Source organism: Piliocolobus tephrosceles, chromosome 9 (genome assembly GCF_002776525.5).
Source record: "Piliocolobus tephrosceles isolate RC106 chromosome 9, ASM277652v3, whole genome shotgun sequence".
NCBI lineage: Eukaryota > Metazoa > Chordata > Mammalia > Primates > Cercopithecidae > Piliocolobus > Piliocolobus tephrosceles.
This window is the reverse complement of record NC_045442.1, coordinates 100,793,561-100,865,649: the sequence shown is the minus strand read 5'-3', so window position 1 is coordinate 100,865,649 and position 72,089 is coordinate 100,793,561. Positions and strand designations below refer to the sequence as shown.

Below are 72,089 nucleotides of genomic sequence, written 5' to 3'. Positions count from 1 at the left end.
GGAGTGCAGTAGCACAATCTTGGTTCACTGCAACCTCCATCTCCCGGGTTCAAGAAATTTTCATGCCGCAGTCTCCCAAGTAGCTGAGATTACAGGTGCAAACTGCCATGCCCAGCTAATTTTTGTATTATTAGTAGAGACGGGGTTTTACCATGTTGACCAGGCTGGTCTCAAACTCCTGGCTTCAGGTGATCTGGCTGCCTCAGCCTTCCAAAGTGCTGGGATTACAGGCATGAGCCAGCACACCCAGCCATTATTTATTTTTTGTCCTTCTAATCCTTGGAACCTGTGAACTGGTTTTCCTTATTTATTTATTTAATTATGTATTTATTGTTATGCTGCTAATCTCAAAGGATGCTTTCCTCTAGATAGCAGAAACAATTGATTCTTCAAACGTGTGGTTTCCCACTGACACCTAAGGAAAAATGAAACGGGGCCTGGGAGACAGTTTACACCATATTCATCCAGGCTGTTCTCACCGACGGACTTTCCACGAAAGCTCTGCAAGTTTTCCTTTCAGTTTCACTGTGCGTTGGCTGGTACTGGTTGCTTGACTAAGCCCTGTTAGCATGGGTTACTGCTCACCCTGACAGGTCTTTGTGAAACACAAAACAACACAAACATTCTTCTAATTTCCCCTCGGTTCTTCCTCTTGGAGCTGTTCCCAGTGCTGGTTGCCCTTCTGAAGTCCAGTGGGAAGCTCAGAAGGTACCTCTGGATTTGTTCACCGGTGTCAGGAATGGAAACTGCTGGGGCACCTGTGCTCTCTTGCTGGTTTCTTAAACTCTGTCTGAATCCCACACACCCTTGCTTTTCAGGGAGCTGTGGCTGGCTGCGACAGGAGCAAGGAGTCTCTCCTTTGAGTCAAAGGAGGCACAGTAGCCAGAAGGAAGGCTTGGACATGAGACTGTTGCAGTCCAAGAAGCTAAAAGGACCATCTGGAGAGTGACCAAAATGAAAAGCGCAGCGGCAGTCGTGCAGCTGTGGTCTGGAGCAAGGTGTCCAGGGTCTTGGGCAATGGAAGACATAGAGGAGGCCAGAGATGATTGCTTCCAATGGAGTCTGTAGCTCACACTTGCTTTTGTGGCCAGTGATGTGCGTGGATGGGTTTACCAGGCTATAAGCTTTTGGGGGCTGTGAGCAAAGACTTCCATTGAGATGATCTTGTCTCCTCAGGCACGTCTGGGTGTTGGTCCTGACAGCTGGAGTATTGGGGTTTGAGTTTTGCCTGAAGGACTCACTGGTGAGGCTGAACCAAGTGTGTTTCTTTACCCCTCAGAAGGACCCAGGCAGGATGTTACACTCAGCAGTACAGCAAGAACTGGTCCAATGCTTCAGATCTGTGATTCTCAATGGGCAGAGGGCAATTAGTAATATCTGAAGACTTTTTTTTTTTTAATTAATTAGAGATAGGGTCTTGGCTCACTGCAGCCTCCAACTCCTGGGCTCAAGTGATCCTCCTGCCTCAGCCTCCCAAGTAGCTAGGACTACAGAGGTGTACCACCATGCCAGGCTTGAAGACTTTAAAAATTTATATATTTTATTTCAATTTTTTTTGAGTTGTGGTCTCACTCTGGCACCCAGGCTGGAGTGCCATGGCGTGATCAAGGCTCACTTCAACCTCCACCTCCCCAGGTTCAAGCAATCCTCCTGCCTCAGCCTCCTGAGCAGCTGGGATTACAGGCATGAGCCACCATACCTGGCTAATTTTTGCATTTTTGGTAGAGACAGGGTTTTGCCATGTTGACCAGCTGGTCTTGAATTTCTGAGCTCCAGCAATCCATCCATCTACGCCTCCCAGAGTTCTGGGACTACAGGTGTGAGCCACCCCAGCTCAGCCTAAGTTTATTTTTTATTCCTGGGTATTTGAGAGGCACAAGTGCAGCTTTCTTACATGTGTATGTTGCGTAGTGATGAAGTCTTAGCTTTTAGTGTACCTATCTCCTGAATAGTGAACATTGTACCCAATAGGAAATTTTTCAACACTTACCCCCTCCCACCCTCCCATCTTTTGTAGTCTCCAATATCTATGATTCTATTTTGTGTATCTTCGTGTGCCCGCTGTTCAGCTCCCACTTATAAATGACAGCATTCCATATTTGACTGTTTCTGAGTGATTTCACTTAGGATAATAGCCTCTAGCTCTATCCATGTTGTTGCAAAAGACATGACTTCATTCTTTTTTATGGCTAAATAGTATTTCATGATGTGCATGTATATATTATGTATATATGTACATAATATATTATATAACACATAAAATTTAATGTATTATATAAATAATATATTATTATATTATATACATGATAATTACATATTACATATTATTGTATTACTATAATATATACATATATAATATATATTATATTATGCATACACTGTATATATATTCTATTAATGTAGTCTATATACAATAGTTATATATTTTATATACAATTATATATACAATAATAGATAATTATGTGATATATATCATTATACTATATACACAGTAATATACAATTATTATTATATATTATATATATTATTGTATATATAGTATAATGATATATATATCACATTTTCTTTGTCCAGTTCTCCATTGCTAGACACTTAGGTTGATTCCATATCTTTGCTATTGTGAATAGAGCTGTGATAAACATATTAGTGCAGACATTTCGAAGACATTTTTGAACGTCACTGAGTGGGGATGCTACCAGCATCCAATGGGTAGAGGTCAGGGATGTTGCTAGACATTCTACAAGACACAGAATTATCAGTGCCCTGTGAGAAAGAATTATTCAGCACTAAGGTTGAGACACCTGCCTAGATTCTAGGAAATGCAATGTCATAAGTTAGCCACTGGGAGGGTGCTAAACCCCTCCAGGGACTAGTACAAGATTGAAGAGACCCTAGCTGTTGAAAGCAGAGGGCATGTACTCCATGTCACACATTTTGTGCAAGCCTCACAAAGTTTTTGGCTTCAAGAAAATCTGGAATTAAAAGATCCTTATTTATTTCCACAGCCCCTGGGTTCCACCTTCAAGGTATCAAGATTTGCTGATAACTGATTATAGCCCCATAGACAGAGTTTTCTTTGTGATCATCTGCTTATAACTTTTTTGGAAATTCAAGAGTTGCATAGTAAGTTTAGGGGCTGACGGCCTTGCCCTCTGGGACTGTAATCTAGGATCCCCTTTGTCTTTTTTCTTTTTTTTTTTTTATCTATAATCAACAGAAATTTATTGGCTTATGGCTTTGTTGGCTGAGAAGTCCAAGACTGAGGGATCAGCACCTGGTGAGGGCTTTCTTGCTGTGTCAGCCACAGGTCAAGAACCCTGTACAGGGACTGTGTAGACAAGGTGTGAGGCCAGTTTTCCCAAGGAGCTTGTATGGGCTCTGTAAGTCAAGTTTGATTCCTTAAAGGAAAGTGCACCATTCCAGTCGAAGCCTTGGTAAAAAAAACCGGTATCTCCAATTGTGACTCTTTTGCTGGCATGTCAGTGAAGCGGCTATATTGTCTGTGGTAAATACCCAGGTTCATCATCTTGTGCCAAGAAAATTTAGGACACAGACATACACGAGGAGTTTAGGAGCAGAGATTTAACAGGCAAAAGACAGAGAAAGAAGGAGAAAGGAAAATGGCTCTCTCTCTAGTGAGAGAGAGGGGACTTCCATGAAGAAAAGACCACCCTTTGTCTTATTCATATAGCAGCCTAGAAAGAATACTGTTCTGGGACTCAAGAGGAAGTCACTTGGTTTTTCTGGCCTTGGTTTGCTCACCTATAAGATGGGCTGGTTCAGCGGATGATCCCTAAGATCCTGCCATCGTGCCCTGCTTCTGAGACTAGCATTATCGGGGAATCCGTACAGCCTCCTACAGCCATTCTTTCGGGATCACAAAGGTTGTGTGTCTCCCCGTTTCACTTTAAAATTAGAAGATCTTGGAGATCATCAGTGTAAAAATCATATCATTGTTTTTCTGACCCTAAATATAATGCTCCTTACTCAAGAGAAGGGGGGACTGGGGATAACTTGAGGACACCATTTTGTTCTGAGAATGAAGAGAGCAGCAATCCCCACAGGGCAGCTCTTGCCTCTTAGCCAAAGTTTGAGGCAGGTGACTTCCAGATCTCTTTCCCTGCTGGCCTCTTACCTCTCAACTCCAGAGAGGCAAGGGGAGGAGGGGTGTCAGAGAAAATACAGGATGCTGGTTAAATTTGAGTTTCAGATTGACAACAATTTTTGTGTGTGTGTGGTATTAGATATCCTAAACATTGCATGGCTCAGTAGAAGCATGTCTCAAATATTGCAGATGAGCAAATGAGGAAGTGGGATCCCAGCTGGGACTGCCCCGGAGCACTGGGTTTTGGCCTTGGATCCCCCAGCGATCTTCCCATCTCAGCAACAGGCAGCAAGGAGGAAGAGCATTGACTTCTCTTAGCGCCTGTGGCTGGAGGGAAAGTCAAGTTCAGGTGAGTGGAGAACGCTAGGGGATTTCCCTGGGGATCAACAGGGAAGGCAGCCACATCCACACTCACTCAGAGCTGGCTGCTTCTATGCATCAAGGCCTGAGGCCGATGGTGAATGACAGGGGCCCCTAGGGGCAGCCCCTGGGATCCCCCAAGTGAAGGGCTGCTCCTGCAAATGAATGAATGGAGTGGGAGGCCACGGAGAACCTTCCAAGGCTGGTTGGCTGGGAAGCCCAAGCTTTTGCAACTGCTAGGGCCCTCAGCCCCGTCACACCCAGTGACCCCGTGTGCTTATAAATACAATATTTTTTAATAACTCTTTTTACTATTTTGAAATTGCAACCCAAAATTTATTTTTAAATCTATGCATTGCAACAACTATGACATAAGGAATCAGTAGATTCCATTTCTCTCTGTGTGGAATCATCAGGAACGTAACCACCACAATATGTACTGACATAGGTATGGGGACATTAACATTATTAACGTGATTTTATGAAATTGTCAACAATTCTTGGCCAAGTTACAAACAACACACAAAAAACGTCTTCCCTTGATTGACAACAAAATGTACAAGAAAATATCATGTAGTACTTATAACCATGTTAATAAAAAGGCCTGACTGGGCATGGTGGTTCAGACCTGTAATCCCAGTACTTTGGAAGACTGAGGCAGAAAGATTGCTTGAGGCCAGGAGTTTGAGACCAGCCTGGGCAACAGAGCGAGAGCGCCATCTCTACGTAAAATAAAATAAAACAAGAAAGGCCTACATTTGTCTGCAAAATTTGTGTTTGGGCTGAGATCACTGCCTGTGGGTTTTTCACCTGTATGAATGTTCAGCTGTATACTTGGAAATTGTCTAGGACACAGGATGATTTTTCACTTTGCATAGCTGATGTAAGCAAAGTGGAATGTCTGACCATTAAACCTTAGTAGTGTTCCCCCAATTATTATGATATTGGGGGAGTTACTATGATAACCCAACCATTCCCTGACAGGGAGGAAGGAAGACAAGGGACCAAGTGTTTATTGATTGGCTATTCATAGTGGCCAAGCATCATGCACAGCTGGTCACATACTTTTTTATTCAAGCTTTGCAACACCTCTAATTGGTGCATATTCTGATAATCATTTTACAGATGCAGAAAGGGTGGATTTCTTGGGGTCCATTCTAACCAAATGAATTTATGTTTTTGTGAAAAATGTTAACTTTAAAAAATAATTTTCAAAAGTAGACACTTTGGACTGTCAATCACTTTTTTTTTTTCCAAGCTGCAGATTTCTGATGTTTTTGGTGCACAAATTGCCAGCAGGAAATTCATCCCTCTGAACATCTGACATTTGGGTTTTGGCTTCTGCGTTTGTCAGATGCCTCTGTTGCTGTCGGGTGCTGGGCTGCATCAGTGGTGACTGACCTGAGATGTGAAGTTTGCCTTATTTTTTGTTTGGGTCTCAGTCACAAGAGCCATTTGGCCTCAGCGCTCTGTCACCAAGTTCTGCATTTGAGGTCTCTCTCTCTGGGACAGTAGCTTCGGGTGGCCTAAGCTCTGTGTTACTGGGCTGTGGGCCAGTACTCGGGAAGAAGTCCTCTGCAGTTCAGCATCCCGGGATGCATCTAGCAGATTTGCGGCCACATTTAAGGACTCAGGACACGCAGGTTCCCCCGCTGCAGTCAGCACAGCTCACCCACACCTGCTGCACACCTATCTCTCTTGGAGCACCAACACTGCCCAGAGGAGCCGCCCAGGGGAGAAGATGGAACCACCAACAGGTTCTCCTATAAAAACACGGATCCAGAGAATATCCCTGATCTCATTTCAAATATTAGTTCCAAAGGGCTAGAACTGCAGTGCAGAGAACAATCAAAATAAAGATTGTGTTAAAATGTACTGGAAAATATTATTCAAACTGTAAAAGTTGAATTTTTCATATTCTGCTTACCAAAAGTGTATTCAGGGAATCATGGAAGAAAATTTTTGCAATATATCCATCTAACAAAAGTCTAATATCCAGAGTCTACAAGGGACTTAAACAAATTTACAAGAAAAAAAACAACTCCATTGAAAAGTGGGCAAAGGACATGAACAGACACTTCTCAAAAGAAGATATACATGTGGCCGACAAATAAGTGAAAAAAATCTTAATATCACTGATCATTAGAGAAAGTCAAATCAAAACCACAATGATATACCATCTCCCACTAGTCAGAATGGCTATTACTAAAATGTCAAAAAACAACAGACGCTGGTGAGGTTATGGAGAAAAAGGAACACTTTCATACTGTTGGTGGGAATGTAAATTAGTTCAACCATTGTGGAAGACAGCGTCGTGATTCCTCAAAGATCTAGGGGCAGAAATACCATTTGACCCAGCAACTCCACTACTGGGTATGTACCCACAGGAGCGTAAATCATTCTATTATAAAGATACATGCACACGTATGTTCACTGCAGCACTATTCACAGTAGTAAAGACATGGGATCAACCTAAATGCTCATCAATGATAGAATGGGTAAAGAAAATGTGGTATATACACACCATGGAATACTATGCAGCCATAAAAAGGAATAAGATCATGTCCTTTGCAGGGAACACGGATGGAGCTGGAAGCCATTATGCTCAGCAAACTAACACAGGAACAGAAAATCAAACACTGCATGTTCTCATTTATTAGTGGGAGCTGAATGATGAGAACACATGGACACTTGGGAGGAACAACACACACTAGGGCCTGTTGTGGGTAAGTCGTGAAGGGAGAGCATCAGGAAGAACAGCAAATGGATGCTGGACTTAACACCTAGGTGATGGGATGGTCTGTGCAGCAAATCACCACGGCACACATTTACCTATGTAACAAATCTGCACATTCTGCACATGTACCCCAGACTTAGAAGTTGAAAAAAAATCAAGGTATAGCTCACCCTTCCCCTGCCCACCACTGCAAAATAAGAGTATATTCAGGGACTCTTTAGAACTTAGAGAGACTTTCAAAAGCTGCTTAGTACCATAACATTTATTGAATAAAGTGAAGCATGAATTTTGGCATTGTGACTGTGAACTATTAAAAACGTACCCAAGTAAGCTGTGAATTTGGTTTCAGAATTCTAAATTAAGTAGCTTTGAATGAGATTTCTCCTAAAGCATTGGTTGTGTATTATATGCAGGAAGCCATTGGTTAGTTTTCTTCACATTTTATCTATTTACCCTTATTCTGCTGTATTTTTTAAAAATCATATTTGTTTTGTAGCTTTATTCCAACCTTTATTAGTTTCTGTGGGTCGGCCCCACTACAGTTTTGTTTTCCCCGACTGCCATCTAGAGGCCAATAGGAGTAATTACAGACACTAGACTTCCTGGTAGGAAAGGGTGGTGAAGACCTGGTAGGAAAGAGTGGTGAAGACCACAGAGCCATCAATTCATCTTTCCCGCTCTGCTGCCTAAGGGATGGTTTGCATGCCTGACTCTTCACGAATACTTTCATTCAGAGGTTGCAAGGTCTAACTGGCCCTTCCACTCTCTCCTTTGGCTCCTTTAGAAGAGCATAACTTGCCTCTTTAGATGTCCCATCTGTCTCAGGCTTCTGCCCAAGGACTTTATTTAATTAAAAAATAAAACAAAGCCATTCATTTCATTTCACGCTTCCAGGGAAGCAGCCTCACCTTGGGAGCCCACGCTGTAGTATTTTAGGTGGCTTTAGCCCCTGGAGGAGGTAGGTGTCACTTTGTGGAATCTTAAGACACTTAACAAGTGGAAGGCGCTTTGGAGACAGTCTAACGAGTGATACTCAGCCTAGAAAACTGGGTTCTTTGGCTCCAGAATTGCAATCAATTAGCAGTCCATCTTTCCCTCAAGTCTCAGGAAAAAAGTTAGTGAGAAAGATTTTCTCAATTCTGAGTTTTCTCCCATGTATTTTTTTTCTTTTTCTTTTAGTATTATTTTATTGAGACAAGGTCTTGCTCTGTCACCCAGGCTGGAGTGCAGTGGTGCTGTCATGGCTCACTGCAGCCTCGACCTCCCAGGCTCAAGAAATCTTCCCACATCAGCCTCCTGAGTAGCTGGGACCGCAGGCACATGCCACCATTCCTAGCTTATTTTGTTTTATTTTCTTTTATTTTGCAGAAAGGAGGTCTCACAATGTTGCCCAAGCTGGCCTTGAACTCCAGGGCTCAAGACATCCTCCCGCCTCTGCCTCTCCAAGTGCTGGGATTACAGGTGTGACCCTCTGTGCCCAGCCCTCCCATATATTTTTCTTAAATCATTGTACCTATTACGCTTTCTAACTGAATAGGCAACAGATGACCCTTAGGTGAGAGCCTGGGATAGACGAACTGTGATCAACAGCTGCCTCTCTTCCCTTCCAATGGCTCAGGTCCCTTGTTTAGTATTTGACTATAAAGATACAGCCTATATTTCTCCTCTTTTTGCTGGAAAAATTCTTTTTGTTTCTTATCCTCAAATTGAATTTATTTAGAAACTATTCTAAATTTATTTAGGAATCCACAATATGCTGAGTAGGTCACACTGTTATACGCATAGAGTGACATGGGGGAGTTCTATCATCCAGACAGCTTGAGAATCCCCTTATTCCACAGAGGAAGCAGATAAGGCCGAGAACGGTGAGGTGAATACAGGGACAGAGCTGGGTCTGGAGTCCTAATTAGTAAAAAGGAGTCAGGCTGGTGGGAGGAGGGGAAAGCAAAAAGAAGAAACAGGTAAGCTATAAGTCTGCCTTTCTTCATGATCCAGACACACAGCCCTCCTGTGCAAATAACTCACAATCTTCCTGTGCCCAGGTATCACCAAACACCTGCAAGTTGGTTCACTGCATCCTTGGTGTTATCAGTACCACACATAACCCTCTCCAGCACACAGCACAAGTACCATCCTATAAAATCCCCAGCAAGCCTCTGCTGGCTGTCAGCTGCTCTGCTGCTGGCTGCCCGTTGCCTTCTTGCAACATATTTTCATGCTTTTTTAAACACATAAATCTGCCTTTCTTTATCTACATCTGTCGTGGTAAATTCTTTTCCCTCCATGCCACCAGCCCAGATAATTGTGGCTCACCCACAACACTGGTCACTAGAAGAACTGGGCCCGGGGCCCTGCTCCCATCACACTCGGCCCAGTCATTCTCCTTCTGAGACTCAAGACCTACTCTTTGCGGTGAAGTTCCAATCACTGGGACACTTTCCTTTGGTTGAGGAACATTGTCTCTGGAAACCACCTGGTAAAAAGAGCAAGCTCATTTTAAAATGCTCCCACGCTCAGGTCAGCAGGGAGTATGGCTCAGCACTCGGGCAGGCTGTCGCCTCCCTCAAGGGGCAGAAACCAGGCCCGAAGGAGAATGTAGAGCAGGCAGAGCTGCTTCAGAAGTTGCGGTTTTCAGGGATCAGGGTGGTCTGGAGCCTCTGTCCCTGTGGATGAGTGTAGGGGACCGACACATGGAAGCTGTGGCCTCTGAAAGGAAAAGCCAGGTCCAGGATTTTCCTTAACGGTCACTGATGACCTCTGCACTTCTAGATCCAGTGGCCATTCCTCTGGCCTCATTGTGCTGGGCTTCAGCACCTGGGGTATGTTAACGGTCCCTTCTCAGCCTCCCAAAGTGCTGGGATTATAGGCATGAACCACTGAGCCCAGCCCTCATTTGGCTCTTCTGTATGTTAACCTAGCAGTTCTTTCTCAGCCTCACATTTTGAATTGGGATGCTTCGTACTGATGAGATAAATAATGATAACTTTGGTTTATTTTATCGAGCCTCTACCGAGTGTCATTTGCTTACTTCACACGGACACACACTCAGCTCCCTAACACCCCTCAAGGGAGACGTGGTCAGCAGCGTTGCGTGGGCCTCTCCCACAGTCCTTGGGTTTGGTCTGTGTGGCTTTCAGAACACAGAAGTGAAGGTTTGTCACCGCCCAGGCTATGCTGCAAAACCTATTGTGGCTTAACCCCTTGCTCTGTCTGGGATCACTCACTCTGGGGAAAGGAAGCCAGTTTCCACACCATGAGGACGTTCAAGTGAGTTGTGGAGAAGCCTGGGAGGTGAGGATCGGGGGCTCGCTGTCTGCAGTCCTGTGAATGCACCATCGTGTAAGCAGGTCCTCCAGCCCCAGTCAGGTCTCTGAATAATTCTGGGCTCAGCCTGCCCCTTGACCGCTGCCTCTTGGGGGTCTGGGCCTGGAGCTAAGCTGCTCCCGGATTCCTGCCCTGCGGAAACTGTGTGAGGCCGCACGTGTTTGTTGTTTTAAACTGCTAAGTTTTGGGTCATTTGCTAGGCAGCCATAGTAACAAATATAGTAGGTATTATTCTTATTACTATTCACATTTAATTTTAGAAGTAACAAATCAGAAGTTCACAAAAACTAACCTGCTTAAGGTCACACAGGTAAGAGGAGGCAGCACAGGGTTGCACACCTCAGAGGGGCCGGAGCATGCTGGGCTCCCAAGCCACTTAAAGTTGAAGAGCAATTCCACATTCCATGTGTACCCACGGTGACAGACCATGAGAGAAGAGGAAAAGCCTATGCTTGCTGATTTCATCAGAAAGATGAGGCTTATTTGCAGAGAGCAGAGGCTGGGTCATTAGGTAACAGGACCCCCAGCACAGCTTAAAACCCAAACCACACGCTTGGTTTAATCCGAATCCCTATCCTTGGGCGTGTAATGCCCAGCTATCCATCTCTGTAAAACAACATCAGGCAAAAAGAATTCAAAAGCTGCCCATCCCAATAAGCCCATACCTCTACCTATTTGTAATAAAGCCAATCTTGCCTTTATTTCAACTTAGACAGAGTTTGGATCCAGGTTTGTGGCTGTGTTTGCTTGCAGTAACCAAGGATTTAAAATCTCAGTGATGCAATCTTTCCCATTGCACCTCTCATTTCTAAATATGCCTGTATATGGCAAAGCGGTTAAGTCATTTTGTTTCAGCTTCTTATTTTACTCTCCTGACTCCAAAAGTTTTGCAACCTTTATTCAATGGAGTTAAAGAGAAACCTCACCTGAGTCACCTTTTAAATGAAAGAGTCGCTAACCCTTTGTGGTGCTTTATCTGCGCAGTGGGAGTGAGGGTAACGTGCAGCAGCGGGAGCTGGAGCGCCTTCTCCCTCCCTCCTCCCCAGGAGTCTGGGCTGTCAGCGGGAGGCCACTGTACCATGGCAACTTCCATTTCAATGACATTATTTCTAATAAATGACTGCCCGAGGGTTTACGGGGTGTTTCTGGCCCCAGCTCAGTGTAACCAGCAGGAGTTGGGGGCAGGGCGATTTCCTGTCCCCTCACCCAGTGGTTTCTGCTTCACCATGAAAGATCACAGAGTATTTGATGTTGGTTCTTGGAACAGAAATCAGTTAATTAAAATCAGTGAGCGTTTGAATAAATTGAATGCGAGCCACACGTTGCTGGCAGAGCACGGGTACAGAACGGCAGGCAGAAGTTGGCCCCCAGAGAGCACAGATACAGGAGGCCCCTCTCTCTTTAGCCAGTCCCCTAGTTCATCAGTAATGAGAGGCAAGGGCAACAGAAGAGACAGAAACACAGCAACAAGCCACCTTTTCCTTCCAGCCAAACATCCCTGACTCTCCTGGCAGCACATCGCTCAATCTGAAAGGCTCATCGCGGAGCCCAGATGACTGGTTTGATCTTTGCTCGTTCTCTTTCTGCACCAAAACGTAGAGAGAGATTGTGAGAGGGAGAGAGAGAACAGAAAACAGAGCAGGGGGTCTGAATAATCTTTAAAGTAGGTAATTATCAATACTCATCAAGAAATTTTATCATTGTCCCAAGAATGAAGGTGTTAATGATGTTTGAGTTGGAGGAATGTGGTCACCAAGTTTTGTATTTTTGTGACCCTTTTCTTTTGGAGGCCTGGCCTCCCTAATGGACTGACCTCTGTGTGCTATCAAGCCCAGGATGCACCTGGAAGAACCGGCCCCTGGCTGCTTATTAGGTGGTAGGAGGGAAATGGAGTTTGCTCTCTGCTCATCCCTGTCACTCAATCCAAAGACGTTAAGCCCCTGGGACTTAAAGTAGCCATTCTTCTAGATGCAGAGCAATCAAGATATCTTTTCATCAAGGAAATGAATGAGGTTAGCACTCACCTTCCATTGCTGGGGCACAGAACAAGCGTGCCAAGGCCTTCTTGAGCTCTAGTTTATAACTGCTAAGATTCATGAATAAAAAAAGTGTCTTTCTGTTGAGTGCTATAGTGTCTTGGGAGAATCATAGTCAAAACATTCCTTATTAGAAAGGGTCTATTAAACACAGCTGGGGCCTTCACAAAACATAACGTGAATATGTTTCCTGCAATTTGTAAGATGTATTTCAATATGTGTATAGTAGACTGTTTAATTTTCTGCATGCCTGAATATCTTCACTTGCATACAAATTCTCTATTGTAATTGGCCAGGGATGCTGATTATAAAGGATTTATAAGTCCAAGTGTTAACTACATGTTTGGCACAGAACTAAGCTAACCACATTACCCAGTGCTCGAGAATGGAAATACCGACAGGCTGGATCAGAAGACTCAACTGTGGCATGACATGTGGATGGTGGATCTCGAGGGCCAGCCCCTGGATTCACAAGCAGAGGGACACATGCCATTTACACAGTCAACCCCACACCAGTCAATGACTATTTTGAATAGGTTGCTTCGCATTTTACCACATGCATGCATTTAGTGATGTGAGATATTGTAAGGCTGGCTTTCATTTCAAAGACAGTCATTTAAACATACTTAACCTGTATAATTCTTCCCTTTGCTATTTAGATAACTGCAAGATTGAAATTGGGAAACAGAATTTTCTTAGAGCTAGGAGAGATCTTACACACGATTCACCATTTTACTCTGTACATTTTTCTAGGTGAGGTGTCTGAGGATGAGAGGGGGCAGGAAACCACCGAAAGGCACACAGTTTGTTTGGGACAAGGAGAAAAGCAGTGGGTTGGGGGTGTCAGCCCCTCTCACGTGTTCTAATCATCAACCTGTCCTTCCCTACCGGCTCCTTCCCTCTGCCTGTAAATGCATCAAATCTCTTTCTCCCAATGTAAATAAGTAAATAAATAAACAGCCAAACACCAACAGAGCCCTGCAAACTAACTCCCCCCTACCTTCAGTGCTCCTCTAGTAACTATCCTGACTCTCCACTTCTCATTCACACTATTTATAAAAAGCAGCCGATGTCGGACTGTCTTCACATGCACTCTGTCCCCAGGCCGCTCTCAGTGGGCCTCTTCCTGCTCCAAATCCAATGGACTTTCTTCTGTCTTCTAGGGGACACTTCTCCTTTGTCCCTTCATAGCCCCCATTTCTTTGACACCACCCTGCCCTGCTTCTGCCCACGACTCTCGGAACCCTCCTTCTGTCCTCTGCAAGCCTGTCTCCTCGCTGGCATGCCCTGGTTCTGCAGGATTCTGTACCTGCTCATAGCTCCTCCCACTTTACGCTCTGTCCTGGGCCATGCTTTTCACGCTCATGATCAACTACAAACGAGGTATGATGTCTCCCTGATTCTGAATGTCACTTTTGACCTTCAAATCTAAATATTCAACAGCTTGCTGGACATCTCCACCCAGAAGTACTACAGGAACTTCAAATTCAACGCATCCACAGTAGAATTCATGAGCGGGCCAGGCACTGCATTTTCTTCATCTTTGTGTATCCAGCACCTAGCAGAGAGCAGGAATTGTTGGCTGAGTAACTATCTTACTTGGAAGGCAGAGGGGCGGAAATGTTTGAGAGTTATAGGAGTAGGTAAAAGTCCCAAAGCGATGCAAGGAATGTAGGTTGGAGCGTTCATCAAAACTGCGTTTCCTAGAAGTCATTATATGAAAAGGACACCAGCACACGTAAATTTACAGCAGCACAATTCACAATTGCAAAGATGTGGAACCAACCTAAGTGCCCATCAACCAATGAGTGGGTAAGGAAAATGTGGTACATATACAGCATGGAATACTACTCAGCCATTAAAAGGGAGGAAATAATGTCTTTTGCAGCAACTTGGATGGAGCTGGAGGCCATTATTCTAAGTGAAGTAAGGCGGGAGTGGAAAACCAAAACCACATGATCTCACTTATAAGCTAAGTTATAAGTATGCAAAGGCATACAGTATGATATCATGGTCTTCACAAATGCAGAAAGGAGAAAGGGGAGGGAGGCTGGGATAAATCACCACTATATAATTCATCCATGTAACAAAAAACACCACTTATACCCCACAAACTATTGAAATACATTTTTTTTTTTAAAGAAAGAAACCATATTTCCTGATGCACTCAAATAAAATAATAAAATCCTGGGTCTTTGAAAATGAATCCTCCATGGTTGGGCATCACCATCTGGTGAATATCCTGAGCCAGCCAGCTGCTTTCACCATTTTTTTTTGTTTGTTTGTTTTTTTGTGAGACAGGGTCTCACTGTGTTGCCCAGGCTAGAGTGCAGTGGCGTGATCTCAGCTCATCTCAACCTCTGCCCTCTAGGCTAAAGCCTTACTCCCACCTCAGCCTCTCGTGTAGCAGGAGCCACAGGCGTGCGCCACCATACCTGCCTAATTTATTTTTTTATTTTTTTATTTTTTGTAGAGACATGGCCACCTCCCTTGGCCTCCCAAAGTGCTGGGATTACAGGCGTGAGCCTTGGCTGCACCCGGCCCTTGGCTGCTGTTGAAGCTACTATTACCTTCTTGCTTATCAAGTTGCTCATTTACTTCTCAGGGCCAGCTAGGTGCCTGGAACTTCCCTTGAAGGAACTCAAGATTTTCCTTTATTTTTATGTTTGGGGGTGCTCAGCAGACCCTTAAGAGAGGTCCCTGCTCCATCTCACCAAATCAAGAAATTCTTAGAGGTTCATGAAACTAAGGGCATGCCCAGAACACTAGAACCAAAGAAACATCTGCCGCAAATGTACACTTAGGTTTTTACGTCTTTCAAGTCGGGAGCAGGTTAGATCCTGGGTGTGCAGGGCTGGGACAGAGGGAGCAGTGCTGTGCGGGGAAGAGGGCTCTATACGTTTTACTATGAATGTGGGTAAAAATTTTGCTTTCTTATCAGCCAGCACCAAATTTTTCTTATAGGCGGGATCAAAGTTCATTTAAGAGCATTTTTTCATCAACTGCTTAAAGAGAAGATAAAACTTTGAGCATATGAATTATTACAAGCCAAGATGATTTTTTAAAAAAATGCCAGGCATGATAGTACTTTCGGAGGCTGAGGTGGGTAAGTCACCAGGTCAGGAGTTCGAGACCAGCCTGGCCAATATGGTGAAACCCCCGGCTCTACTGAAAATACAAAAATTAGCTGGGAGTGCTGGCGGGGGCCTATAGTCCCAGCTACATGGGAGGCTGAGGCAGGAGAATCACTTGAACGGGAGGCGGAAGTTGCAGTGAGCCAAGATACCACCACTGCACTCCAGCCTGGGTGACAGAGCAACACTACGTCTCAAAAAAAAAAAAAAAAAAAAAGAACAAAAGAAAAATAGGCTGTTTGGTCAGACAGAAAAGAGAAAACAAGAGGAAAAGCCCCAGAAGGGGAGCAGGAGGAGAAGCATCATTTAAGGAATAGGAATTGCTCATGTGTGAGTTTTTTGCATTAGATCTTTCAGATCTTTCAGTCTTCCTAAACTTTCTAAGGAAAGTCCATATAAATGTCTCTGTGGAAGGTTTAATTTTGTTTTTGTGTGGTACAAAGGAAGAAAAGAAACCTCTTTTCTGTCAGTAACAACGGTACCAAGGAAAGGATTTTTATTTTTATTTATTAGTATTATTATTACTTTTTGAGACGGAGTCTCACTCTGTTGTCCAGGCTAGAGTGCAGTGATATGATCTCGGCTCACTGCAACCTCCGCTTCCTGGGTTCAAGCGATTCTCCTGCCTCAGCCTCCCATGTAGGTGGGACTATAGGCGCTACTTTTTTTTTTTTTTTTTTCTTATATTTTTAGTGATGGAGTTTCACCATGTTGGCCAGGCTGGTCTCGAACTCCTTATCTCAGGTGATCCGCCTGCCTCGGCCTCCCAAAGTGCTGGGATTACAGGCGTGAGCCACTGCGCCTGGGCCAAGGAGAGGATTTTTAAACAAACAAATTCAGCAGAAGTGGAGGCTCAGAGCCAGAAAAGACCATGAGAATGTAAGCTCTTTAGTGCTCAGAAATCTTGCAGAAGGCCTTGGGCATTCCAATGTTCTTAGAGTCTCTCTTCCTAGTGGCCATAGTTAATACGTGGATGATCCCTCCATTCCAGTGCCCAGCATAACCAGACAGGACCCGCACTTTATCGGTTTGTAGCTGCATCAATTCTGCCCTTTCTTGTGCTTTGTACTTTCCTATTTCTTCTCTAGACCTATGGTCTCACCACCTTTCTCTTTCTTTCAAGAAAATGATCCACTGGGCACGGTGGCTCACTCCTATATTTCCAGGACTTTGGGAGGCTGAGGCAGAAGGATCACTTGGGACCAGGAGTTTGAGATCAGCCTGGGCAACATAGCAAGACCCCATCTCTACTAAGAAAAATAATTTTAAAAAACCAGCCAGTTGTGGTGGCAGGTGACTGTAGTCCCAGCTAATCAGGAGAGTGATGTGAGAGTTTGAGGTTACAGTGAGCTATGATCACACCACCGCACTCCAGACTGAATGACGGAGTGAGACCCTGTCTCTTAAAATGAGAAAAATGGTCAAAAACTTGAAAATCAGGCAAATTGGTGGCAGCATGTCCTTTCAATGTCACATGGGGGCAGAAGAACTTTCTTCAACTCACTGTTAACTGTTGTTTAAAATTCCTAGACTTCGAGAAGTTATGTGTTAAGTTGTAGATTTTTCCTTGGTAGAGATGAAAGTCATTTCTATCTGGCAGGAAAAACAAAAACAACTCCAAAGTGTATAGTTTATTTCCTTGTAAGACATTAACTAGCTTGTATCTAAGCCGGTAATCATACCCTAACATTCCTTTTGTAAATTGCCTCTACATACCTAGCTTTTCACATCTCTCACACCTGGTATTAAGATCTTACTGATTTCCTCATTAATTGATGAGTCGGATAAAGTGTTTGACATGTGTTCATTTTATATTCACATGAAGAGTCCTGGATTTATCTTTTTGGAAATTGTGCTTTTGCTCTCTCTGCACTTGTAGACCTCAGGGTATGGCTTGTTCTCCTGCTCCTGTCTACAGGAAAACCCAGAGCTGCAGAATCAATCAATTGGTTAGACTCACCATTTGCCTAACACAGTTACTCACATATTTGGGGTTTTTTGGTTCTGTTTTGATGGGCTTTTTTTTTTTTTTTTTTTTTTAGATAGATTCTAAAAAAAAATCTATCTAAAAAATAGATTTAAAATGGGCTTTCTTTTTTCTTTTTTTTTTTTTTTTTAGATAGATTCTCACTCTAGCCCAGGCTGCAGTGCAGTGGTGGGATCATGGCTCACTGCAGCCTTGAATTTCTGGGCTCAGGAGATCCTCCTGCCTCAGCCTCCCCAGTAGCTAGGACTACAGGTGTGCATCACCACACCTGGCTTATTCTTTTAATTTTTTGCTTTTTTTTTTTTTTAAGAGAAGAAGTCTTGTTATGTTGGCCATGCTGGTCTCAAACTCCTGACCTCAAGAGATTCTGTCATCTCAGCTTCCCAAAGTGTTGGGATTACAGGCATGAGCCGCCATGCCTGACCTTCGAATATTTGCTGAATGTTGTGTGTGTTCTTTCCTCTATTGTCCCCAGTCTGCTCTGATGACGAGGCTCCACTCTTGAGGTCCCTGGATTGACTCTCAGCCATCGAAGGGGAAAGGCTTCTTGAGTCTTCAGGGCATAGTCAGAAGGTGGGTGACCCTGATGCTCTTTTCCCAGTGTATTAACCCATTTTCACAATGCTGGTAAAGACATAACCGAGACTGGGCAATTTACAAAAGAAAGCGGTTTAATGGATTCACAATTCCACATGGCTGGGGAGGCCTCACAACCATGGGGGAAGGTGAAAGGCACATATCACATGGCAGCAGACAAGAGAAAAGAGCTTGTGCAGGAAAACTCCCCTTTTTAAAACCATTCAATTTCGTGAAACTTATTCACTATCAGAGAACAGCCTGGGAAAGACCCACTCCCCATGATTCAATTACCTCTCACTGGGTTCCTCCCAGGAAATTTGGGAATTGTGGGAGTTACAATTCCAGATGATATTTGGATGGGGACACGGCCAAACCGTATCACCCAGTGTGGAGATGGGGCACCCTAGCCCAAGAGAAGCTTGTCCTCAGCAGGGCCCCATTAAGTCTCTTACTCAGGGTTCATGACCTTGGCTGGGCATTAGAATCAATGGGGGAGTTTTTAAAAACCTGCATCAGGACCCCATCTTCAGGGAGACTGATTTAACTCAAGTGAGCCAGGTCTGGCATCTATTTCCTGTTTTGTTTGAGACAGAGTCTCGCTCTGTTACCCAGGCTGGAGTGCAGTGGCGCAATCTCGGCTCACTGCAACCTCCATTTCCCGGGTTCAAGCAATTCTCCTCCATCAGCCTCCTGAGTAGCTGGAATTACAAGCGCATGCCACCACGCCTCGCTAATGTTTTTGGTTGGTTGCCTGGTTTTTCTGTTTTTTTGTTTTTTGTTTGTTTGTTTGTTTTTGTTTTGAGATGGATTCTCCCTCTGTCACTCAGGCTGGAGTGCTGTGGCCTGATCTCCGCTCACTGCAAGCTCCGCCTCCTGGGTTTACCCCATTCTCCTGCCTTTGCCTCCCAAGTAGCTGGGACTACAGGCACCCACCACCATGCCCGGCTAATTTTTTGTATTTTTAGTAGAGATGGGGTTTCACCATGTTGGTCAGGCTGGTCTCGAACTCCTGACCTCGCGATCTGCCTGCCTTGGCCTCCCAAAGTGTGGGGATTACAGGCGTGAACCACCACACCCGGACAGCATCTGCATTTTTTCACGTGTCCTGACTATTGCATTGTGCAGCCAGGGTTTGGAACTAGAGTTCCAGCCCTGTCCCTCGACTGGCCCAAGGGACCGCAGGCCGTCCCTCCCGTTGTCTCTCCTCCAATGTGGTAACCTGAGCGGTGTTCAAAGGGCCTCCCAGGGGTGTTTTTCGCTGCGCCGCCGGCCTCATGTTGGTCTTCGTGGTGAGCCCCCGAGGAGCTCCGAGGTCCACAGAAAAATCTCAATTCCTCAAAGACTCTCATCAGCAATCTCCCCACCGCCCGCACAGACTGCTCCGTTGTAGATTTTTCCTTTCCTCTTCTTTTTTCTCTCCTAAATTCTAAGTTCCTGGCAGCCACTAAAATGTCTCAGAAGCAGAAAGTAGCTTTGATCGACTATCAGCAGAGTCGAAAACTACAATTTTATCTCCTTTCTCTGAAGTTCTTCTTGGGAGCAGAAAGTAGCTTTGATAGACTATCAGCAGAGTCGAACACTACAATTTTATCTCCTTTCTCTAAAGTTCTTCTTGGGCACCCCGCCCCCGGCAGGCCTTTGGGCTGCGGTGTGCACATGACCCGCTTCCCTGGCCTCTGTCCCAGCTCCCCCTCTCCTGCCCTCCACACTCCGCCCCACTCCTCCTCTCTCCTCCCCACCCCCCTGCAAATTAATATGGTTCTGCTGCTGAGAGAGTGGGTTCTGGAGCGGGCTTCTTCCTGGTCTCTCTGCCATCACAGGGTGGCAGCTTCAAAGCTCGAGTTATCCTGGTTCCGTCTGGTCCTGAGCCCGCGTGGCCTGGCTTCACCGCAGGGGTCAGAAGTGCAGCCTCCGCCAATGACAGGCGACATGTGCCCGTCTGATTTTTCCCCTCCTCTGCTATTTTCTCTCCCCTTCTCCAACTCCTCTGGCCCTAAACAGTCCTTCCTCTGGAAAGATAAGGCCCTCTTCTCAGTTCCCGCATCCCTTCCCTTTTATGTCAGACAGAGGCAGCCCTTTGTGAAGGGGGGTACCGGCTTTTGCACAAATATTTAATCTCTTCCAATCTGCCCTTTTGCACTGCCTGTCAGTTCCTGTGGTTGAAACGGCTCTGTTTGCTTTAGCTGGCAACAGGATACTATTTTGAAAATCTATACTTGCTTTTCAAGGCAAGTATAGATTTAGTTTTTTCATCCTCACCAAGAATTAAGCTGCCAGTTGGGGTGTGGTCTTGAGCAGGCAGGGAAATCTAGCGATGAGTTTAACTTTTTCCCTGTAGCTTAGAGATCTTAGTAGCAGGGACCTGGGAAAATAAACTTAGCCTCGGTTTCAGGTGGAGTTTCTTTCAGCCACCATCTGCCCCCTTGCTTTTTGAACATGCTTTATTTCACATAAAATGTAGTTTATCCTGTCAAAGTGTCTGCAGGTCCTGTTAGAAATCACCTGGTACAATATCATAGAGAAGGTAAAATACAGAAATAGAATAATAATCACCTTTTTCTTTTAGAGATAGCGTCTTTCTGTGGTGCCCAGGCTGAGTACAGTGGTGCCATCATAGCTCACTGTAGCCTTGAACTTCTAGGATCAATCAATCCTTCCACCTCAGCCTGCCAAGCAGCTGGGACTAGTAGGCATGCACCACCATCCCCAGCTAAATTAGTCACCAATGCTTTTTAAAATCCTGGTTTGTGCCATGTGCTTCTAACACAGTTACTAGCCCTTACCATGGTCGTGCATGGCAAATATTGCTATTCCTATTTTACAGGATGTGAAATACAGAACTTCAGTGTCTTGTCTGTGCTCACACAGCCAGTCTCGGAGGAGGTGGGCTTCACTTAACTCTGGCAGCTTCTCAAGGATGCCCTGTCTACTCTCCACTCTGCACAGCTATCAACTTCACTCTGTCACCAGGGACAGAAGACCTGGAGCCGCAGTAAGGGCATGTTTTGGGTTTTTCAGTACGGTACTGACTTGAAATGTTTTCTCTCAGTACCAGCCCAATGGTAGATGATGGATCAAACTATGATCAGCTTTCATACTTTTGGTCTTTTTTTTTTCTTTTCTTTTCTTTTTTCCTTTTTTTTTTTAAGAGACAGAGTTTCGCTCTTGTTGCCCAGGCTGGAGTGCAGTGGCAGGATCTCGGCTCCCTGCCTCCACCTCCCGGGTTCAAAGGATTCTCCAGCCTCAGCCTCCTGAGTAGCTAGGATTACAGGCATCCGCCACCATGCCCGGCTAATTTTTTGTATTTTTAGTAGAGACGGGGTTTCACTATGCTGGTCAGGATGGTCTCTATCTCTTGATCTCGTGATCTGCCCACCTCGGCCTCCCAAAGTGCTGGGATTATAGGTGTGAGCCAGCATGCCCAGCCTCCCAAAGTGCTGGGATTACAGGTGTGAGCCAACGTGCCCAGCCTATTTTCTTTTATTTTTAGAGTTTTGAAAAATGTTTTCTAACCTACAAAGAATGTAGATTATTGTTATGAACAGAGCCTAACCAGTAAGGTGAGTAAAACGATGTCTCTGTTCAAAACACAGCATTTCTTTTGGGTTACATCAGTGAGGAGGTCCCAGTGGTAAAAATTGCGCAAACTGCAGCCTCGTGTAAGGAAACAGATTATTTGCCTCTCTTCTCTCTCCTGTTCTCCAACAAGACTCTTTATTAGCTCTGACCTTATGCTTCCTCTTCTCTTTCTCTTGTTACTGGAGAATCAGTTTAAACGGAAGTGCTTGCTGAATCTGTGAATCAGAACAGTTTCTGAGTGTCCCCTGTTCCGTTTCCTTGCACTTGTGGAATCGGATGAGACAGGGAAGTAAAATGAGGGAAGGAATTACCTGCTCAAGGCAGAGTGCTGTAAAGCTGCCTTCCAGGCCCTCAAGGAGCCTCATGTTGCTCCCAAAGCTTCTACTACACCAAGGATTCCTCCCAGATCGGGATCCTAAGATCTCCCTGGCTGCGGCTTTCTTGCAAGCCGGATGTGTGAATTTCCATCCTCAGACATCACTGCATGTAAAGAACTGCTCTCAGCCCAAGCCCTTGTGGATGGTAATGTCCGTCCTCAAGCAGTCGGACCCTTCAAGACAGAAGCACTGCAGAGGAAACTCGATAACCTGGAGAGACATCACCAGGAGGCTGAGTGGGCCTGGAGTGGGCTAATTAGCCTACGTATCTTGCTATGTTGCCCAGCCAGACTAGAGGGCAGTGGTATAATTACAGCTCATTGCAGCCTCAATCTCCCAAGCTGAAGTGATCCTCCCACTTCAACCTTCCAAATAGCTGGGACCACAGGCGTGTACCACCACACTTGGCTAATTTTAAAATTTTTTGTAGAGATGGGATCTCACTCTGTTGCCCAGGCTGGTCTCCAACTCCTGGACTCAAGCAATCCTCCAGACTCAGCCTCCCCAAGTGCTGGGGTTACAGGCATGAGCCACCATGCATGGCCCTTGAACTTTTTAAATCAAAAAATGTAACTGGTTTCTAGTTGGAAAAAGTAACTGTTATTTATTGGGAGTTTCAATTTTAGATATCTAGATCATTTTCCTTCTATTTTGGAGACACAGAGAAAATCTTTCTGGGTTTCTTGAGAAAGTGTCTATTTGTAAAATTCACCTTGAAGAGATTAAATTGTTCCTGCAGATCTTTCAGGGGCTGGCTTAGGGTTTGTACCATATTTGAGACACTCAAGGAAGTGGCTGTGTGGAACACAGGTGAAGGACTCTGGCACTTCTGTTGGTAAAGGAACTAGCATACGTTCTCTCACTGAGTTCTGAAGATCCCTGCACGGCAGCAGGGGCCTCTTGGATTCTCTGCTGTTGCACTGTGGCCCCTGGGCAATAGTTACCCCTTCTGTATCTCAGGGGTATGTATATGAATTGAAGGTTACATTCCTCTATATACCAAGGTTGTTGTGAGGAGCATATGAAATAATAAACATGAACCCGATTTGAAAACAAAAATGTTCTAAATGCAAGGTCTTATTTGTATTCCTTCTATGATTCCACATGTGTCCAGTGGTACAAAAAACCAACATCAAATTTTTTAATAATTTTTTTTTTTTTTTTTGAGACGGAGTCTCGTTCTGTCTTCCAGGCTGGAGTGCAGTGGCCGGATCTCAGCGCACTGCAAACTCCGCCTCCCAGGTTCACGCCATTCTCCTGCCTCAGCCTCCCGAGTAGCTGGGACTACAGGTGCCCGCCACCTCGCCCAGCTAGCTTTTTGTATTTTTTTTTAGTAGAGACAGGGTTTCACCGTGTTAGCCAGGATGGTCTCAATCTCCTGACCTCGTGATCCACCTGTCTCGGCCTCCCAAAGTGTTGGGATTACAGGCTTGAGCCACCACGCCCGGCCATTAATTAATTTTTTTAAGAGACAGAGCCTCACTCTGTTATCCAGGCTGGAATGCAGTGCCTCAATCATAGTTCACTGAAACCTGAAATTCCTGGGTTTAAGCGATCCTCCCACCTCAGCCTCCTGAGTAGCTGGGACTACAGGTGTGCACCACCACATGCAGCTAATCTTTGTACTTTTTGTAGAGATGGGGTCTCACTATGCTGCCCAGTCTGGTCTCCAATTGCTGGCTCAAGTGATCCTCCTGCCTTGGCCTCCTACAGTGTTAAGATTACAAGCTGGAGTCATTGTGCCTGGCCAACATCTAATATTTTTGAATGTTAACTATTATGTATTTAGCACTGCAGAAAGGACTGTGGACAATATAACAGTGAAAGACGTGGTCCAGGCCTTAAGGAGCTTACAGGCTGGAGGAGGACAGCAGTTCCCAGTGACCTAATTCTATAGCACACACCTGCCATGAGTTCAGAGGCAAGAGCTTTAGGAGGTTAGAGGACAAGGGAGTTTCATGTTGGCTGGGCCAGGCTTGAATAGGCTGCAGGGGAGTAGCACAACCTCCAAGTTTGGGAAAAACCAAGAGCAAGGACATCTGTAGGGAAATGCTATACTTGGTATAAAAGGCATCTAGAGAAAATCGCAGGCCAGACCAGAAAGCATCGAGGAAGAAACAACAGGGAGCAAGTTGGGATACAAAGAGCCAGATGCTGGGGATAGGAGGGGGTGTCCCAAGAATCAGGCAGAGCTGAGTCCACACAGAAAACATGTCCCCACGTAAGCCAGTTACTATACCCTAATACCCAACAGACTGCTCAGTGTACCTGGTAACCAGCAGATAATGTGGCCATGAGGAGTAAATGAAAATCTATTTCCAAATATCTTGGAAACTATAAAGGGGAATATGAGTGTTGGTTTTTCTAAAATATACTTTTGTTGAATAAAGATAACTCAGGCATAGAAGTATTCATTTCCTCTTGAATTTCTGAAGGCATTATTTATGGAAAATTATCTGGGAATATGCATTTTCACCATAAATTATTATTTATAGAAATAAATCAACCATGGGCGAAGAGTAGGATTGCATGCTTAGAAATTTTATGAGTTTTGCAAAAAGATAGGTGAGTCTAATGGTAGCACCCCGAATGCTCTTTCATCTCGAATTTTGAAGCACTTATTTTTGGAGTCAGTTTTCCAATCAGAGGTATCCAATCTTTTGACTTCCTTGGGCCACATTGGAAGAAGAAGAATTGTCTTAGGCCACACATAAAATACACGAACACTAACAATACCTGATGTGCTGATAAAAAAAAAATCACAAACAAATCTCACAATGTTTTAAGAACGTCTACTAATTTGTGTTGGGCCACATTTAAAGCCATCCTTGGCCAGGTTTGAAAAGCTTGATGTAAGTAGAAGTTGGAATAACATGGGGAACTCTCTGGATGTTGGGGATAAGAGCTGCAATTTTATCTATTTTGTCCTATTAGACTTTCCAGCAGGACTTGGGGTAAAAGCTGCAATTTCAAAATAAATTGTTGCAGCCGTAAAAAAGAATGCGTTCATGTCCTTTGCAGGGACATGGATGTAGCTGGAAACCATCATGCTCAGCAAACTAACACAATAACAGAAAACCAAACACCTCATGTTCTCACTCATAAGTGGCAGTGGAACAATGAGAACACAGGGACACTGGGAGTAGAACATCACACACTGGGACCTGTTGGGGGGGTTAGGGGAAAGGGGAGGGAGAGCATTAGGACAAATACCTAATGCATGCAGGGCTTTAAAAAATTGTTGTAGAGACGGAGTCTTGCTATTGCTGTCCAGGCTTGTCTTGAACTCCTGGCCTCAAGCAATCCTCCCACCTTGGCCTCCCAAATTGTTGGGATTAAAAGCGTGAACCACTGTGCCTCACTGGGAGTCCTATTTATTTATTTTTTCTGGAAAAAAGAGGATGGTTTTCTTTAATGGCAAGATATGTCATGGAAAACTTGGAAAATGCAGAATACAAATACAGAAAATACAACTAAAAACTTTTATGAGAATTTTAATCATCAAACCGTGAATCTCAGTTGCCCTGTCTCTCCACATCTCTTGAGTGAGTGTAGACAGAGAAATGGTGTCTAGACGTGTGGGTATGCATGCATACATGGTCCTTCTGGGGTACTCTTAAGGGGGCTCCGCCCCTCAGGTGCTCCTAGCTCTTAACCTCACCCTTCTGCTTGCATCCTGTTTCTGAGGATGGCCCTGAAGATGAGGGAGTGTTGTTTTCGAATGAGTCTTGTTTCGAATGGCCACAGGAACCAGGACTCCCTACAATGAAGAAGGGAAGTTTGTTTCCCCCAGGGCTAGAGCATTTTGGAGGCAATTTTAAAAGTCTTAACATGATGCCATTATGACATTATTGAAACTGAGCAGGGCAGGGTGTGGTGGCTCACACCTGTAACCCCAGGACTTTGGGAGGCCAAGGTAGGCAGACCACATTGAGCTCGGGAGTTGGAGACCAGGCTGGGCAACATGGCAAAACCCTGTCTTCAATAAAAAATACTAAAAATTAGCTGGGGGTGGTGGCACATGCCTGCAATTCCAGCTACTCGGGAGGCTGAGGCACAAGAATCGCTTGAACCTGGGAGGTGGAGGTTGCAGTGGTCTGAGATTGCAGCACTGCACTCCAGCCTGGGGTCAGAGCACAAGACTCTGAAAAAAAGGAGGGAGGGAGGAAGGAAGGAAGGAAGGGAGGGGGGGGGGGAGGGAGGGGAGAAAGAAGAGAGAGAGAAAGAAGAAAAGGGAATCAAGTCAGAGTGAAAACATTTAAACGAAAATATTTATTTTCTTAAAAATACAGCTTAGTTTGCCCTCTCCAAGTTTGAGAAGGAATATTGGGAGGAAACGGGACAAGATGACAAAGGCATTTGGACATTCGCTGCAAATCCTAGGGCGCTGTGGCAAAGCATCCTGGGTCCAGTTCCAGTTTAGGAAACCTCACAGCCTTTTTTCCAGTCGGACAGGTCTCTCCCCTCACAGTGTTTCTTCCAGCGTTGCCTGAGGACAACAAGGAAGCAAGAGCAGCAGAAAGAAGCATGACAATCCAAATCGTCTTAGGTTCAAAGCCTACAGAAATTAACCAAAATCGCCAGCAGAACCCTGGGTTGGGTTTCATTTGCTTCTAAGATCCAAGGACGCTGTCATTTTGCCTTGTTCAGACTTTTCTCTCCTGGTTTTCTCCTAGCCATTGTTAGCTTCAGCAACAAGCAATCGACTTTTGTAAGGACGGGTCATTTCATTACATACGAACATCTCTGAAAATTCGGGTTCTCTGAGTGGGTGGCCCGCTGGCAATGTTCACTAGGACACAGCAGCAGGTAATGCAAGGACCCAGGCTCAATCCTGGGGACGCTTTCTGCTGAGTTACCATGACACAGACCTACTCACTTTCCTCTCACTGCTGCTTGTTTTCTTTCCCTGCAAAATGTTGCTGTAACCCTCAAAATCTTATCCAAATCTAGAGCAAACTCCAGCTTTTTTTTCTCTCTCTCTCTCTCTCAAATTGACCCAATTGACCCTTTCCAAGTCACTTTAGAAAAACACCTTTCTCCATTGTTTGGAATACATTCGTAAGAAAAACAATTGCAAATTGTCTTAACCCAATCCCATTGAGAGGTGACAATGTGCTAGCAGCCCTCGCTCCTCCTCGACCTCAGCATCCGCTCTGGCCATGCTTCAGGAGCCCTAAAGCCCGCAGCTGCAGTGTGGGAGCCCTTCTCTGGGCTGGTTGAGGCCAAAGCTAGCTCCCTCTGCTTGCAGGAAGGTGTGGCAGGAGAGGCGCGGGTGGGAACCCAGGCTGCGCCTGGCGCTTGCGGGCCAGCGTGATTTCTCGGTGGGCGCGGGGTTGGTGGGCCCCGCACTCGGCCGGCAGGCCCCGCACTGGGAGCAGCTGGCCAGCGCTGCTGCGCTGGGCTATGAGAGGCTTAGCACCCCAGCCAGCGGAAGGGGCGCTGTGTCCCCCAGCACTGCCTGCCCACCCGCACCACACTCGAATTCTTGCAGGCCCTCAGCCGCCTCCCTGACCTGCAGCCCGCCATGCCTGGCACCCCACCAGCCCCCCCCCCGCCCCCGCCCCGCCCGCTCCTGCGGTGGGCTCCTGTGCGGCCGCTGAGCCTCACCAACAGGCACCGCTCCCTCCGCCTCAACACTCCCCATCCGCCACCCAAGGGCTGAGGAGTACAGGCACCCTTTAGGACGATGGCGGGTAACTCCACTTGTGGCCCTGCATGGGATCCACCAGGCAAAGCCAGCTGGGTTCCTGAGTCAGGTGGGGATTGGGAGAACTTCTATGTCTAGCTGGAGGATTGTAAATGCACCAGTCAGCACTCTGTATCTAGCTAATCTAGTGGAGACTTGGAGAACTTTTATGTCTAGCTCAAGGTTTGTAAATGCACCAATCAGCACTCTGTGTCTAGCTCAAGGTTTGTAAACACACCAATCAGCACGCTGTGTGTAGCTCAAGGTTTGTAAATGCACCAATCAGTGCTCTGTGTCTAGCTAATTCTATTGGAACTTGGAGAACTTTTGTGTCTAGCTGAAGGATTGTAAATGTACCAATCAGCACTCTGTATCTAGTTCAAGGTTTGTAAACACACCAATCAGCACTCTGTCAAAACGGACCAATCAGCCCTCTGTAAAACGGACCAATCAGCGCTCTGTAAAATGAACCAATCAGCCCTCTGTAAAATAGGCCAATCAGCAGGATGTGGGTGGGTGGGGTCAGATAAGGGAATAAAAGCAGGCTGACAGAGCCAGCAGTGGCAACTCTCTCTGGTACCTTGCCAGTTGTAGTAGAGTTGTTGTTTGGCTTTTTGCAGTAAGTGTTGCTGCTGCTTACTCTTTGGGTCTGCACTGCCATTATGAGCTGTAATACTCCCACCAAAGGTCTGCAGCTTTACTCCTAAGGCCAGCGAGACCACGAACCCACCAGGAGAAACAACTCTGGACAGGAAGAACGAGCAACTCCAGATACGCTGCCTTAAGAGCTGTGACACTCACTGCGAAGGTCTGCAGCTTCACTCCTGAAGCTAGCGAGACCGCAAACCCACCAGAAGGAAGAAACTCCAAACACATCCGAACATCAGAAGAAACAAATTTCGGACACGCCATCTTTTAAGAACTGTAACACTCAACGCGGGGTCCGCAGCTTCATTCCTGAAGTGAGACTGAGAACCCACCAATTCCAAACACACCATCTCTTCTCTCCGCTTCTGTGTACTACTATGTTCACTGTACACCCGCACATGGATGGAGGAGAATATAAACAAGATCTCGTTCCATTGGTTGCACCACTCTGCAGAGGTGAGTTTGTCATTTCCACCACAGCTGTGATGAGTACACACACTAGGTTTTGCCCATGATGGCCGAAGTCTCCCAAGGAAAGACCCTTACCAATAGTTCATTCCTTGTGTCTCTTTAACAATTTTCTTGGCACAGATAATCGCATCTGTGAGGTCATCAGTGATCAAGGCTGTAAGAGAAGACATCAGGGTTTGGTGAGACTTTGTTATTGGAGAGGGACCCCAAATGAAGTTTACTTCACTTTTCTTAGTCTTTTTGGAATGGGAAGGTTGGAAGAACTGTAATTTTCCCTGCAAAGCCACAGTCTCATTATTGTTAACCTGCTTCACAATGAAAAGAACTGTGTTTTTGTTTTAAGACCATCTTCATCTTGCACTCCCTGACAGAGGAAGAGCCCAATCCTGAAGGGTTTTTGGAAATGTGTTTAGAGAAGTTGCCATGTGAAAATGTTCTTTATGTCGTAAAGAAATAGGCGCAAGCCAGGCGTGTTGGCTCAGACCTGCAATCCCAGCGTTTTGGAAGGCTGAGGTAGGAGGATCCCTTGAGGCCAAGAGTTTGAGTCCAGTCTGGGCAATATAGCAAGAACCCATCTCTACAAAACAAAACAAAAAATTAGCCTAGTGTGATGGGACACACCTGTGGTCCCAGCTACTCGGGAGTCTGAGGTGGGAGAATCACTTGAGCCCAGGAGGTCAAAGCTGAAATGAGCTGTGTTTACATCACTGCACTCCAGCCTGGGGAACAGAGTGAGACTCTCTTAAGAAAAAAGTAAGACAGGATAGTACAGTGTTTTTTGTATTTGAGTTAGTTTGACATATAAGGTTTCTTTACAGGTAAACATTAAACTTTTGTCTATTGTCATTTTTCAGTTTGTGTCTTAAAAAATTTTTTTCCAGAGTGTTTTTCATGTGCAGAAAGTTTTAAGTTGTAAATCAAATACACGAGTTTTTGTCTTTATTACTTTCCCTTTTCTGTTTTCTTTTTGAGACAGAATCTCATTCTGTCACCCAAGTTGGAGTGCAGTGGCATCACCTAAGCTGTTATGCTCACTGCAGCCTCAATGTCCTGGCCTCAAGCAATCCTTCCACCTCAGCCTTCAAAGTAGCTGGGAATACAGGTGTGCACCACCATGCCTGACCATTTTTTATTTTTATTTTTGTAGAGACAAGGTTTCACCATGATGCCCAGGCTAGTCTCAAACCCCTGGGTTCAAGTAATCCTCTGGTTTTGACCTCCCAAAGTGCTGGATTACAGGCATGAGCAACCACACCCCACCATTTATTATTTTTTTTATTGCTTTCAGACATAACAGATCTTTGAATTGAAATGTATTAGTTGATATCCACACACTATCCTGCTTGGTTAGAAGTGGCCTTAAGATCCTCAACACAAACGTGACAGAAAAAGGCAAATAAATAAAACACAGTTCAACATTACTTCTACTGCAAGTTGAGTCCTCCAGGAGCTGGTGCTGAGATGGGTTTGAGATGCCAGAAATTTTCAGCAATCCACACCTATGAAAGGAAGGGGATGGGGGGAAGCAGGATGGGCAGACGGAGATGTCCATTTGTGATGCAGACCCGGCAATTCCTCGGGCAGCCCAGCCGTGAGCTCCCGAGTGAGCACTGCCCATCTCAGTGGCCCAAATTGGGCCCACATGCCAGGTCCGCAAGCCTCTGCCTCACACGTAGCTGGGTGTGGGCCACCCCGGAAGGGATCTTGAGGTGGCACCTGAGGCTGCTCCTGAAGCAGGTGGCAGGTACTGACTGCTCATCACACAACTGCAGCAGGGGCGGCATGTCTGCCCTTAGCAGGGGATCTGGGAAGCCCATCTCCATGACCACCACAACCACCAACCAAGGACAAAAATACTCAAACCACTTGATCTCATTTCTGCTTGTCAATTACACAAAGGTTTTTTTTTTTTTTTTTTTTTTTTTTTAAGAGAACTGGGTAATGCTTGATATTGACAAGGGCACAGAGAGGCAAGTTCCCTGGATACTTGCTGGTGGGAATATAATGGATTCAGCTTCTCAGGAAACCAACATAGCAACATGCGTTCAGAGCCTTAAAGAGGTTTTTATCCTTTCACCTAATAATTTCTCTCTCCAGATCTATCCTAAAGAAATAGTCTTGAGGCTAGACAAATATTTCTTTACAAAGTGGTTTACTATAGCTTTATTTACAAGAGTTACAATGAAAAAATCTAATTGCCTCATGATCAGTGATATTCAAATTAATCATAATACCTTCATTTAATAAAATAAAGAACCATTTGAATGTTTTCCCAGGATGTTTAATAATATGGAGAAATGCTCCCAATGCAATGTTAAGTTCCCAATATCATAAAAATATCCATCAAGAGCTGTACTGTCCAATATGGCAGGCATTTAGCAACATGTGATAATTTAAATTAAAATTATAGTTGTTGACAGATGAATGGATAAAAACACTAGCTAATACTTTATTGAAATCTTACTCTATGTCAGGCGCATGTTAAATCTCTTCACGCAAAATCTCCATCAGTCCTCAGAACAACCATTTCTGTGGGTACCATTTGATCCCTATAAACTGGGGTCACGCACCCAATTATTGAGCCTGTATTCCCATAGAGGGCTTAAATTCTGTTTTCCTCTGATTCCTTCTTCCAACAGAGGCCAGTTAAGGAAAGATTCCTGCTCATAAAACACTATATAGTAATAAAGTTGACAATAAAAATATAATTTTATTTTTTCTAGTAATTATTTACCTATGAGGTTATCCAAACTTAAGCATTTGGTACCTTGATATATGTTCAAATTACTTAGAGACGCTTTATCTCGGGTGCATAAGTGCTTGATAAATGCTGAGACACTGGTTTGTGTTTGGAAGTGGTCTAGCATATTTCCTGGGAGACGCGAGTTTGGGGCTGTCTCTAGGGGTTGGAGGGATGCAGTGAGGAGGAAGCAGATCACATTCTATTATTCTGGGATTGGAGGTCATCCCAGGCGTGTACAGAAAGAGCACATTTGTATTGGGGGCAGGGCAGTTAGCTTGGCTGGCAATGCCCTGTAAGGATTCCTGAAAGGGTCAGGCCATGCAGGACCAGGAAGCGGACACCGCGTACAGTTGCTTGTCCCCTCCTATGTTGTTAGAGCATTTTGTTGCACAATTGGGATGTTTTGAAAGTACTCATTGGACATGACTGAATTTGTTTAGGAAAGTACGTTGACCGGGCGCGGTGGCTCACACCTGTAATCCCAGCACTTTGGGAGGCTGAGGCAGGCAGATCACTTGAGGTCAGGAGTTTAAGAACAGCCTGGCCAACATGGCAAAACCCGATCTCTACCAAAAATACAAAAATTAGCTGGCCGTGGTGGCACACGCCTGTAATTCCAGCTACTTGGGAGGCTGAGGCAGAAGAATTGCTTGAACCTGGGAGACGGAGGTTGCAGTGAGCTGAGATTGCGCCACTGCACTCCAGCCTGGGTGACAGAACGAGACTCTGTCAAAAAAAAAAAAAAAGGAAAAAAATGGAAAACTGAAAACATGTTAGAGAAGGTGGGTGGTGGGAAATCAAGAACGCTACACAGCTCTGAGCTATTTTTAAAAGAAATAGCCGCAGCGGGGCAGACATGAGTTAAGATGGCACTTTTCAAATGAGGATTCCTGCCAAGAATTGTTTTGCTCAATTTAGTTTAAATAGACAATTCTGTCCAGTCAAACATGAATAAAGAAAGGGTTACATTGAACAGCAAAGAATCGTTTATTCTTCCACATCCAACAGAAAACAGCAACAATCAACACAAAAAGAGCTTCAGTCCTATTTTCAGTTACGTTAGTTCTACTTCAAAGTATCTGTGTCTCTCCTCAGCATCCTCCTGCCTCCCAAGTGAAATCTAGCAGCCACCACGCCCTCGATGTTCATCTCTTTCCCCTGTGAGGTGACGAGGCCAATTCAGATACCAGGATGATGAGAAATAAGATTAATATAAGTGCACTAGACTAGATAGTCAGTAATCATTTTTTTCCTGAAATGCTCTTATTTTAATGAAATCTGTGTTGTCAGGGGAAAATACTGTCATTACATCAGAAATTTTGTACACTGTGTGTGTGTATATGTGTAGGTATATGAATGTGTGTGTTTATATATGCTTTATATATACGAATATATCATCGACTTTCTCTCCAAATAGTTTAGGGAAAGTAGGCAGGAATTTTAGGAATATAATTTGGAATGAGAGTGAGGAGATTGTCTAGCTTCAGAAAATGTGCACGGGCTGGGTGCAGTGGCTCATGCTTGTAATCCCAGCATTTTGGGAGGTCGTGGTGGGAGGATCACTTGAGCCCAGGAGTTCAAGACCAGCCTGGGCAATATGGCGAAACCCCCGTCTCTATTAAAAAAAAAAAAAAGAAAATGAGCATGAAGTGTATCTATGCTGTACATGCATATAACATCACGTACCTTGTATACACATCCTAATGCTCCTTTTTTCAGGTTCCCATGACAAAATGTCACTAATTCTATAATATGTGGGACACAATGACATTGTTCTAATAAAAGCCTCTCTGGCCTGAGGCTAAGGGAAGCCTGCCATGGAGGGGTGGTTAGTATATAGAACAAACATCTTGTTTTCTATTTTGAAGCTATCCCTGAAAATCTCATGCTCTTTATGATAAGAAAACAGATATGAGTGTCATTTTACCTCTGACCATGAACCTTCTGACACTTTAATTTCTTAGAATCTAAGATTGTCTTGCAGATAGACCCTTGCCCCAGATGTCCTTAATTGGAGTGAAGCTGAACAATATTAAATTAGTAATCTGCATTTAAAGTCAAACATGACCATGATGGAGTCACAGATTTCTCTTCCCACTGTAAACAACTAGAAAACTAGACAAAATAAATGAAAAATTGTTTTCAGACATTGGACAACTGGCAATGCAGGATCATGGTCTTTGAGAGAGAGAAAAACACAGTGAACCCTGTGATTGCCATGACTTTCTGCCCAGAGGAGCTCTGCAGACCAGGGAGGTAGATCCAGGCAGGGGATGGCCATCTAAAAGGAGGAGACAGACATCAGACGCCAAGGCAGCTCAGATTTTGTGAAGAATACCTGGGAGGCAGGAGCTACCCAGAAGAAGAGCAGCAGAAATCTGCAAAGGGATTCCACCCAGTCGTGACTGAAGGCCAAACTGGGTATGCATAGGTAAAATTCCACAGGGCTAGGCCGACAACTACTGCCAGGAGCGGGGCAGTTACGAACCTCATGCAGGGCTGGAAGACATTTGATTTTTGACTAGTCGGAGGTAATAGACCTTGCTGAATCCTCAGCACATTCAAAAGAGAAACTAGGTCGGCCAGGTGGCTCACGCCTGTAATCCCAACACTTCGGGAACCTGAGGCAGGCAGATCACCTGAGGTTGGGAGTTTTGAGACCAGCCTGACCAACATGGAGAAACCCCGTCTCTACTAAAAATAAAAAATAAGCCAGGCGTGGAGGCGCATGCCTGTAATCCCAGCTACTCAGGAGGCCCAGGCAGGAAAATCGCTTGAACCTGGGAGGCAGAGGTTGCAGTGAGCTGAGATCACACCGTTGCACTCCAGCCTGGGCAACAAGACGAAAACTGCATCAAAAAAAAGAAAAAAGAAAAAAAAAAAACCCCAAAAACAAAAGAGATACTGGATGCGTAGTCATGCGTTGGTAGTGGGACTAAACTAGCCCTACCGTAAAGACTAATCCAGAACTTCACTAACAAAGTTTAAGAGCAAGTCTTAAAAGGGTTAAACTGATCAGAATAAACTTAACTGGTTGGCAAAAGAAATTCAACACTCCTTAAAGGAAGACAACATAATCTAGACACTCAACAATGTCGCATATGAGGCGCCATAAGTAGTCAAGGAAGCAACCACACCCTCGGGATATGGCAACTGTGGTGATCGTCCAGTCAACACCGTGAGTCTCAGCATTCACACTACATGTAGGCCAGCTCATTCTAACAAAGCTGTCTCCAGAAGGGAATTTCCCCTGTAGGGAATATGCACATTTTGACTTTACCTGTCCTCAGACTGACCCCTTGCTCATTATAATAATAAAAAACACATCTCTGGGTGGAGATTTAAGGTGCTAATGAGGCATGAGATGTATGAACAAGCATGTACAGCTACTACACAAATGTACCAAGAGGACCGCCCAGAACATGCGTACTAGCAACACCTTTTCCTACCCGCTTATGAATAACCATGGAAGACTCTCATAAAGGGAGCATCCCTTGCTCCGGTCTTTGCTGTCCCATCTTCACAAGCAGCCAGACCTGAAATCTCCCTCTCTCAGAGTGTACTGTCCATTCTGCGCCTAACTTTCAAAAGAGTCTTTCTCTTTCTCAATAAATTACTTTATGCTACATCTCCTTTGCTGTGTGTCTCTTGTTTAAATTCTTTTAAACTAAGAAGACAAGACTTGAAGACTCACAACAGCCATCAACACATACACTGTGTGCATATTCAATAAAAAATGATTCCTTGTGCAGAGGCAGGGAAACGTGACACATACCAGGAGAAAGATCAGTCAAGGGCAAGACCCGGAAATGACAGTTGATTGTATTAGCAGATGAGAAATTTAAAGTTTATAAATATGATTATTTATATGAAGGGCTTAAAGAGAAACATGAATAAAATGAAATAAAAGATACAAAAAATTATGATGCCAAATAAACATGGTATCTGAAAAGAAACATCCAATCAATAAGTTTAATAGATTAGCATTAAAAAAAAAAAGTAACAGCAGACTTGAAGACATAACAATGGAGGCTATTGAAAATAAAACACAGAGAAAAAGGCTAAAAAACAAGGAACCTCAATGATGAATGGGACAGCATCAGTGATCAAACATACATGCCGTTAGAATTCTTGAAGGAGAAAAGAAAAGCATTAGAAGAAAGAATGGCTGAAATGTTTTCACATTTAATGAAAATTATAAACTCAGGGATGCAAAATGTTAATGAATACCAAGTAAGATAAACACAAATATCACACATCATCAAATTGCTGAAAACGAGTGACAAAAAGAAAATCTTAAAAACAACTAGAGAAAAACAAGACGTGATACATACTGGGGACAAACAAAGAAATCACTGGTTTCCCATCATACACAAGGCAAGCCAGAAGGCAACAGAATATCTTTAAAAACTTGAAGCCAAGTGTGGTGGCTCAACTGTAATCCCAGCACTTTGGGAGGCTGAGAGGAGAGGATTGCCTGAGCCCAGGAGTTTGAGACCAGCCTGGGCAACATGACGAGACCCCATCTCTACAATTTTTTTTTTTTTAAATCAGCCAGGCATGGTGACACGTACCTGTCCCAGCTGCTCAGGAGGCTGAGGCATGAGAATTGCTTGAGTTCAGAAAGTCAAGGCTGCAGTGAACTGCGATCATGCCACTGCACTCACAGTGTTGTTTTGGGACAGAGCACGACCCTGTCTGAAAACAACAACAACCACTTGAGGAGAAAAAGAACTGTCAGGCCAGAATTTTATATGTAAAGCAAATTTTCCTCAAAATCAAAATAAACAGAGATATTTTCAGACAGAGAGAATGCTTGCTAATTGACCTCTACTCTAAAACAAAACAAAACAAAGTTAAAGACAGTTCTTTAGGCTGAAGGAAAATGATATCAATTAACTCCCTGCTCAAATAAATCCACCAAAGGAATGAAGAGTATTGGAAATAGTAAGTATGTAATAAATACTATAAAACTTTATCATTTAGAAATTTATTTAAAAGACAATTGTTTAAAGAAAAAATTTTAAAAATGCATTGTGAGGTATACAGATATAGAAGAAAAATGCGAGACAACACAGCACAAAGGATAGAATAGGAAAAACTGAAGTATACTGTTAAGAAACTCATATGTTACATGTGAAGTGGTGTGTTATTTGAAGGTAGAATGTAATAAGATAATGATGCCTATTGGAAACCCTAAAGCAACTACTAAAAACAAAATTGAAGTATAGCTAACAAACGAATGGAGGAAATACAAGAGAATACTAAAAAATATTCAATAAATTCAAAAGAAGGCAGAAAAAAATGGAACCAAGAATAGATGGCACAAACAGAAAACAAAATAGCAAGATGTAATTTAAAGCTACCCATATTAGCCGGGCGCAGTGACTCGTGCCTGTAATCCCAGCACTTTGGGAGGCCAAGGTGGGCAGATCGCAAGGTCAGGAGATCAAGACCATCCTGGCTAACGCGGCAAAACCCCTTCTCTACCAAAAAAAAAAAAAAAAAATTAGCCAGGCGTGGTGGCATGTGCCTGTAGTCTCAGCTACTCAGGAGGCTGAGGCAGGAGAATCACTTGAACCCAGGGGGCAGAGGTTGCAGTGAGCCGAGATTGCACCACTGTACTCCAGCTTGGGCGACAGAGCAAGACTCCATCTCAAAAAAAAAAAAAAAAAAAAGAAAGAAAGAAAAAGAAAAAACTAGCCAGATCAGTAATCACATTAAATGCAAATGGCCTAATCACGACATAACCCACAGGCCAACCTCCCATTTCTGTAAATAAAGCCTTATTGGAACACAGCCAGGCCCATTCATTTACATACTTTCTATGGCTGCTTTCACACTACGTCATGGTTGGGTAGTAACAGTCTAAACCATATGGCCTGAAAAGCCTAAAATGTTTACCATTTGGCCCTTTAGGCAAACAGTTGCTGACTTATGGTTTAATCACTCCTACTGAAAAACAGTAATTATCAGAATGGATATAAAAGCAACACATACGTTACCTATAAGAAATTCACCTTAAATATAAAGACACAGATGGATTTAAAGTAGAGGATGGAAAGAAACATACTATGCCAATATTTCCTCAAAGAAAGTGAGAGTGGGCTATACTGCTATCAGACAAAGTAGATTTCTGGATGAGAAATAGCACCAGAATTAAGGAGAAACATTGACTCCAGTGATAAAAGAGTCAATTCACCACAAGGACATAACAATCCTCAAAGAATATCTGCCTAAGAACAAAGCTTCAAAAATGGACAAGACTGAAAGGTGAAATAGGCAAAACTAAAATGATAGTTGCAAATTTCAATATATATTTCTCACTGTATAATAGAACAAGTAAGAAAATCAGAAAGGATGTAACAATCATTTATAGAACATCCACACCAAATATAAAATACACATTTTTTCCAAATGCACAATCACTGTAAGACACATTTGCTGTGCTGTAAAACAAGGTTAAAGAAATAGTAAAGGTTTCAAATCATATAGACCTGGAATCTCCAACCCCTGAATCACAGACCTATGTGAGTCTGTGGCCTCACAGCAGGAAGTGAGCGGCAGGCAAGTGAGTGAATCTTCATCTGTATTTACAGACACTTCCCATCTCCCACATTACTGCCTGGGCTCCACCTCCTGTCAGATCAACAGCTAAGCATTAGATTCTTATATGAGTGCAAACCTTACTGTGAGCTTCACTTGTGAGGGATCTAGGTTGCGTGCTCCTTATGAGAATCTAATGCCTGATGATCTGTCACTGTCTCCCATCACCCCCAGATGCGACTATCTAGTTGCAACAAAATAAGCTCAGGGCTCCCACTGATTCTACATTATGGTGAGTTGCATTATTAGTCCTTATATATTGCAAGGTAATAATAATAGAAATAAAGTGGACAATAAGTGTAATACATTTGAATCATCCTGAAACCATCCTCCTTCCCCTGGTCCATGGAAAATTTGTCTTCCACAAACTGTTCCCTGGTTGCCAAAAAGGTTGGGGGCCGCTGTTATAGACCATATTCTCCGACCTTAATGAGATGTAACTAGAAATCTGTAATAAAAGCTCATCCTGGGATCATCCTTCACTCTCAGACTGGCATTCCTCTTGCCTTTCTCCCTTATCGAGTCCCTTGTTTTCTGAACTGTTTCCTCTTCATTGTTTTAGTTTATCCTTTTGGTGGAGCACATTTTACTATAGTTTTGTGAGAGAGGGTGCATGGGAGCTGAGCTGAATATGTCATCTTTGCCCTGACGGATCCACTCTCTACCTTTCTCCACCATGCTCTGTGCACTCGGAGGCCGACCCACACAGTTGGCGTCAATGGATTCCCATGTCCTCTGACTTCTGGAGGAGTAGGCATCAGCAGGGAAGGAACAGAGAAAGGACACTGAGGTTGGGATATACATATAGTATCTTCCAGCTTTTTTTCTGTCAGGTCACTCAGCACAAGTCACGTCCCTTGAGGGAAGATCTCAGATCCTACTTGAGGGAAGATCTCAGATCCTAGAAGGCAGACCTCTCCCTGCAGACCTTTTGTACCACAGTGCTGGTCACAGCTCTCTTTCCACTCCTCTTTGGGCGAGGGGTTCCTAATCCCTCACTTCACTATTGCCATGGTTTTTCTATGATTTGATCAGATCTTTGTAAGTACGGTCTTTATTAACATTCTCTTCCAATATCCCAGTTTGCATTTTTTCTGTCTTCCAGTCAGGATTCTTTATGATATAGGAGATAAAAAATTTAACAACTTGGTTCTCAGAAAATGCACTCTGGGTGGCTAGAACTACAGACATATGCGTGGCTATTTTTAATTTTTTTGTGGAGACAGAGTCTGGCCGTGGGGTCTTGCCGTGGGGTCTCACCCAGGCTAGTCTTGAACTCCTGGCCTAAGGTTACCCTCTGACTTCACTCTTGTACCTTACATGGCAAAAGGGGCTTTGCATGCGTTGTTAGAAGCAGAGAATCTTGCCCAGCTGTGGTCACGGAGGAATCCAATGACAGAAGAAGGAGGAGAGATTCAAAGTGTGAGAGCGACTCGACCCATCATTGCTGGCTGTGAAGATGGAGTAAGGGGCCATGAGTCAAGTGTGAGTGGTCCCGAGAAGCCTGGAATGGCCCTTGGGTGACAACCTGCAAGCAACAGGGATCTCAGTTCGACACCGACAAGGAACTGAACTCTGCCAAATCCCAAATGAGCAAGGACATGGATCTTCCCCTTGACTTCAGCTCTGTGAATCCCTTGGCACTCTTCCAGCCTAGAGAACTAAGGAAATTTTGTGGTGTTTAAGCCACTAAGTTTGGGGTCATTTGTTAGGGCAGCAATAGAGACCTAACTTCCTTTCTGAGTGAATTCAATGCTGTTTTAATGACTTGGTATGCTGGGCAAGATTCTCTCCTTCTAGGACTCATGAGATTAGATTGGCTTCACCCACATTGCCCAGGTTAATCTCTCTTGCTCAAGCTCAGATCCTTCCTCACATCCGCAAAGTCCCTTTTGCCATGTAAAGTACAAGAGTGAAGTCGACACCTTAGGCCAGGAGTTCAAGACCAGCCTGGGTGAGACCCCATAGCGAGACCCCACAGACAGACTCTGTCTGTGCAAAAAATAATAATAAAAATAGTTGGGCATATGCCTATAGTTCTAGCCACCCAGAGGAGGGAAGGTTGCTTGAGTCCTGGAGGTCACGACTGCAATGAGCTATGAATGTACTGCCTGGGCAACAGAGTGAGACCCTGTCTCAAAAAAAAAAAAGAGAAGAAAAGAAAAGAGAAAGAAATGTAAAGAGTATTCATCTCATTCCGTTCAAAGAACTACATATTGTATCCTCTGAGTGAATTGCTTATGGAAAGCAGCTGGCAGGCAGCTTCATTTTTCTTACTGCAGACATCAAATATCTCTATACATGAAAGGGCAGTGGGGTTGTTTGTCTATTCCCCTGCTTTAGGGGAGGGCTTCATAAAACTGTCCTACAAGGAATAAGTCATCTTTGGATAAGTCAGCCGCAGGATCCTGGGTGTCACCTTGGAAACTGCTGCATAATTTACCAATCTGGAACATACCTATTTGCAAGCCTGAATTTCACATTTTAGTTAAAGCAAAACGTGGTTGGTGATCCCACTGTCGTCTTTCTCGCCTGGTCCCCGGGATGGCATCGCTGAAAGTCAGAGCCTCACCTGAGCAGGCGACGTGGCAGTGGTTGTTCTCCCGCAGCTTTCCATGTCTGCACCACGTGAAGCTGTTGATCTGGAAGATGCCGTAGTCGATGCTGCCGTCATCCAGGACCCTCTGGGCCGTGGTGTTGTAGCCGCTCTCGTAATACGCCATGCAGATCCCTGGAGGGGCAAAGCCAGAAATGTCAGCAAAGGAAGCGCATTGTTTGCTGTAAGCCTGGTCTGAGGGTGAGTTTCCTTATCCCTGTTACCTGACTGTTTCCTCCCAATACACCTTGGGGCAGAGGGGGGCAGGTGTGCACCCAGGGGGCACACCGGGGGCACATTGGGGGCTGGGATGGCGCACCTGAAGCTGCACACCTAGTCAGGGGCTGAGCTTAACCTAGAACAAAAGTCAGGTTCCTCCCTCCCCACAATGCCAGCAAAGGTGGCGTTATTTTCCCCTTCCCTGGCTGGTGTCATAAGGGCAGGACTCCAGGAATAAGGAAATGAGGGGCAGGGGAGGAAGGAGAGGAGACCCAGAGAGCCACAGTTAGGCCAGCAGCCACCCCTGGGTGCGGTGAGGGCGGAGCATGGTTAGCTGGGAAGACACAGCAGGGAGTGTAGCCAGGACCTTCAGCATCTCAGGGGAGAGGCCAAGGACAGAGAGAGGAGGAAAGAAAGAATCTCACAGTTTCCAAGGCTGAAGCCCCAGTAGTTGTCCAGGCCAGCCCTCGAGAATATTTTTGCCAGTTTGCAGCGCGTGTAGATTTTGGACTCAGCGCCTGTGACCAGGCAGCCAATGAGGGTCAGAATACCCGCGGCCTTCATCCTCAAAGCCTGCTGGAGACAGAACCTGCCAAAGAGCGGAGACCGAGTCAGACGATCTTGATTCGGAAACTTTGAAACCCAGCGGCGGTGACTGTGCACAGCCCTGCCTAGGTGCTGCCTGTCACTTCGGTCATTCGGAACCACCATCAGGCAAAACCGGCCACTCTACAGTCCAGGGAAGGAAAGCGACTGAAGGCTGTTTCCTTAGTGCTTTTCCATACAGTAACTTTCAAGTCAATGCTGTGTTCTCAGGGTTAAGCAAGCGAAAAAATTAACACTTCTTAATACACATCCAGGTGAAAACCACAGGGGGCATTTTCAGGATTTCTATTTTAATTCTATGAATAAAGAATAGAATACAAGGGCGAAACATTCCCTATACTGCTGACTCTGGAACAACATAGGTTTGAACTGCGTGGGTCCATTTATACCTGAATTTTCTTCTGCCTCTGCCACCCCTGAGACAGCAAGACCAACCCCTCCTCCTCCTCCTCCTCCTCCTCCACCTCAGCCTGCTCAGTGTGAAGACAACCAGGATGAAGGCCTTTATGATGATCCACTTCCACTTAACAAATAGTGAATATAATATAATAGTAAATATTTACTGTTAGCAAATAGCTAATATTTACAAATAGTAAATATATCTTCTCTTCCTTATGATTTTCTTAATAACATTTTCTTTTCTCTAGCTTACTTTATTGTAAGAACCCAGTGTAGACATAGAACATACAAAATATGTGTGGATTGGCTGTTGATGTTATCAGTAAAGCTTCCCGTCAGCAGTAAGTTATTAGTCATTAAGCTTCTGGGGAGTCAAAAGTTAAGTGCAAGATTTTCAACTGAGCAGGGGTTGGCACCCCTGGCCCCTGCATTTGTTCAAGGATCAACTGGATGTGTAGAAGCAGACACTCCATTTCAGCCAGAGATGAAAGACACGCGGGCCTGTAGGGACAAATTTAAGATTCATTGTTTGGGGGTTTATTGAAGGGTGAAGATTAAGCACTTAATCTTTCATTTTCTTTTCTCGATGCAATTCAAAATGTGGGAGCGTTGCTTCCAAAGTATCAGTGTTTTATCTTAGATGGCAAATGCATTGCTTTGCTAGGTTTCACCACCAGTGCTCTGGGGGGCCTCCTAAAAGTCTGGCACCTGACTGGGGAGCAAGAGGGATGGAGGACAATGCCTCACCAAAGGAGGAAAGCACCTGGGGGAGCAGAGGGGCAATAACGAGGCCCCCAGGGAAGCATCTGAAATGGGAGTAGGATCAAGAGAGCTGTCTCCTGCTGCCTACTGATTTTCCACAATATCCTCCTCTCTTAAAAGAATGTCTTCCCCAAATACAGCAGCCTTGCTGGGATGGGGTGAAGTGAAATTTCTGACACCTGCTCGGGATCCTGAACTTGATGTTCATCCATATGTTCATCCCGTGTCATTTTCTGCACTTGCCTAGAAACTTCTCCAGTCATTAGTTTCTCTCCCTGGGGCTGGATTGCTGCATTGAAAGGCTAGGCCCAAAACAGGGCTAAGTAGTCGTCAGCAAGGCCACCACACCAAGTAACAAGCAGGGCTTTAAGGTAACTAAGCCATAAGGTAAGAACTGTGTTTCATGAGGAGCACACACATTACAAATGTGAATAGCAAGGGTCAGCAAATTAGGTCTGCTTTTGTATGTAAAGTTGTATTGAAACATAACTACACCCATTTGGTAACATAGTGTTGGTGGCTGATTTCCTGCTGCAGTGGCAGAGTTAAGTAGCTGTATTAGAGGTTGTATGGACCACAAAGCCTAACATATTATTATCTGGTCCTTTTCAGAGAAAACATGCCAGTCTGTGGTGTACAGCATGGTGTTAAGCTGTGAGGGTTTAAGATGCAGAGCTTAGGCCAGGCACAGTAATCCCAGCACTTTGTGAGGGTGAAGCGGGCAAATTGCTTGAAGCCAGGAATTTGAGACCAGCCTGGGCGACAAAGGTAGACTTCTGTCACTACAAAATACACAAAAATTAGCCAGGCATGGTGGTGTGTGACTGTGGTCCCACCTATTTGGGAGGCTGAGGTGGGAGGATCTTTTAAGGCTCAGATGTTGAGGCTGTTGTGAGTTGTGATTATGCCTCTTCACTCCAGCCTGGGCAACACAGTGAGACCCTGTCTCAAAAAAAAATAAAATAAAAGATGCAGAACTTACAAATAAAGTGGGTTTCCATCCCCTGCCTTGGAATTTTACTGATGTCAAACAAGTCAAAACAAAACCAACAGCAATGATAACCCCAAGCATCATGTCCTGCATCCTTTAAGAACCTGCCATTGCTGGTTCTCAGGGACAGGTGGCTTCATAAGAGTAATTCAGGTCTTACTGACAAGGCAGATTCCCGGTGCCTGCCCCAGAGGCTGATTTCTCAGGTGAGTCTGCGGAAGAAACACTGCTTCACTTACTTAGTCGGTGGCTGGCAGCTCAAGTGAGCGACCTGCATCCGCTGAAGCCATGTCTGATTCTAACAAGGCGCAAGTTTCCTTCAAGAACCTTTCTTTAGAGTGTTAGAGAAAGAAAAATTCTTAGTCCTTTGTTTCTCACCACCTAGAGATGCTAGAATTCTACTTCTTGGGACTAAAAGCTGTATCATCCTGCATGCTTGTGTTCTGAGGCAGGTGATAACTGTCTTCTGGGCCTTAATATCTCTCATTTTTTCTCTTTTCCTCTCAACAACCCTCCTCACTACACAACTTGGCCAGGGCCTCCTGTACAAGTGAGAGCTGTTCTCTAAGGCAACAGTCTGCAAACTTTATCACAAATTCCATTAATAAAGTTAAGCATGTATTCTCTTTAGATGTATATTAAATTATAAATCACACTTCTGTACCTCTGTACTAATATGCTACATAAATTATCAACATACACAAAACTAAAATCTGAAAATGAATGAGAGAGGTGAAATTAACATTAAAAATTTATTAACAGCACATTTCTTTGCTATAGTTATATTGTTCATTAATAAGATATTTTCAAAAGAGGGCCACAAAATAAATTAAAAATGTTTAATGTATAATCAACATGATTTAATTATTTTTAAAAAAATTGGTTTAATATTTTGTGAATCAATAACTAAAGAGCTGGTTTCAAGGCCCATTTATTTCTGTGTTCAGATTTAATGACACATTTGAAATGAATTCTCATTGGAATATGTAGATCTAAGTATAAGTTTATTGTTAGTTGCACCTAGTGAATCATTATATTTTATTAAATTCTATCTACAAATAATGCAAAGGCTTTGTTGAAATCTAGTTTTAAGCTTATATAGTATTACACTGTGTAGATATAACATATTTAGCCAATTCCATATTGATTCACACTTAACGGTATTTTTTTCTTCTATGATAAACATACTACAATTAGTAATCTTATACATTTGTCATTTGTACATTTGCAAGAATATCTGTAGGATACATTCTTGAAAATTGAATTGCTGGGTTAAGGACTGTAATTTTGTAATTTTGCTAGATGTTGCCAAATTGCCTTCCACATGGGCTTGTATGAGGAAGATGGCCAGCATACTGTGTTACCAAAGGTTAAGATATTTACCAGTATTAGGGATGAAACATAGTTTTGTCAGCATACTTTCAATTTTAGTTTCCCTTATTTCAAGCTGTCTGAGCATCTTTTCTTGTCTTTAGAAGCAATTTGTGGACTTCTCTCTCTCTCTCTCTCTCTCTTTTTGAGACGGAGTCTCCCTCTGTTGCCCAGGCTGGAGCTCAGTAGTGTGATCTCGGCTCACTGCAACCTCCACCTCATGGGCTGAAGTGATTCTCATGCCTCAGCCTCCCGGGTAGCTGGGATTACAGGCATGTGCCCCCACACCCAGATAATTTTTGTATTTTTAGTAGAGACGGGGTTTCACCATGTTTGCCAGACTGGTCTCAAACTCCTCATCTCAAGCAATCTGCCCACCTCAGTCTCCCAAAGTGCTGAAATTACAGGCATGAGCCATGGCACCTGGCCTACGTGCTTTTTCTTGTGAATTGTCTGTAATATGAGAAAATATATAGGTTTCTCTTCAAACATCTTTTTCAAAATGCTTTGAAATAGGGATTTTACAATCAATGAGAAAATAGGGACAGATTGTCTTTTTTTTTCAAAAATGCTTGTTTAGCAAGTTTTCAGATACATAGTAAATATACAAAAGTCATTTATATTCTTATATACTAGGAATAGAAAATAGAATCTGAAATAACAAAATATCATTTACAATAGCACTCACATGAATATGACGTACTTAAATGTAAACCTAACAAAATCTGTGCAGGATATATATGCTGACAACTATAAGACAGGTGAAAAGTTAAAGAAGACCTAAGTGGAAAAGATATACCATGTTCCTGAATTCAAAAATTCAGTGTTGTTAAGATCTAATCTATAGATTTAATGGAATTCCAATTAAAATCCCAGAACAATTTTCAAAATTGTTTTGAAAATATCAATAAGATGATCTTGAAACTTAAATGGAAGGGCAAATGGAATAGAATAAACAAAACTATTCAGAAAAAGAACGAAATTGAAGGACTCATTCTACATAATTTTAAGACAATATAAAGCTGTAGTAATCCAGACAGAATGCTATTGGTGGGAAGATAGACCCATAGACTAGTGGAATAGAAGAGAGAGCCCAGAAATAGATCTACAAATATTTAGTCAACAAAACTTTTATAACGATGCTGATTAAATTCAATGGAAAAATGATGTTCTTTTCACCAAATGGTACTAAAATTAGACTGTCTATGTCCAAAACACGTGTTCAAAACCAACAAAATAAAAGAAGGCATACTGAAGAATACATACCTTATATCTCATATAAAAATTAATTCAAATGGATCAAAGACATAAATGTAAAAAGTGAAACTATGAAATTCTATAAGTAAATATAGAAAATCTGCCGGACTTGGGTTTGGCAATAAAATTTTAGATATAACAACAAAAGCACAATCCATGAAAGGAAAAAAAACCGTTTAGTTGAACTTGATCAAAATTAAAAACTTTTGCTCTTTGAAAGACACTGTTAAGAGAATGAAAAGACTAGCTACAGACTGGAAGAAGTATTTATAAATCACATGTCTGATGAAAGCTTTGTATTCAGAATATATAAAGAACTCTTAAAATCTAACCATAAGCAAACATATGACCCAATTAAAAAATGGGCAACTGATTTAAGCAGACACTTCATCAAATAAGAAGCCCAAATGACAAGCATATGAAAAAATGATCAATATCATTGTCACCAGGTAAGTATAAATTCAAACCACAATTATGTATCACTTCCCACTAATTAGAATGGCTAAAATCAATCAGACGACACCAAATGATGACGAAGACAGAGAACCGTAAGAACTCCCATTTATCACTGGTGGGAATGCAAAGTGGTACAGTCACTTTCGAAAACAGTTTGGCAGTTTCTTATAAAGTTAAACACAGACTTATCGTATAAACCAACAATCACACTTCTAGGTATTTAATCAAGTGAATCAGAAATTTACATTCACACAAAACCAAGCTAACCTATGTTTATAGCAACTTTATTCATAATCACCAAAAAATGGAAGCAACAAAGATGACCTTCAACAGGCAAATATATTTAAAAACTGTGATCTATCCATACAATGGAATACTACTCAGCAATGAAAAGAATGGCCTATTTGATTCCCGCAGCGATGTGGGTGAATCTTAAATGCATTTTGCTAAATAAAAGAAGCCAGACCCAAAAGACTACATGTTATATAATTCCAGGCATATGACATTATAGAAAAGGCAAAACTATGGGGATGGAAAACAGTTCAGTGATTGTCAAAGATTAGAGGAGAAATCGGGGATAACGGGACCACAAATGCTCTATTTTAGGTCATTGGAACTGTTCTCTATGGTACTGGGGTAGTGGATACATGGCTTCATGAATTTGTCAAGACCTGTAGGCCCATACACCACAAAGCGGGAACTTCATTGTATGCTATTTTAAAAAATCATCCAAGATGTTGAGGAATACCAGGATAGAACTGAGTCTGTGACAAAAAGACCTAACTGTATTACAAATGTTTGACATACATTTGCTGAAGGAGTATGAAAAGAGCCACTGATCGAGGTAACTTTGGGAACAGTGTTTTGACTGGATATTTAAAGTCTAAAAACAAAACAATCTGTACATAAACACTGTACTCCAGTTGGTGAATTTCTGTCTCATAGGGGTAAATGTTAGCAATTCTCTTTTTTTTTTTTTTTTTTGAGACAGAGTCTCTGTCTGTCACCCAAGCTGGAGTTCAGTGGAGGCAGATCACTCAGCTCTGCCTCCCAGGTTCAAGCAATTCTCCTGTCTCAGCCTCCCAAGTAGCTAAGATTACAGGCACACGCTGCCACATCCAGCTAATTTTGTATTTTTAGTAGAGACGGGGTTTTGTCATGTTGCCCAGGCTGGTCTTGAACTCCTGACCTCTTGGCCTCCCAAAGTGCTGGGATTACAGGCATGAACCCCCGTGTCCAGCCAGTGTCAGCCATTCTTTAAATACTTCACATGTAAACAAATGAAGAAAAACATTGCAGATGATGGGAGCCAGATTTCACACTGTCAGAAAGAGAAGTTAAAAATAAGCAAAAGAGAAAGACTAGAATTGAACTCTGTGATACTGGATTAGAGTCGGAGGCATGAATATAAGTCTGTCCATCTACCTAGAAACAGTGGCACTCCAGTAGCTATGAGCATTCTCAACACACAGACTTGCTTCTAATACCATTTCATTCACCAGTAAAGGAAACCAGGACTCCTTAGAAAATAGGCTGATTGGCTGGGCACGGTGGCTCACGCCTCTAATCCCAGCACTTTGGGTGACCGAGGTGGGTGGATCACAAGGTCAGGAGATCGAGACCATCCTGGCCAACATGGGGAAACCCCGTCTCTACTAAAAATACAAAAAATTAGGTGGGCATGGTGGCACGCACCTGTAGTCCCAGCTACTCAGGATGCTGAGGCAGGAGAATGGCTTGAACCCAGGAGGCGGAGGCTGCAGTGAGCCAAGATCATGCCGCTGCATACCAGCCTGGGCAACAAGTGAGACTCTGTCTCAAAAGAAAAAGAAAATAGGCTGATTTCAGGACTGGGTCAGGGAAAATGCAAAATGAGTCTGCAGTATCTTGTTAGTCCCAGAAAATAAGGAAATGCTGCGGTTAAGGGAGGCACATACCAAAGAAACACAGGAACCAAACTGAGAAAATTCCCAATCACCAAAACTGGGACAATCACAAAACAAAATAAATAACGATAGCACTGGATTCTAACTCAGAGAATAAAATAATATATATGAGGATATACTGATATGAATAAATGATCGAATAAATAAATATCTGAGGACAAGAAACAAGTCTGTCTCACAGAAGAATTCTAAGTAATCTATGTAGATAATCCCCCTCCAGGAAATGGAGCTTAATTCTCCTCCCTTTGAGTAGGGGCTGGACTGACTGACTTGCTTCCCATGGATAGAATACAGAAAGGGGAAAATGGGGACTTTCTGATGAAGAAACCCAGCGGACTCTGTCTTAGCCAAGTGATCCAGGTTAACCTCACCAGGGATGAGTCATGGTAGGTCCCCCTGATAGGACGTGACGAGAAGGGCACTTCACCTCTGTGGTTTTCTTTCCCCAAAATCCATAACCCCACACGAATCATGAGAAAACATTAATAAAACCCCAAAGGATGGACATCCATAAAATACCTGACCACTGCTCCTCAAGTATGTCAAAGTCAAGAAAAGCAAGGCTGAGAAAACGCTAGACTGGAAGAGACTAAGGAAGTATGAGAGCTAAAAGCAATGTGGCGTCCTGGATTGGATCCTGGGATAGAAAAAGGACAATATTAGAAAAACGAGTGAAAGCTGAATAAAGCCTGTAGTTAATGCATTGCACCAATGTTAATTTCTTAGTTTTGACAGACGTGCTGTGGACGTGTAAGATGTTCATGTCAGGGAAGCTGGGAAAAGGGTATGTGGGACTCTCGACTCTACACGATCTTTCTATAAATCTAAAATGATTCCAAAATAAGTTTAAAAATCTGTGAGCTAGCATACTGTTGATAGCCACTTATCACAGAGAAGGTGAGCGGATTTGAATTGCTTGATTATTGGAAAATAAAAGTAACTAATCTCTACAGTGGCCAATGATTGCAACTGCGTTGCCAGTGAGAAACCCAGCACACATGTGCCACAAAAGGTTTTCAAAGTCGCTCCTCTTCTCATGATCAATTATTGAGAAGGTTCTATTATTTAAAGGTCTCATTTTAATCAAATTAATTGTATTAATTTCACTCTATAGATACAGTCTCATCCTACTTATTTTTATATAAAATGGGACCTCACTGGTGATATCCTGTGCTGTCTAAACGACCACGTGTTGCAGTAAACTAAAAGGAACAAATGGATACATTATTCTCCATCCTCTTATCTGGGGGCCACAGAAAGTAAGATGGAGACACAAGAGCCAAACAACACAGGGGTAAAGACTCAAGCTCCTAAGCTGACTTACACATTTACCTGCATGGAGTCACCAGCCACAAAGCTGAGACCATGCAGAAACACGAAGCAAATCAAACATAGACTTGGTCAGCTCAGCGGTGATGATGGCAGCAGAGGTTTTAAATGTGTGCAGTGTTTTCATTTGTTTATTTTAAAAATTGTGGTAAAATAGACATTACATAAAATGTACTGTTTTAACCATTTTAAAGTATACTATGAGAGTCATTAGGTACATTCACAGCACGCATCCATCCGTTCTCTCTGGTTCCATAACTTTTTCATTTCCCCAAAGGGAAACTCTGTTCCCATTAATTCACTTCCCATTTCCCCTTTTCTCAGCCCTGGTACCCACTGATCTGTGTTCCGTCCCTGTGGATTTACCTGTTCTGGATGTTTCCTGTAACTGGGTCTACAATGTTTTTACCAGTGTTTTTCAAAGTGTAGTTCTCACCTCCAGCCTGGGAACCTCACCTGAAAAACATGTTAAAATAAAATTTCCTTTATCTTAGCCTAGGTCTGCAGAATCAGAATTAGGGGTGTGTGGTGGCCTCTAGGAACCTGAGATTTGACATACTCCCCAGGTGATCCTAATGCCTACTAAAGTGTGAGAAAATCTGAAATACCTAGTCCTCTCCATCGTCTATTAACCTTGACACCATGGATGGCCGCTTTCCTGTGTGCTCAGCTGGCCAACTTGACAAATGAATTTCCGATTGGAAATTAATCACTGAGGTTGACTCAATATGTAACTTTTCCCAAGAGAATGGCAGTATGAATTGAGACATCTTCAAATACAGTTTCAGACTGAAAGCTTTAGTTCTTCAGAGGTTAAAGGCCCCATGACATCACCTTAGCACTGACCCCCCTTGTTCCCCAACCCCTGCACCAGGAGGTCTGAGCCACCTTGGGGAATGGACAGACCCACTCCTATCCCCAGGGCAATCTGACTTGCTCTCCAGCTCTACGTTTTGTGGGTGTAGGAGCAGTGGGGGGAGCTTGAATATTTGGGCTCTGAATAATAATTGATTTCAAATTTGTTTGAAAACAAAAAGTCACTGCCTTAACCCATATCAATGAACTCCTATTAGTCAGATTTCTGGCACTGTTATAGACCAGTGTGGGGGTCATTATAACATTAGGGTGACAGGGCTGAGTCTAAGACTACTCTAGGGAACTTTGGGAACTGTAGCACATGCTGTAAGTTTCAGGGGTACCCACAGGTAATGCATCTCTAAGTCAAGTCCATTCGGTAAGTCTGGTCCCTAACTCCTGCGCTCAAGTGATCCTCCTGCCTCAGCCTCCCAAGTAACAGACTGCAGTCACACACCACTACACCTAATTTAAAAAAATTTTTTTTAGAGACATGATTTTACTATGTTGGTGGTCTCAAACTCCCGGGCTCAAGCAATCCCCTTGCCTCAGCCTTGAATTACTGGAATTACAGGCATGTACCACTGTGCCCAGTTCCTCTTGCCCATTTCTGTTTTTTTTTTTTTTTTTCTGTGATCCCCTTGCTCATTTTAAAAACATTTTTGGCTTTAGGTTTTTAGCCTGGTTTTATCTTCTTGCTCTACCTACCCTGTCCCTCTACCTACCCTGTTATCTTCTTGGTTTCTTCATCCCCAAATTCATCTCTGGCTGAGATTTCTCTCCTGAGGTTCAGGCCAACATACACAACTGCCAAGACATCCCCACATGGGGGCTGGCAATAAACAGATGTATGTAAAAGACACAAGGAATAATTGTCCCATGCTTAGTGAAGGAGAGGGAAGAAAAAGGGAAAGAAAAACATCAAACATTTCTCTGATGTTTCAAGCCCCAGCACCACCAATTCTAGAGAAAACCCAAGACAGAAACAAGAAGGAATATAACTTTCGTTTCAGCCATAGTGAATTTTATGTGAAGGTGAGCCTCGAAGGCAAAATTTTTCAGAACTCTTTTAGAGCATGTTTCCAAGATTCAGGACAGATAGCAAGACACTAAAGAAAGAACCAAGGAGATGGCATTCCTAACCAATGATTTGCCCTAGGTGTTCTGTTCTATATACTATTATCCTTACATCCCTGGAAAACACAGCCAAATTCTTTCTTAGGTTTCAGACATACCTGACTGCCCTTTTCCCTGTGGGTCTATCTTCTAGTATTAATTATTTTTACCATATTCCAAATATATGATCAGCTAGCTCATAAAAGGAATATCTATAGCAATATTCTTAAGACCTAAGGTTTGAGATCACCTGCAAGCAAGCCCAGTATGTAGGAAGGAATTGAAAAGAAGAAACTTCCTGGAGACATGATGGAGAAGCCATCACGTGTTGCTGTCAGTAACATGCCTACAAGCAGGCAGCCCCAGGGACAGACAACAGGTGAGCGCAAACACCACATTCAGACCATTGACTTTTCTCCATCCTGTTGATGTTTCTTCACCATCCGTAGCGAAGAGAAGAGAAATGCTGCTGGCAGAACTCACATTCTCTGAACAGGTGACTCACGAGTACTGTGACTCACAGCGTATGTAGGACTGCTTGGGTCCAGGTGTAACAGGCGTCCGTGGCTGCAGTTCAGGATCTAGTAGAGACAGAAGTCTCATAGCATTGCCACTTCCGCCCCCAGCTCCATTGCCCCTGGCTAAGCTGAGGTTCCAAAATAACCCCCACCCTCTCCAGGTACTGCTTCTCCTTGCCTCCGTTGATACGCACAGGAGCTTTGGTACGCAGTCAAGGGAGAATTTAGTTTTATTTTATTTTTTGTTAGAGATAGGGAATCACTATGCTGCCCAGGCTGCACTCAAACTCCTGGGCTTAAGGGATCCCCCTGCCTCAGCCTCCCAAGTGGCTAGGACTACAAGCACTTGTTCCCACAGTTGCAGTGTTTATATACAAAAATTTTCTAAGATACGTTATTGCATCAGTTTTATAGAGACCTATTAGTTTTTATAAGACTCCCTCACTTTTATAACTGTCAATGTTTTAGCTTATAATATGGGCAATTGAAACTGCAAAAGCCCTTTTATTTAGCTGACAATAAAGCCTCTTAGTTTGGATTCCCTGGGTTTTGATTCCATGGCCCATAGTCATTTTATTCAACAGGTTCTTCTTGAGGGCACGGGGTGGAAAGTTCTGCATCTGCCTGGGGAGGTCAAGGTGAGAATGACAGATAAGGAACTGAAGACAGAAAGCAGCAATGCAAAATCACGGGCATTCCCAGAGTATTTGACATTTCATGCACGTAAATACATTTCCCTTCGCATACATTAAAAGAAAAGGCCAGGCCGGGCACAGTGGCTCACGGCTGTAATACCAGCACTTTGAAAGGCCAAGTCAGGTGGATCGGGAGTTTGAGACCAGCCTGGCCAACATGGTGAAACCTCGTCTCTACTAAAAATACGAAAAATTAGCTGGGTGTGGTGGCATGTGCCTTTAATCCCAGCTACTTGGAAAGCTGAGGTAGGAGAATTGCTTGAACCTGGGAGGCACAGGTTGCAGTGAGCTGAGATCACGTCACTGCACTCCAGCCTAGGTGACAGAGCAAGACTGCATCTCCAAAAAAAAGAAAAAGAAAAAAAGGCCAATGGGCATGTGAAACATTTTATTTGTTTATTGCTAGAACCTAAGTCTACGTGAGCAGGGAGTTTGTCCCACTGTAGTCACAGCCCCAGAACCAGGCTTGGCATGTTAGATGTTTATAAATATATGTTGAGTGAATAAATGAAATAATTTGCTAACATTTAACTTCTTGCGTATCTTGGAGATATTAAAGCTACTTTAAACAGAAATTCCTTGCTTCACAATTTGCAATTGAAAACATGTGGAAGCAACCGAATGTCCATCAATCAACGAACGGATAAAGTAACTATGGTGTATATATATGATGGAATACTACTCAGCCATAAAAAGGAATGAATTAATGGCATTCGCAGCAACCTGGATGGGATTGGAGACTATTATTGTAAGTGAAGTAACTCAGGAATGGAAAACCAAACAGCGTATGTTCTCACTTAAAGGGGAAGCTAAGCTATGAGGGTGCAAAGGCATAAGAATGACACAATGGACTTCGGGAGTTCAGGGGGAAAGGGTGGGAAGGGGGTGAGGGATAAAAGACTACAAATCAGGCTCAGTGTATATTGTTCGGGTGATGGGTGCACTGAAATCTCACAAATCACCGCTGAAGAACTTACTAATGTAACCAAATACCACCTGTTCCCCAAAAACCTATGCGGAAAAAAAAAAGTCCTAGCTTCAGATTTTCCATTTGCAAGAGTGTTTTGTAAAATCGGCTTTAGGAAGTGCATCAATTCTTTTCTGACACCAGGGGGCGACAGAGTGCATCCCGGAATCAAGTTTTTAAGGCGTTAATTTTCAGAGTGGTTAGTACTTCAGCCGATACTCTTAGATGTGAATAACTGTGACTAAGTCAAATCAGCACTGCAGGACGAGGTTTAAAACTGTATCAGCTTATCTTAAGCTTAACACAAGGTAAGCATGTATCCAGGTTAAAAATAACATCCATAAATACAGCCTGACAATGTGCTTAAAAATAAAGTATTATATAAATGGGTTGCAGATGACGTTTGAGTCTTTCCTCATTTTACGATCACTTTTTGATGCCAAACCAGATGCCATATGTGATCTAATAGCCAAAGGCTATTAGCACAGGAAAAGATCCGATAAAAGTCTATCATTTTGTCCGTGTAGTTGACACTGCCGTTTTAACATCAAGGGGAAAATGCAAAGGTTCTAGTTCTGAGGCATAGACAGTGACTAAACATATTCCATCATGGCTGAGTGTCCGGGGCTGGCTCAGTACAATCAAGCATGTGAGTAGCACTTTTCTGCTGGGAACCTGTTGGGCAGCCTTACTTAACATGGGAGTGCCTATGGGATGGGAGGTCTGGTGATATATTATTAAGGAGGGCATCCTAGGGGCTGGAAGGGAGGAATTTTCCTTTACAACATTATATTTAATGAGATCAAACTTAATATTAGTCTGGTAGACATTGCCAATTATGTGGGAAATTAATGTATTCTTTTATTCCTACCTTCAGTTTGCAGTTCCTGAGGTCCTGAGGTTTGGCCATATAAGAACATCCAGGTAGATCCAGGTCTCTCGGCAACTCCAGACCCCCTGTCACAGGCAGGAGTCCTGATTGAAAGAGCTTGCTGCAAGAGTCAGTAGCCAGAGCTAAATTGTCTCACCTCCTTTTCTTTTCTTGCCTGGTCTCTGGGTGGAAGTTCCAATCAGGACTCAAACAGCCCCCAAAGCCGGCAGCTGAATAGGAAAGGGGGAATATGGTGGTGCATCAGTGCCATCTAACTGGGTCTTAAACAGTAGGAAATTAGCTGCTTGTCATTAAAATAAACAAATGCCAGCCTGTTCTGTGGCTGCACGCTGCAGGGGACATGAAAGGGGACTGGTGAAGTCCCCACAGTTTCTGGGGGTTAGAATGGGCCGCTCTCCTCCCCTCCAGATTCCGGTCACACTGTTGGCCAGCTGTGGATCCTCTCCTCCCTTGCCTAAGTTAGAGGAGACAAAGGTGAGTGCAAGCTGAGTGCTTCAGTGTCGAGTCTGTGCGGGCGACGATGTGATAGGGCAGCATGAGGTTGGTGTTACTTTTTAAAACTGTTTCCAGTCCAGGCGCGGTGGCTCACACCCATAATCCCAGCACTTTGGGAGGCCAAGGCAGGCGGATCACCTGAGGTCAGGAGTTCGAGACCATCCTGGCCAACATGGCAAAACCCCGTCTCTACTAAAAATGCAAAAATTCGCTGGGCATGTTGACTGGCACCTGTAATCTCAGCTACTAGGGAGGCCAAGGCAGGAGAATCACCTGAATCCAGGAGGAGGTGGTTGCAGTAAGCCAAGATCATGCCACTGCACTCCAGTCTGGGTGACAGAGCAAGACTCTGTCTCAAAATAAATAAAGAAAGAAAACTCCGTTTCCCACTGCTGCTTTCCACAGAGCTGGAGGACAGGCTTTTGGTGTCGAATGCCTCACATCCTTGTTTTTTGTTTTTTGTTTTTTTTTTTTCCCCTTTGCCATGAATACCCAGACAGGAATTTCTGATAACCTTTTGTGAGCTAAAAAGTGACTGAGGCATCTCAATCAACATAAAGGTTTATTTTGCCAAGGTTGAGGATGCTCCCGGGAAAGAGACCTAAGTCCCAGTGGGACCATCAGATCTTGTGACAACTCGCTCCCTATCATGAGAACAGCATGAGGGCAACCGCCCCCACGACCCAACCACCTCCTACCAGGTCCCTCCCTTGACATGTGGAGATTACAATTCCAGATGCGATTCAGGTGGGGACACAGAGCGAAGCCGTATCAGCAGAGAATGAGGCAAGTGGTCACATTCTTGTGAGACTCTGATGAGCACTTAGTGAATCTACGTTTTACTTGTGAAAACAAAGGAGGGGGAAGTCAATTACACATTTGTCTCTTGCATGGTAAATCTACGTTTTACATAAGGTAAAGTAAGCCTGTGAGGTCCCAACTATCTCTTTGGGAACAAAAGAAAGGCAGTTTTTCTAAGCTTCACTTTCCCTTTGGCATAGCGAGTTTGGGGGTCCCAAGGTTTTATTTTCCTTTCCCACTCTATTATAGAGAATTCCTTAGGGACTATTTTGGGTTTTGGGGGTTTTGTTTTGTTTGGAGACAGAGTCTTGCTCTGTCGCCCAGGCTGGAGTGCAATGGTGCGATCCGACTCACTGAAACCTCCATCTCCTGAGTTCAAGCGATTCTTCTGCCTCAGCCTCCCAAGTAGCTGAGACTACAGGCATGTGGCACCCCCAGCTATTTTTTGTATTTTTAGTAGAGACAGAGTTTCACCATGTTGGCCAGGCTGGTCTCCAACTCCTGCCTGCCTGCCTCAGCCTCCCAAAGTGCTGGGATTACAGGCGTGAGCCACTGTGCCCAGCCCCCTAGAATGTAATTTGAACTGGTAAATGCTGGATTAGTGAAAACTAAAAATCGACCTGCTATTTACATCCCTAACATAACAGCCCTTAATAGGCAAGCATTTTTCATAAGTCTTGTTTCAGACATCCCAGACTCCATTCCCCAGAGAAGCAGAGAATGAATGGGTGCTGTATGTTCACTGCGGGTGTCTGAGAAGCTGCACAGGAATTGTCCTAACATGAAGAGAGTCCACACTGGACACCAGCGCAAAGGGCAGAGTGAAGGCATGAGGCGTCAGATGCGTCTCTGTTTGCCACCGGCACACGTTTCAGCTGTGCTAGATTTGACTAGGCGCAGGACTCTGAACTAGTGGTTTGGTGACTATTACCCTCCACGGTATTGCTATCTCCTGCTCCCTGACCCCCTTCCTAATATTGCTGCGGTTCAGCAGCTCCAGTCCGCTGTTGAAATGCCGGTAGTATTCAAAACTCCGTTGGGACATATTAAATTCTGGTGAGCCAGTGGGTGGGATGCCTTCTGAATGACAAAGGGGCCCCGTGGCTAAAAGCTGAAGAAATCTGTGCAATGATGAATGTGCTGCAATTAATCACCAGAGATCTGTTCTTTTCTTTATATTCATAGTACAGCGCAGGGGCCGGGGCCAGGAGAGTCTCTGAGCCCAGACCCTCATAGAATTAAAAATAATGAGCGTTTGTTATCAGGCATGACTTGACCAACAACTCCGCCTCCATAGTTGGAAATACAGACGTCCGCTTTTCGCTGGCGTGTAATTATTTTCTGGAATGCTGAGAATTGTTTCCCTGACCTATGGCTTCTTTTTAAGCATCTGGAATATGCAGTCTCTTTGCAGGTTGCTATTTTGAAGTCAGGGAGTCTCAGGGAATTGAATATATGCCGCATAAGTTCCTGCAAGATGGACTTTCTGGGTCCTCTGATGAGGTTGGGAGAAGGCAAAGAGGAGAAGTTTCCGTGTAGAGGCCGAGCAAGCTCCAGGCCGCTGCCGAAGTTCAGCTTTCTTCAGCTCTGTAAGCTGGACCCTGTGGCTGGAGTCTGGCCAGCTGCAGTGACAAGTTTCTATTATTATGTAAATGGATCCCACTGCAGCCTTGGAAGAGTTTTTGGCACAGGGTAACCCTTTGTCTGCCAAAAGGTAGCCTCTCCCTTTGCTTCAAGCCCAGAGTGTGCATTTTGCAGTGGTGACCTGTAAGCCACCAGTCAACCTGCAGATTGCCTTATTAGGCAGACTGTGGAGAATGGCGGCTGGGGACTGGCTGGCAGAGGCGGTGGCAGTGAGCTTGTGTCCTGTACGAAGCCGGAGAACCCGAGCCCTGGAGACGTGGCCTAGTACTGTTCTATTAATGATAGTGCTCCGTGATGACAGGAATATGCCCTCTCCCTGGCAGGCATACTTTATGGGTTGGTTGGAAAACAGGAGGTTTATAGGGGGAGGTGACTGCCTGAAGGACAGAATGGTATGGGGCTTTCTTCACTGCATAGCTTGTGCTGTTCAGTCCTGTATCAGGGCTGATTCTATAGAGTATGGACTTTATCAGGAATTTCCTTTTTTTAAGTTCATGTTTATCATATCGGTAAACTCCTGTTATGGGGGTTTGTTGTACAGATTATTTCATCACCCAGGCATTAAGCCCAGTACCCATTTGTTATTTTTTTCATGATGCTTTCCCTCCTCCCACCCTCTACCCTCCGAAAGGCCCCAGTGTGTGTTGTTTCTCTCCATGTGTCCATATGTTCTCGTCATTTAACTCCCACTTATAAGTGAAAACATGCAGTATTTGGTTTTCTGTTCCTGCGTTAGTTTGCTAAAGATACTAGCCTCCAGCTCCATCCATGTTCCTACAAAGGACATGATCTCATTCTTTTTTACGGCTGCATAGTATTCCTTATCAGGAAATGTGGAATGTTTTCCGTTTAATCCAAGATGTTTTGCAGACTCTAAATCTTGTTTATGTTTTATACTAAAGTCTTTCTAATGGTGAAGTCATGTGTGTAGTAGGAAGGAAATATCACTAGATAATAAGGTGGTACAATGGAAACAGCAGAGTTTTAGGAGGCAGAGGACTTGTGTTCCAGGGCTGCCACAAGTGAAGCTAAGTGGATAAGTCACTTGCATTGGGAAGATGACTTCCCCAAGGACAGAATGGTACAGCTCATGTATCTAGGGCTTAGTGGCCAATCACTTGTGATCACTATATATTAAATGTATTCAAACATCGCTGTGTACCCCATAAATATGTACATTTATTATTTGTCAATTAAAAACCAAAATAAAAATGTAGAGTAGACTGAATGCACTCCATTACCTCTCCATCATACATTTCTCTCCTCAAATTGCATTAACCAGCCTCCCCTCTCCTTTGTGTTCTCTTCAGAAAAGCTGTTTAATGAGAGTGTGGGGTTAATAGCCACAGCCGAGCATCCACGGGGACCGTTTCCCGATGGAACCTGTAAGGCTGAATCCATCTTTTCTCTTTTGAGTTTCTTCCAAACTTGCTGCAGTAGCTGAAAGTTAGTGAAGATGGCACTTTCCTGCACTGAAATGCTCATTCAGATGCCTCAGGTTCCATGGGTTATGGCTCATGGACCAAAGCTGCAGGTGAGGCAAACGAACACCTGGAGGAACCTGTGTTCAGGATGCGGCACTGAAAATGCTCAGAGCGCTCAGGCTTACATCCCTTGTCTAAGCGGCTTCTCATTCATCGAGCTGAAGCGTCAGACAGCCTGCAGGGAAGACACGCGAACCGCGGCTCATGCTGACTCCTGACTGCTCGGGACCCAGCTTTAGTTCTCCTCTCCCTCCAGAGACCTTGGGGCAGCAGGGCTCATAAGCTGCTGCATAAGAACAGGGACAGCTCTTACTGCTGGAGTCAGACTCAGAGCGTGTGTGTGTGTGTGTGTATGTGTGTGTGTGCGTATGTGTGTGAGTGTGTGTGGATTTTTAGCACAGTTGGGAGACATCTGAGGTGCTGCTGGCTCTGCTCTGTCTGGTTTCTGTTTTGAGCATGGAACCACGTCCTTGTCGTCTTCATTTCACTGCTTACATCTGCTACTTGTTTAGGGAAAGCACAAATTCACTTTTCTCCTTCTGTTAAAGAAATAATTTTAGCTGCTCACGCCTGTAATCCCAGTACTTTAGGAGGCCGAGGTGGGCAGATCACTTGAGCCCAGGAGGCTGAGAACAGCCTGGACCACATAGCGAAAGCCCATACAGAAAATACAAAAATTAGCTGGGCATGGTGATGCACACCTGTGGTCCAAGATACTCGGGAGGCTGAGGAGGGAGGATCACTTCAGTTGAGGAGGTTGAGGTTGGAGTGAGCCGGGATAGTGCCACTGCACCCCAGTAACAACAGGGCGAAAAATAAGAATAAAAAACGTAGCTGGGCATTGATGGTGCATGCCTATAGTCCCAGCTACTTGGGAGGCTGAGGTGGGAGGATCACTTGAGCCCATGAGGTCAAGGCTGCAGTGAGCTATGATCATGCCGTTGAATTCCAGCCTGGGTAACAGAGCAAGACCTTATTTTCTTTTTTTTTTAAATTTGTTTTCTCGCTACCTGAAGACCAAGCAGCGTGATGTATCCCAGCTTGATGTCTGGGTGTGACAAGTGTCTGAATTTTCTTTTTCCACTTGGGCTTCAGGGATGGCTCTGATGCTTCTTCACGGGCTGTCCACGGCCTCCCTCCCCACCTCCGAATGCCCTGGCTGGGCCCACGGCACGTTCCTTCTGAATGTGGATGGGTGTCATGCCGAACCCCTGTCAACTCCACCAGAAGGCGCAAGTTTTAAGAGGCCGAAGAAGAGACCCAGAGCCAGTGAATGAGGCATGGGGTTCTGTTGGGAGTTTGTATACAGGGGAGGGAGTCCAGTGGCAGCGGGCTGAGCAGGAGAACCGCAATGGCTTTCAAAAGGCGTGCAGTTGATATGGCAATAGCATGTCCCCTTGGCACCTCCCCCGACAATCGCCACCTCACAGCCTTCACATACCCCAAAACAAACAGCCCCGATCCCCTGTGCATGCAGTGGCGGGGGCAGGGCAAAAAAGCTGCTCAGATGTTCCTCATAGATAAGGAATGGATCTCCAGTTGGCCTCTCCTGGATTCCTTAGCTTGGAACCCTGAACCCCATGCGGGTGCCTCTGTCATACAGGGCCATTCTCAGCGTGTGCCTAAGTGATTGCTGTCAGGTGCATTCACCATACAGAGGGATAAGACTATTTCAGTCCCTGTTAGGCCTCTCCAGTTCCAGCTCCCATGGCGTCCACTTTTCTTCCTGGCACAGAGGTGAGGGCCCTTGGCCTCCCCATTCACCTATTGCCATCATCTCCTCCACAAATAAGCTCTCCAGCCTCCTCCTCCAGGAAGCCTTCCTTCATCACACTCATCCCATCTGATTATGCTGTTTCCCTGCTTCTTCCTGGGCTTTATATCATCAGTGGCTTGTATTCACGGTTTTCTAACTCTGTGGCATATCCTAATCATCTGGGGTGAGGGGTTTTTCATTTTAAACAAGCAGCGCACATGGTCTGAGGGCCACTCAAGTTTGATATCTTTTGCTTAATCAGATGTTACACCCGTGCACGTGCATAAACGTGTCTTGAGTCATTTCAATGGACTGTGGAATGTGCCTTTGATTTGTTCTGTGTCATGACCTCCCCATGGCACCTGCACTGTGAGCACGGGATCTGCTTTCCCAGTGCAATAATATGAACGTGAAGAAAGTCAATCATGAACGTGTGAAATCTCACGAACACGCCCTCCCCTACCCTGCATTAATCAGCAAGGGACTGGGAACCTGTTGTGAGAGCCTGGTAGGTCTCAGGTGCAAGTTAATACTACCCATGGAGGCCGGGCACAGTGGCTCAGGCCTGTAATTCCAGCACTCTAGGAGGCTGAAGTGGGAGGATCACTTGAGCTCATGAGTTTAAGACCAGCCTGGGCAATAAGGTGAAACCCTGTCTCTACAACAAATACAAAAATTAGCTGGGCATGGTGGTGTGCGCCTATAGTCCTAGCTACTCAGGTGGCCAAGGTGGGAAAATGACTTGAGCCTGGGAGGTAAAGGCTGCAGTAAGCTGTGATTGCACCACTGCACTGCAGCTTGGGCAACAGAGCCAGACCCTGCCTCAAAAAAGGGAGAAAAAAAAACATGAAAAACAAGAGTGACATTGGGGATGGTGGGTGGGTGAGCTTATCTTGCCTTTTCATACTGATTATTGTTGCTGAGTTTGTCATTGTTGTTATTTTATTAAGATGCCCTTTTGAGAGGCCGGGCGCGGTGGCTCAAGCCTGTAATTCCAGCACTTTGGGAGGCCGAGATGGGCGGATCACGAGGTCAGGAGATCGAGACCATCCTGGCTAACACGGTGAAACCCCGTCTCTACTAAAAATACAAAAACTAGCCGGGCGAGGTGGCGGGCGCCTGTAGTCCCAGCTACTCCGGAGGCTGAGGCAGGAGAATGGCATAAACCCGGGAGGCAGAGCTTGCAGTGAGCTGAGATCCGGCCACTGCACTCCAGTCCGGGCGACAGAGCGAGACTCCGCCTCAAAAAAAAAAAAAAAAAAAAAAGAATGATGCCCTTTTGAGAACAAGGAGGGCCAGAAATTACTTGATTCAAACCTCTTTCCTTCAAATCATTCAAGTCTAGCTCTAGAACAGCTATGATCTATCGGGTAGCAACAGGCATTTTTTATATACACTTGTCTGCCATCTGGACTTTTAGACTCATAAGAAATTCCCCTCTGTGATGAGTCAGTGTTTCCCTGCTTTCTGTTCATGTGAAAACCATCAAGTAGTGAGCATGGAATGACTGCATTTGGCAGAGCCTTCTCCGCCCTCCCTGGACGGCTATACCCGAGTCAGCCCCTTTCCCTCTGCATGAGGTCTTCTCACGAGAGGAGAGGCGTGGGCCCCCGCAGCTCTGAAGGTGTGGTACATTGCACCTCATGATGTCCCAGGATGCAGCCACAGACTTCATACAGTGAACACCTAGGTTTACTATTATTAGTAGTAGCAGTAGAGACAGGGTCTCACTCTGTCACGCAGGCTGGAGTGCAGTAGCATGATCAAAGCTCACCACAGCCTCAAATTTCTGAGCTCAAGTAATCCTCCCTCCTCAGCCTTCTGAGTAGCTGGGGCTACAGGTGTGCACCATCATACCCAGCTAATTTAAAAAATGTTTTGTAGAGATGGGGTCTCGCTGTGTTGCCCAGGTTGGTCTCTAACTCCTGGTCTCAAGCAGTCCTCCTGCCTCAGCCTCCCAATGTTCTGGGATTACAGGCGTGAGCCACCATTCCTGTGAACAGTTAGTTTTATGTCTATTCATCACATCATTGTTTAAGAGCCCTTTGTGGGTTAGAGCTTTGAACAGGTCAGAATCGGCCTTGGTGTCTCCTGGCCTCCTGCGAGTGGTGGGCCGACCATGTGCCCCTCACAAGAGCTGTTCTCCAGGTGCTCAGCATGTGCCTGCATTTTACATCAGCTGTGATTTGCCCTCAGTGTTCATTTTATTGTATGTTGAACTGAAATATACATACCATGACATTTACCATTTTAACCATGTTTAAGTGAACAGTTCAGTGGCGTTTAGGTGCATTCACTCACAGAGTGTGTAGCCATCACCACCACCCCTCTCCAAAACTTTTTCATCATTCCAAACTGAAACTCTACCTCTTCAATAACTCCCCAGTTTTCCCTCTGCCCAGATCCTGATCACTACCATTCTACTTCCTGTCTCTGTATGTGACCATTCTAGAAGCCTCATATAAGTAGGATTGTACAGTATTTGTCCTTTGGTGACTGGCTTATTTCACTTAACATAACGACTTCAAGGTTCCTCAACATTGTAGCAAGTGTCAGAATGTCCTTCCTTTTTAAGGCTGAATAATATTCCATTTTATGTATATTTCAGTGTGTACTTTAAACAGAACTGATCTTTATCTTTTTTTCTGACAATCAGTTCTCCACTCTCTCTTCCTCTGAGGCACCTGCATTTTTCTCCCCAAGAGTTGTTAGCCACAGACTTGGAATGAACCAGAAACTAAAATGATTGGAGATAATTTCATTACAAATGTTAACATTACTCTTTTGAACATTTATTTTAAAGACACTAATACGTCTTTTAGGTGATTGCAATAAGCCTTTTCTTTGAAAAAGAATTCTGAAGTATAGAAAGGCTGGCACCATTTTCTTTTAACACATCTGATAAAGAAAAAATAGTTGTGACTTGTAATATTTCTTATTGAACGTACTTTTGCCTTTTCATCTCTACCTACGTGATCTGTTTTAAATTACCTTATGCAGTGATGTAACGCAACATTTTATTTGCAGGCTTGTCCAAAATATTACTGCTAACCAAAATTCACAGAGCATCTCACAGTGCACACAGGAGGAGAATTACACTAAAATGAGGAATCGGGAAAGTCCGACCGACCTGTGAGATGTGATCAAAGGGAAATGAAAGGGCCTAAGTGGGCTTTCCACGGGGGACTGCTTCAGGTCAGGCAGTTCTGCCTCCAGTTAAAGATCTGCACACATAAAGAAAATCCACCAAAGAAGATAAGAATACCATTTATGGTTGTTGCTAGCATACAAAATGCTCCTTTACTGGGCTATGAAAATATATCCTTCACTTTGGAATTTCAGTCCAGCTGTGGTCCTTGGTGGCTTATAGTAGATTTCATTAAACTCATTTCCATGGCACTTCTTAATTTTGGAAGTGTATCAATAACTCACAACAGTATATACTCAGACAATAGCCAGTCATAATATCACACTCCCCTGTACTGTCCATTTAAATTCCAGCTCATAGCCCGGCACAGTGGCTCATGTCTGTAATCCCAGCACTTTGGGAGGCTGAGATAGGAGAATCACTTGAGGCCAGGAGTTTGAGACCAGCCTGGGCAACATAGCAAGAACCCATACCTTTTTTTTTTTTTTTTTTTTTGAGACAGAGTTTCACTCTTGTTGCCCAGGCTGGAGTGCAATGGCACAATCTTGGCTCACTGCAACCTCCATCTCCTGGGTTCAAGCGATTCACCAACCTCAGCATCCCAAGTAGCTGGGATTACAGGCATGCGCCACCATGCCCAGCTAATTTTTGTATTTTTGGTAGAGATGGGGTTTCACCGTGTTGTTCAGGCTGGTCTCAAAGTCCCAACCTCAGGTGATCCACCTGCCTCGACCTCCCAAAGTGCTGGGATTGCAGGCGTGAGCCACCGCGCCTGGTCAAGATCCCATATTTATAAAGTTTAAAAAACAGTTGAACATGGTCTTAGCTACTCAAGAGGCTGAGGTAGGAGGATGGCTTGAGTCCAGGAGGTTGAGGCTGTAGTGAGCCGTGTTCGTGCCACTGCACTCTAGCTTGGGCAACAGAGCCAGACCTTATCTCAAATAAATAAATAAATAAATAAATAAATTAATTAATTAATTAATTAATTAATTTCAGCTCATTTTCCTGTGGACTGGGAATGCTTTCATTGATGTTCAGTGAGCACAATACGATGACACGAGGTGACATCATACAGACCTCTGCAGGAGCGTGCACTGAACCCGAATCTCTTCTCAATAAGGAGTTCCTTGCACGGATTAAATAATGCAGTCCATTTTCAGAGTGCTTCCATATATGTTCTTTCACTTTATCCCGGCCTCACCGTCCTGTTTTCCTCTTGGATTTTTTTTTTTTAAATTTTATTGTGGCTGGTCTTATTGCCTTCATCTTCATTTGCATTTGATTGTTTTGCTAATTACAGAAGGAAATCATGCATATGGTAGATACTTTGGAAAACAGAGAGGGAAAAACATGAACAGAGTTCTCTGAATTATGAGAAAATTAATGCTTGCTCTCTCTCCTGTCATTCTGATTAGGTATGTGTGTATCTCTAATGTAACATTAAGAATCTTCAAATCAGTAATGGAGTTTCAACCCTGGTTTGCTTGTTTAATTTATTTATGCAGTCTTCTATATGCACCCCCATGTAGACTAGTTCTAGTTTTATAAATTTATAAACAAAACCACAGTAAACATCCTTGAGTTCATTTATAGTAATTTCTTTGTGTGCAATTCCAGAAATAGAGTTAATGAGTCTTTGCTTCCTACACACTTCATAGTAGCCACGTCCACATCTTATTCCTCTCCAATAAGGTGGGAGAATTAGGAAGAAAAGGAAAAATAATAATGAATTGCTTCCTTTTTCAATACAACACCCAAACCCCACCTGGGACACTGACTTCTCTGAGCCTTACAGCCTTAGCTATGCCCTAGTTACTCATATCTGGGGACAGCCCTGGTTTCGAGCAACATCTGTGGAATCAAAACTAGAGTTAGAAATCATATAAGGTTTATGAAAGACAACTGCAACTGGCCTGACGTCTCCTTCTGGGCTCAGGCTGGCCCCTTTACTAGCAACATCCCTGTGGGCCAGGGCTGGGAGGCCCTATGACCTCAATCCAGGACAAGTTTACAGCAATGGCCCCGGTTCTCTTGTGTTCAGGCTGATCAGGGATGTGGGAACTGTCGTGGGGAGAGTCAGAGCATGTGGATTTTCAGCCTGGCACTTCCACGCCACAAGCTTTGTGACCTTGAGTGTTCTATAGGAGTCATCTAACATTTCACTACATGAAGACCAGGTGATCAGAAAGGCCCCTTCGGCTCCAGTCTTCCCAGGGTCCGCCCGGGCCTGATTCACTTGTTCCGGTGATACCACTGTGGGGTGTCAGCATCACAGTGGCTCACTCATAGATCCTTCAGGTCTCCTCCAGCCACCGCCCATGTACCATGACACAACATGGCATGTACCACGGCCCGATGTCATGTGTACCATGGCATGGTGTGAAGTGTACCATGACATGACCATGTTCCATGACATGCTATGACAGTGACCTCCCTCAGCCTCTCCCAGGCACACGGTTTTACCAAGCAGGTTTGCATGCCCGTCTAAAGGCAACTTAAATAGTTGCTTTTACTTCTCTTTAGCTAAAGCTGAAAACCTTAAAAATATCCAGTACAATATTGTACTTCCATAAAGCATTGCCCTGAGTAAGATTAGTGCTTCTCAGCGGACACAGCAGCAGGGAACTTTGTGCATTCATGCTGAGCTGGTGGCTGTGTGATGCTATTGAAGAGGGAATACAACACCATCAGCGCTCAGTTAAATCGTCTTCTCCCTGAAATTTGAGAAAGCCCCACAGTCACAACTTAGAATTCCTCTGCAAATAAATGTGTTAACCTACAGAATGATGTGAGGAAATGTTTGGGTATTTTGTAGCTCCCTTGTGTGAATGAGCTAGCCTAGAACAACAATAATGATAATAATTTTTGAATGTCAAGTGGAAAAATTAAAAATAATAATTCATTATAATTGGAGAGTAAATGAAAATTTTTCACAGATACTTTCTATTAACATAAAATATAGATTCTTCTTCAGTCTTATTTGGTTTCATATGGATAGGATGGTTAAATAATAGATTACATTTTTTATCCATAATTTCATAAAGAAGGTTATGCTTTTTCCTTTCAACAATTAAGTCATATTTAAGTCAGTTTGCTTTGTATCATAATCCATAGGTGAAGCAAACAATTCTAATAAGACTTTGTTACCAACTTAAAGAGAATATCCAACATTTAAAAAAATTCTATAGTAGAATTTCATTTTAAAAATTTAAAATATTGAAAGGGAGGGAGGGCGGCAAGCTATGAGAAACTAACGATTGGGTGCTATGCTCAGTACTGGGGTGACAGGATCCATCGCACCCTAAACCTCAGCATCACTCAGTGTACCCGTGTAACAAATCTGCGACACGTACCCTCAAATCTAAAATAAATGTTGAAAAGAAAAAAAGGAAAAGCAAGTGACAGGACAATTTGAAAAGAAAATTCAGAATAGACTTATTCCTTAATAATAATTCAAAATCAACATTTAGATTCTTTTCAGAGGACTGTAATTGACTATTCTACAGGCAGAGCAGTTTTCAGGCACAGAAAGTGTGGTAAGCAGTGACACTATGCTCCAAAAAGTGTTACGTTCTTTATAAAGGATTTTTTTTTGTCCACATGTCAACATATAATTTCATCTTCACTCTCTCTCTCTCTCTTTCTCTCTCTGTGTTTTATTTTTCTTTGAGATAGGGTCTCACTCTGTTGCCCAGGCTCTAGTGCAGCTGTACAATCATGGCTCACTGCAGCCTCAACCTCCTGGGCTCAAGCGATGCTCATGCCTCAGCCTCCCAAGGAGCTGGGACTACAGGTGTGCACCACCACACCCAGCTCATTTTTTATTTTTTGTAGAGACAGGGCCTCGCTATGTTGCCCAGGCCTGTCTTGAACTCCTGGCCTCCCAAAGTTCTGGGATTACCCCCATGCCTGGTTCATCTCTTTATTTCCACAATCAGTTACTTCTACTATTTCCTCCTCTTCCTCTTCTCCTCCCAACACTCCCTTTTTTCTTTTCATTGCTAATTATCTATGAACTTACCATAAAGTTTCTAATTTAGTTATTCACGGTACTGACATTCCTCGCTGAGTTTTTTTTTAACTATCCTATTTGCCATAGTTTTTCCCGATTTTATGACTATAATGTAATGAGTTTAGAGAAAAATGCCAAATGCCATAACTGACACCTCTTCTACCCAGGGTTGATGTAGCTTGTGTGTACGTGTCTTTATTAACTCAGCATATAATTCTTCATTTTCACCTTAAGTGTGTTTGCATTTTACAAATGAGTCTAAGTCCACCTGGTTTGAACACAGGATACTAACTCCACACACCCATTTTAGAAGGAGATCTCTAGTTTTTAGAAGAGATTAGCTTGTGATTTCCTGTGGTCATTCGGCTAACATTTCCTGCAGACCTACTGTGCGCCAGGTTCAGTGTCCAGAACTAAAAATACAAAGACACACTCAGAGTCCCTGCTCCTAGGTGGGGGTGTGGTGAATCACAGTCTTGAGCCCACCTCCCCAAGATCCCGTAGCTCCATCACCAAACAGTTGTCTATCCAGCAGCCAGTTACCCTTCTAGCCCTGTTTCCTTAGTTTGCAAATGAGATTATGTCCCTTGGTTCTCTTGAATGTCCCATTTCTCTGTAAATATGATCAGTCTGTAATTATTGCAAATTTTTCTTGGAATTGCATGAGCATTGCTTGGGCCCATCAACTACGTATTGTGGTTGAAATTAAATGGGGAGGTCTAACAGGCGAAGCTTAACTTAATGGCTTCTGCCTCAAATTAAAATTTTGGGGCCAGGCACGGTGGCTCATGCCTGTAATCCCAGCACTTTTGGAGGCCAAGACAGGCGGATCACCTGAGGTCAGGAGTTCAAGACCAGCCTGACCAACATGGCGAAACCTTGTCTCTACTAAAACTACAAAAAAATTAGCCGGGCATGGTGGCAGGCGCCTGTAATCCCAGCTACTTGGGAGGCTGAGTCAGGAGAATCACTTGAACCAGGGAGGCTGAGGTTGCAGTGAGCCGAGATCTCGCCACTACACTCCTGGGCAACAAGAGAGAAACTCCATCTCAAAAAAGAAAAAAAAAATTGGAATCTCTAGTAATATCTGTCCTTTCTTTTCCCACAGTTTCACTCATATGTTGTTCATAAATCTTAAGAATGGGTTTTTGGCTCTCTATTAGGTAAAATACTTCATTTAGCTTAGCCAAAGCCAGACTTGGAGCAGCATGGAAATACTCAAGCATCCCTTCTTCCCAGTACACGAGGGTCTCTGTAGGTTTTTCTGTGTGTGTGTGTCTGTAGGGAGAGGAAGTTGTGTTTGACTCCTCCGATGGTGGTTAAGTTGCAGCACTGTCTCCTTAGCCGGAGCAAATGCTGGGATGCGCCATGGCTTTGCCTTGGTCATCTACATCACGCACGTCCCATCACTGGGCTCCAGTCTGTTGCAGCGCCTCCAGGCTTAATTTCTGTTCGTAATCTGATTATGGGGTCTGAGCTGTTCCAGCCAGCGGCCTCTTGCTTCTCGTGTACCACAGGCTCAAAGACACAAGTGCCTGGTCACTCTAGTCCTGCACTGTGAAAAATCTCAACCCAGTTTTGCTTAGACCAGACGAAGGTTGTTGCTGGCTGAGAATTAGCTGTAGAGCAGGCTGTGTGACTGAGCCTTCTGTGTGCAGCCATGTTCAGAAGCCCAGGATTTTCCAGCTATTTGGGAGCTTTCAAATTCTCTGAGAAACAAGGCAAGGCAAGATAAATATGAAATGCACTTATGTAACATAATGAATGCTTGGGCTCCTCTATTTTACCCCGTGTATTCTCCTGTGTCCAGTTACTTAGACACGTTTCTCAAAAGACACTTTAAATAGCTAACTGAGCTTATCTTGTGACTGTTGATAATGTGAATTTTTTTTCCCTTAGTAAGTTAAAGTTACTACTAAACCACTGAAACCTTTATGTAGAAAAAATTGCAAATGCAATCGGAATGCCCACACTTTGGATCAAATTCTAGATGTGCTGCACCTTAGCTAAAATATTTTTCTAAATCAAATGCTATGCATACTAAATTCTTTCCAGTAGGCAGTGGTGAGTAGCATCTTTTTATTAACTCTTCATGTGAGACAGTTTGGAACAAGATACTGTCTTTTCAGTGGCTTTCCTCCAGCCCAGAGGAAAATACATGCTTTCAATTTAACTACTGAAGTGGTGTGGCATGTTCAGTTTACTGACTGAACAAAAATGAAACGCTAAGGTTGTTTTGAGTGTCACATTTGAAACTCAGCCATGATACATCAAAACCGTTTTCCAGCTCAAATGCACTATTGGGAAGTGACTTGAACAATTCAGACCTCAGATTCAGGAATTTTCTCCGACAGTACTTGATAACTTTTTGAATTGATTTCTCTTTTGTTAAATACATAACAAGATACTTGTATAATTAGGAGAAAAGCTTAGATGTTTAATTGGCATTATACCTTTCATTTTATTGTATTTCTTTAGTTGGCCACAGTTCCAAATTCCAGGATCGAGGATGTATTTTGATGGATAATAGGGTGTTGACGTCTGATATATTTTGTACTTCTTTTTCTTCAGGCTTCTGCCTCTAACTATTAAACGGCCAAGGGCACTTCCTTAGGGGAAGAAGTTTCTGTAAGTGGTCTGCTTGTGGTTTTCTTAGTGGACAATGGTTCCTATGGCTGTAAAACAGATTACACGCCATTAGACTGCTTATAAATTTTGTCTGTGGTTTTGATTAACCTGTTCAATTGGGATGTGTTTTTCCTGTATAGAATTGTTACCAGCTGTCTTTACGTAATATGTATCTTGTCTTCAAAAATAAATAAATGGTTATTTTAATTGGTTGTTATTGTTTGATTTTAATGAAAGCAAAAGACACAGCTGAGTTGTTTTTTGCTCTTCAGTCCCCACTCCCCATGCTTTAAAGGCATCTCAAACATTTCTAGTTACCGTGACCAAAATTTCCTATTTTCTCCTTTTTTCCTGAGTATGTAACTATTCAGTACTAAATTGCTTTGAGTTACTCTTGTTGCCATGACAAATTCAAATGACAGCATTGAACTATGTGTGAATTATTATTATTTGTGTTATTGTTGTTATTATTATTAGTTTTACCCATGGAGTAAAGTTGGCTACTTTTTAGAAGAGGAGAAAAAAAAAAAAACTTGCTTATGTAAATTTACATGTAGAATTTGATTCTTAGAAGGTGTCAGTTTTGTATTTCTAGTTTTTATCTGGTTAATGGTTTCCTTTTTCTTAAATTATATATTCAGAGAGAGTTTGGGGAATTTTTTCTCATTGGATTTTTAACATTTTGTGTAACTCTTTCAATGTTATATTATTTCTTTTCCCTTAGATTTCAACAATAAAAACTTAAGCTTCGCTGGATTCCCATGTCAAAGG

General features: G+C 43.8%; 1 protein-coding gene across 1 annotated transcript; it reads right to left on the bottom strand.

Annotated features, from left to right (window-relative positions):
* Positions 1 to 26,475: 26,475 nt before the first annotated feature.
* On the bottom strand, positions 26,476 to 44,262 carry LOC111546676 (lysozyme-like protein 1). Its single transcript, XM_023218195.2, has 5 exons — positions 44,109 to 44,262; positions 41,616 to 41,779; positions 40,948 to 41,106; positions 29,102 to 29,180; positions 26,476 to 26,707 (listed from the first exon to the last, which is right to left on the bottom strand). The coding sequence occupies exons 2-5, from the start codon at positions 41,752 to 41,754 to the stop codon at positions 26,638 to 26,640; spliced, it is 447 nt and encodes a 148-aa protein (XP_023073963.1). The 5' UTR covers positions 41,755 to 41,779; positions 44,109 to 44,262; the 3' UTR covers positions 26,476 to 26,637.
* Positions 44,263 to 72,089: the final 27,827 nt, after the last annotated feature.

Coding starts and splice junctions, on each gene's coding strand:
- LOC111546676 (XM_023218195.2), bottom strand. CDS start 41,754: ATGAAGGCCGCGGGTATTCTGACCCTCATTGGCTGCCTGGTCACAGGC. Junction 41,107..41,615: donor GGGCTTCAGCCTTGGAAACT/GTGAGATTCTTT, acceptor TTGCCCCTCCAG/GGATCTGCATGGCGTATTAC. Junction 26,708..29,101: donor ACACAAGGAATGAACTATTG/GTAAGGGTCTTT, acceptor TGTTGTCCTCAG/GCAACGCTGGAAGAAACACT.